The 71,831-nt window shown below is 45.8% G+C and overlaps 1 protein-coding gene and 1 long non-coding RNA gene across 4 annotated transcripts; both read left to right on the plus strand.

The window, feature by feature from the left end:
- Positions 1-15,685: 15,685 nt before the first annotated feature.
- Positions 15,686-58,792, plus strand: GYPC (glycophorin C (Gerbich blood group)). Of its 3 annotated transcripts, none has more exons than XM_084780615.1 (3): positions 15,686-16,017; positions 47,997-48,044; positions 56,934-58,792. In XM_084780615.1, exons 2-3 carry the CDS (start codon positions 48,011-48,013, stop codon positions 57,128-57,130), a joined length of 231 nt encoding a protein of 76 aa, XP_084636741.1. In that variant the 5' UTR covers positions 15,686-16,017; positions 47,997-48,010; the 3' UTR covers positions 57,131-58,792. The 3 variants fall into 3 exon arrangements, with proteins under 3 accessions (XP_084636741.1, XP_084636739.1, XP_084636740.1); XM_084780613.1 differs by lacking the exon at positions 15,686-16,017 and adding an exon at positions 18,793-18,885 and having other exon boundaries at positions 47,978-48,044; XM_084780614.1 differs by lacking the exon at positions 15,686-16,017 and adding an exon at positions 18,903-19,136.
- Positions 58,793-67,720: 8,928 nt separating this feature from the next.
- LOC311596090 lies at positions 67,721-68,714 on the plus strand. The gene is made up of 2 exons (XR_014778706.1): positions 67,721-68,001; positions 68,476-68,714. It is a non-coding gene; the product is annotated as an uncharacterized lncRNA (long non-coding RNA).
- Positions 68,715-71,831: the final 3,117 nt, after the last annotated feature.

Raw genomic sequence — 71,831 nt, forward strand, 5'->3', positions numbered from 1 at the left:
TTGCCTAAAAACTACTTTGAAATCTATTTTTTTCTCTTAAAATTGTCTTTCTTTTTATTTCTCAGCCATAATGAAATTTACACTGGAAAACTTTTTTCCACAGAGAATGTTGAAAGAAGACAACAGGCCAAAGGCTTGAGACAATGAGAGAGTTTTTGCTCTGACTGTGAGCAGCCAGGCAGAAACTGCTTGAAAAGAAAGTTAAGGACTTTGACATAACAGTACCTGGTTAGATATTGTTGGCTGTAGAAAAGTTTCTTTAGAATCTATGTTTAAAGCAAAGAAGTTGAGCTTGGAACATCATGCTTTACAGATATTTTACAATAGAGGACCCCCTTGGCTGTTAGCCTAGGGACAGATGAAGATGGTTAGCATACTTGTTGGTTTGTGACTGGGAGTAAGTCAAGGTTTTTTTATTTGTTAGAGAACATTTAGTTTCAAGCTATGTTGCTATGACAATCATGTAAACACAATGGCTATGCCGAGGAAACTTATGATTAAACTTTCTCAAGTATTGTTTAATAAATAATAATCAGGTCATGCTGACCATTGCTTGGATATTGATTGATGCTTTATTGTAGGCTATACATAACTATTTGTATTTCTTTGTTAGATTGTTTTCTTGCTCCATTGATTGTAAAACGGATTGCTCTATTGATTGTAAAAGATTGAGAAAATCATGATGCAATCTGTAATGAAGAAAACTGAATTTCACTTTAAATAAAGTTCTGGGATTGACACAAAGAAGTAACAAACAAGGAAGGAAAGCAGAAGAAAAATAAAGTTCGCCTGGGCTACAAGACCTTTCAGTTTGCATCACATATGCCTGGATATCAGTATTTTTTCTTCTCCATTCCTCAGCCTCTCCTCAACAACTAGTTCCTTTGGTTAGTTCTTCAACCAATAGGTCGTTTCCCTTAGCCAGCTGTTCACCTCTTGCTCAATTCTCCTTACCATGGAACCACCAAGACTTTCTCTTCTCTCCTCTTCACCAGTTTCCAGAGCTGGTCTGCAGGACTCTTTGGTCTTCTGGTCTTTGTGGCCTGGATTTCTGGTGGTCTATATGACCTTTGATCTAGAAGTGAGTCCCTGACCAGGTTAGTGGCTGGACTTTTGTTGATTAGCTTGGCCTTTAGTGCAGTGGAGGGGGGGGTTGCTGTTCTTCTGACTAGAGTAGCCTGCACTTAAGCAGCTGAAGTTTTTCCAGAGCCGGAGGCATAGACCCAGCCATAGGGTGGGTAGTGAGGTGGAAGTGTGGGTGGTGCAATGAGTCTTTGGGAACCAATCTAAAGAGTGGAGCCAATCTGCCGGAAGGTGGGTCATCTTCTGACTGGTGTGGTTGGCATCTGAGGAGAGGGGAGTCTCCTCTTTTTTGTTCCTTAGTCCAGTGTCCATATTATATGAATCATCAGAAGAAGGACATTTAGTTAAGTCTTTAGTGCATGCTCACCAAGTAGTCTCAGGAGCTTGGTACTATTGCTGTTGGCCAGATGAATTAACTCAGAAGGCAGAATAGTAGGCTTCAGAATAAAGGAAGTGCCTCAGTTAACAATTTAGGATATTGGACAAGTCCCAGCCCTGTGTGAGTCCTCTAATGTTAATTTGGGCTGCCCCAGTCACAGTGAGTTTTGTCAGTCAACAAGTTAACAGTCTGGTTAGTTTCTATCTCTACATAGTACAGAGGCTGGGGGTTCAACACAGCCAGCAATCCTGGTTGATTTCCAGATGGGAGGGATTATTTATATCTCAAAAGATAAACTCCTCTATCTTTCCCTTCTCCAGTACAACCAAACATTTAAAGTTGGCATCAGAGAGCAAAAGTCAGAGTGAAAGTGGGTTGCTGGTTTATGGTCACACTAGCTAATACCTTCTCTGTATCTGTTTTCCTCAGTTTCTAGTTCAGGCCTGAGGGCGGTGGGGGTTGGACCATAACCCTGTATTTGTACCAAACCTAAGGCTCCAGAAGAAATAGAAATGTGGGTCCCTTAGCTATCTAAGACATGAACTTTGTTGCCTGCTCTCGGTAACTGCATCCTCGCTGGTTGTCTTGCCTAGCCCTCAGTGGACAAGGAGGAGCTCAGTTCTGACATGGCTTGATGTGCTGGAGTGGGTGGTGGAGGGGTCCCCTTTTCAGAGGACAAGGGGAAGGGGAATAAGGGGAAGAGAATGAGAGAGGAGGACCAGGAGGAGAGGAGGGTGGAAGCTACGATCAAGAAGTAAAGTGAATCTGACAAAGGTTTAATATCCCAAATATATAAAGAACTCAAGAAATTAAACACCACAAAACCAAACAACCCAATTGCAAAATGGGGCTTAGAACTAAACAGAGAATTCTCAGCAGAGGAATATCAAATGGCTGAGAAACACTTAAAGAAATGCTCATCTTCGTTAGGCATCAGAGAAATGCAAATCAAAACGACACTGAGATTCCACCTTACACCCATCAGAATGGCTAAGATCAAAAACTCAAATGACACCACATGTTGGCGAGGATGTGGAGAGAGAGGAACACTCCTTCACTGCTGGTGGGAATGCAAACTAGTACAACCACTTTGGAAAGCTATCTGGCATTTTCTTAGAAAAAATGGGAATAGGGCTTCCTCAAGACCCAGCTATCCCACTCCTTGGAATATACCCAGAAAATGCCCTAACACACAACAGGGACATATGCTCAACCATGTTCATAGCTGCTTTATACACAATAGCCAGAACATGGAAACAGCCTAAGTGTCCCTCAGTAAAAGAATGGACTAAGAAACTATGGTACATTTACACTATGGAGTATTATTCAGATATTAAAAACAAGGAATTCCTGAAATTTGTGGACAAATGGATTGACCTAGAAATTATCATAATGAGTGAGTTCACCCAGAAGCAAAAAGAGACAAACGGTATATACTCACTTATATCAAAACACTAGTCCAAGGGATACGTCCCATGAAAAACTTTACTTACCAAGAAAGTGGGTCAGAGGAGAGGACATCCTATTGAGACTTTAGGCGAGAGTAGCATAGAAGAATGGGGAAATAATAGGACTCACAGTGTCCTGGAAACCTACAAGAAGAACTTTATGACAGGCAGATCTGGGTCCTGGGGTCCTTCTCAAACTAAGGCACCAGCCAAGGAGAAATAGGCAGTAAACTTCGAACCCCTATCAAGACCTAGCCGATGAACACGATATTCTCCACTGTTGAGTGGAGAGTGAGATCTGATTCTCACGTGAACTCTGGTGCCCCTTTTCTGACCATGTCCCCTGGATGGGGAGGCCTGGTGGCACTCAGAGGAAGGATAGCAAGTTACCAAGAAGAGACTCGATAATCTTAGAGCATACATAGGGGGGTGGAAGTCTCCCTCAATCACAGACATAGGGGAGGGGAGAAGGGGGAAGTGGGAGGGAGGGAGGAATGGGAGGAAACAGGGGAAGGGCTAACAATCAAGATATAATATGAATAAATTAATTTTAAAAATGGTAAAAAAAATTTTTTTTAATTTTTTAATTAAAAAATAAAATTTTTTAAAAGAGAGAAGAGGTAGAAGGGCAGGAACTGGAAGGGCCTGGGGACCCAATGAAATCTTAATTTTAATAGTGGGTCCATAGTCCAGGAGATATTCCGTTTGGCAACATCCATGACTGCTTCTTGGGCTGGGTGTGGTGAATCCATAATGCCAGCTACCTTCAGTCTCAGGAGTAGAGAGAATCACTGTGTGGGTCCTTTCCAAGCTGGTTCCAGTGCCTCTTTGGCTACCTGCTTTACCCAGGCAGTATCACTGGTCTTAACTGTATGGAAACTGGTGGTAGACTTAGAGGTTGGTTGGGTCTCCCAGATAGTCCAGTGAATAGACATTATGAATAACTAGAGTCCTTGTAGTGACTTTAGAAAAGAATGACTAGAGAGTTCTGCCAACTGCTGGTCTCTGATCCTAGGAAGCAGTGGGGGAGGTTTTCCAAACACAATCTCCTAGGGGATAAATCCCCGTCTAAACGGGGTGCAAAGGAATGTGGTCCTTCCACCCTTCCCAGGACTTTAATGAGATTTTAGTTAGGAGTTTCTTTTAACATCCTGTTTATTTTTTGCGCCTACCTAGAACTCTGAGGTCTATATGCAAAATGAACTTTTCCATCTATCCCTGCATCTTTTACTAGTGATTGAGAGGTTTGGGCTATCGTCTGACCCCATTGCTAGGCCAAAGCCAAATCAGGGGAACAGCTCCTGGAGAGTATTGTATACTACTATCTGAGCAGTTTCAGTCTGGTTAGGAAACACTTCTACCCACCTGGGAAAGATATCAAAACTAGCAAGTACTTGTATTCTTCCCTGGAAGGCTGGATCTTGGTGCAGTCAGTTTCCCAGAGTCCGTTGGTGTGTCGGCCTCTCAGTTAGATCCATTCCTGAGTAAGGGATCTGTTTTGAATTACCTGAGCACAAACCTGGCATCTGGCTGAGACATTCCACACTAAGCGCTCTGGTCCAGGTATAACACACCTCAATCTGAGCGGCTGAGAAAGTTTTGTGGATCTCAAATAAGGAGCCTGGTGATGGTCAGTTACCAGAACCCTGCCATTTTTTCTGGAAGAATTATCTTTCCCTCCATCAACCTATGGGTTTGAACTCTCCACTTGGAGTCTCAGGCAGCCCTGGGTCAGAGTATATCATCAAAATATCAATAGGCCTCTCTGGTCCTATTGATACCAGGGACATTTGTCAAGCAGCCAGGTCAGCAACCAGGTTACTTCTTGTCTCAGGGGAGTCAATTTTTTTATGTCTTCAGTAATGAAGGACAACAATCCACAAGGGAAGCCAAACAGCTTCTAGGAGGGCCAAGATCTGCTCTTTGTTTTTAATGTCCTTTTTTCCAGCAGTGAGAATCCCTCTTTCTCTGCAGATCATGCCTTGGACATGTGCTGTAGTAAAGGCACAGCAACTATTGGATGTATGGTGGTGAACTCTCCTTTTCCCTATCAGAGGCACCTGGATCAGATTGCTCAGTTCTGCTCTCTGGGATGAGGTACCTGGCTTGGGCCCACACAGTTAAATTAACCACTGGCGCTCCCATGAAGCTTGAAGTTTCACCTTTCAATTCATGACAGTCATGGATGCACACTTGTGGGTCATCTTCAGGAAAGTGAGTAGCAGGATTGACGGTGATATGTTTCTCAAACCTCAATTGAGAGTGGGACAGGAGTAAGACTTGGTACTGGGTCACATTCTGGTGTTCCTCCAAGGAAGCTTCAAAGGCATGGGTGCTGTGAGTATAAGGTCTGGACTCATAATTAACTTGTTGTTTGTTTGTTTGTTTTTATTTCATTAGACTAGCAGTAGCCACCATGCCTTATAGATAGGTGGACTATCCTGTGCTTCCAAGGTCCAATCATTTGGACAGCTATGGGTTTGGGTTAAGGACCATTTTGTAATGTTTTTGTTTTGTAGACAAACAGATAAAAAAGATTTTGAAACATCTGGAAGAGCTAGGGCTGGAGCTGAAATCAGCTGTTTTTGAAGCCTTGGAGGTCTTTTGTTTAGACTCAGTCCAGAGTCAGTGCTCCCCTTTGTGCTGGTGTGTTGAGGCCTTTTCTATTTCCTCACACTGTGGTTGCAATCCTATTCTGAGACAGGTTCTTTTTGCCTCCCTTCAGCTGGAAGCCAAATAGGAAGCCTTCTACAAAGCTGGGCTTTCTTAGCCAACATGCTTTTGCCCAAGGCCTGCAACTCTTGCATAAGTCCCTCAGTGACCCTTTTATAATTTAAGCTTAAAGGCTAGAAGAAGATCACTTACATATTGTAAAAGTATGGCCCTGGAAAACCTTTGACAGAAGGGCAGGAGATCAGCATTTAGTGTCTTTAAAATAATCAGGACAACTTGGTCCACATATGTTGGCCACTGCACCTACCCTCCAGGTCTGTCCATTTAAAAGCAAAGTTGGATTGACTCACCTCTGGCAATGGGAGAGCACAGCTCTCAGGTCAGACTCATGAGAATCACAGGAAGGAGAGGCATATTCTAAGGTGACCAGCAGGGTACCAGGAAGCCTGCCTCTTCAAGCCAGGCAATGTGGACTACAATTCCCCCTTTTGTTTTCCCAGCTCATTGGGTATTGTCTATTTGGAGGAGGGTAGCTGAACTGATTAGCTAGCTCTGTCTCCAATCCATCTATCTGCCTCTAATCCCATGGAGAGTGTGAAGATGAGAAAGGCATATGGAGAACAGGAGACACTTTTCCCTACAAGGGGCCACTTTATGCTTCACCACACCAGCAGTAATGTGTGGGTGGATAAAAGTGTATGCCCTGTTTAGCGTGTGGCTCTCACAAAGGTTAGGTTTAAGCAAGGGAGTATGCTGAACAGATTTCTCTCCAATCTCACAAATACTCGCAGACACTCTAGAGTTCCTGCCCTGGTTAGTTTTTGTTAATTTGACACAAATTAGAATTATCTGGAAATAGGGAACATCAATTGAGAAAGTGCCTCAGTAAGATTGGCCTGGAGGCAAGTTTGTGAGGACATTCTCTTGATTACCCATTGATGTGGGAAGGCCCAGCCCTCTGTAGGTGGGGCTAAACCTAGGCAGGTGGTTCCGAGTTGTATCAGAAAGCAGGCTGGTTATAACATGAGGAGCCAGCCAGTAGAGTGACATTTCTTTGTGGTTTCTGTCTTAGGGTTCATGCTCCGACTTCCCTTCATGATAGACTGTGATCATGACATGCAGGCTGAAACAGACCGTTTCCCCTGGGTTGCTTTAAGTCATGGTATTTTACTGCAGCAATAGAAACCCTAAGGCAAGTATGTCTAAGTTTGGGTACCAGGACTCCAGGAAAGAAATGCTATAGTTCCAAAAATATATAAAGCAGCCTTCTCTGTTTCTGTTAGCCCAGTCCTCCTAGTTGTTTCTTGTGTGTATGCAGGTACATGCATAGAGGTCAGAGGTCAACCTCAGGCATTGGTCTTCACCTTCTACCTCCTATACGAGTTCCAGTACACCAGGTTAGCTGGCTCAGAAGCTTCTGGGGCCTCTCCTGTCTCTACCATCCTTCCTGCCATAGGGAGTGTGTGGATTAAAGACCCACTGGTTGCTGCTGCATCTGGTTTTATGTGGCTTTTAAGAATGTGCACGCGTGTCCTCACACCATGTGACTAAGCGTTTTATCCACTGAGCCATCTCCCCAATCCCTCAAGTGGGGACTTTTATATGCTAGAAAAAAGCCCAGTTGAAATTTTACCAGTTGTCTGATAGCTCTCAGTTATTTTGAAATTATCAACCCTCCACCCAGCAACTCCGTGTCTAACTGCCTTTCTGAAGTCTCCACAGAAGGACATGAAGGTGCGCAGCTATTGGGACCTTTGCTGAGATTATCTCGTTAATCCTCAGAGTGGCATAGAGGCAGTAGACATAGCCTAGTGTGAGGTAGAAGAAAACCGGGCTATAGGACAATCTGCTGCACGTGAGTAGAGACTGCTTTTTTTTTTTTAAACAGTTGGATATAGACCAGGCACAGTTTCAGGGGACTGGTGTCTTGGTTAATTCTGTTGTTGCTGCAACAAAACACCCAACAAAAACAATGCAAAGGAAAGGGTTATTTCGGCTTACAGCCAAGGCATGGCAGCAGGAGGGTGCGGTGCCTGGTCACGTTGCATGCACAGCTAGAAGCAGAAAAGATGGATGCTTGTGACCCGCAAGCTACCTTTTCTCTCTAATGCATTCTGCAAGCCCAACCCACGGAATTATTCAGCCGACTTCAGGGTGGATATTCCCACTTCAATTAGGATAATCAAGATAATCTCTCTTTTCTGAGAAGACATTATCTCTAGGGCTGACTCTGTTCTTGTTCGAGGCAACTTTATATTATTCATCCTTTGTCCCCATAATGAGTTCCCTGTGTCACCCATGATTAACTATTGAACAAATGACTGGTTGAATAAGTGTACATATAGATGTATGAATAGGTGAACGGGAGGCTGGGAGGGAGGAAAATGAGAATAATACTTCACAGCTAGTATAAACCTTTTCCTTATATGTACAAAGAATGCTGCCTATACTTTACTGCTTTGTAAATATTTCTATATTCACGCCCAGCTTGCTTCCATCTGCCAAGACTCTGGTTTTCACATTTTAAGTGTGCCGGGGGCAAGAAAACTATGACTTTCAAATGGTCTGTTTTCTTCGGGTACCGTTTTATCTCTTCTCTTTTGTATTAGCTGCTTCATGATTCAGAGACAACAAGCACAGAGCTGCTTCTGGATAAGTGTCCGAGCATCTGCCCGCTCTCACGGTCATTCTTACCTGAAAAGAAAATCCACTTCGTATTCATTAGTTTTTACTATCGCTGTAGACAATAAAGTTCTGATATGTCTCAGAGTGTCCTCTCCAGCAGGTTCCGAGCTGTGCACAAGTCAGAACAGTGTGGTAAGAGCCACCCACTCTCAGGGGGCTAGGGAAGCAGTGGCCACTTGAGTGTGCTCTGCACATGAGGGAGGGCTGAAGCAGAAGGCCACCTCCCCCCACACACACCCCTAGGAACATTCCAGGCTCTGCTAAGTGCCACACAGAAAGGTCCACTAACATTCCTCTAAGCATAGCAGATCTCAGGCAGCGGGGGCTGGCTCGTGCTGAGGACAGGAAGAGCACATATTTATGAGATGATATAACAAACTACCATTGGGGTTCTTCCAGCAGTTTACCCCGATACTCACTCGCTGCTCCCCAGAACTCTGCCAGATTGCTCTGATGCGGTGGCTTTTACCATCAATGAGTAACAGCTAAGCCAAACCATCATTGTAGATGTATTCACTGTCATCGTCATCATCATCATCATCATCATCATCATCATCATCATCACCTCCCACTTATTGAGTGCCTACTGTATGCAAGCCACTTTCTATGTGATAAACTCCATAAGAGAAAACTATATACAGAAGAGAGAAAAACAAATCCACTCATACCGTGTGAATCCGCTCCTGTCCTGGTTTCATTCCTGTGGCTGTGATTAAAACAACCTGACCAAAAAATGAGTTTAAAGTTTACTTGGATTACAGGTTGTAGTCTATCACGGTAGTCAAGGCAAGGGCTTCAAAGGAACAAGTCACATCACAGCCGGGAGCAGTGAGGGGGTGAATGTATGCATCCTTGGTATTAAGCTAAACCCTACTCTCATACAGTCCAGGTCCCCAAATCAGGGAATGGTGCTGCCTATGTCAGTGAAGGGGATCAAGACTATCCCCTGCAGATGTGTGTACAAGGCGACCTGACCAAGACAGCTCACTGAGACTTGCTTCCCAGTTGATTCCAGGTTGTATCAAGTTGACAGTTAAACTAGCCACCATGTGCCAAAGCCCAGGTCCATCTAATTGCCCAGGATCCCATTTTGATTTCAAGTACTTCAGCTCATTGGCCATGTTATCTGACTGCATCAATTTATGCCAAGTTAAGAACAACACCCAGCAGGGTGTGGTGGCGCACGCCTGTTATCCCAGCACCCAGGCAGGCAGAGGCAGGCGGATCTCAGTGAGTTTGAGGTCAGCCTGGTCTATTAACTGTAGACTCAATTTTTCTTAACCAAAATATTTTATTAACAACTTATTGACCGAGTCTACATCAATTATAAGCCGATTAACCAAAACAGTAGGAAATGAAGATTAATTGACACAACAACAAAACCTTAAGGATATTAGTCCCGAGGAACGATTCTCCGGTCAGGAGCTGCAGGATTTTTTCCACTGGAACCGGGGTAACCAGACCCCAGAGCCTCAGCAGGAGCCAGAGCTCTGAAGCCTTCTCTCCAGCGATTTTCTCTAGGAGCGTCTTGAAGGGCAGCGATGAACAGCCAAATCTATCCCAAGTCTCCAATCACGCCCTGCCCCCCCCCCCCCCCCGCAAGCCAGTTCTGGGCTCATTTATATATTTCCTTCCAGAGTCTGCTCACGGGATCTTTTTCATCTGGTAGCAATTAAGCTCCTGCACGAGGTGGTTGCTCTTCTAGTGAATTAACATCACCTGTTCTCTCACTAGACCATTCTGATCCCACACTTGGGATCCTAAAGAACAAGTCTCTCTCCTTCAATAAACTGAGTCTAGAACAGGCAAGGCTATACAAAGAAACCTTTTATAAAAAGAAAGAGGACGAGGAGGAGGAGAAGGAGAAGGGGAGGAGCAGGGAGGAGGAGGAGGAGAAGGAGGAGAAGGAGAAGAAGAAGAAGAAGAAGAAGAAGAAGAAGAAGAAGAAGAAGAAGAAGAAGAAGAAGAAGAAGAAGAAGAAGACCAACGCCCAAGACAGTCAGTAAATGTAAAAGAACAAAAGCACCAAATATTTGACAGATAGAAATCCTGAGAACCCCATGCACTTCTAATGGCAACAGAAACTGACACATTTTTTTAAAGACAGTCTGATATTATCTAACAAATTCCAGTGGCCTTGCCTGTATCTATTGCAACATCTCTGAGCTGGAATTACTCTAAAGAACTCATTAATCAAAACAGGGTTGAAACTTAGGATTTCTTCCCAGCCAATTCAGTGCCTCCAAAAACAACAATAGTGGAAATCCCCTTCAAAGAGCCTCTCCTGGGGTTGGAGAGAGAGTTCAGGCAGTAAAGCGCTTGCCTCGCCATGCAGGCATGAGGGCCTGAGTTCAATACCCAGCACCCACAAGAGAGCTGGGTGCAGTACCACATGCCAGTAATCCAATCAAATCGGAAATATTTGAGTTCAGTGAGATTCACTGATAAACCCTGTCTCAAAAGTGACTGAGGAAGACACTCAGGGTTGACCTTTGACCTCTGGTCTCCATTCCAGTCTGTATGGAGGAAGGAAGGAGGGAGGGAAGGAGGGAGGGAGGGAGGGAGGGAGGGATGAATTGAAGGAAGAAAGAAGAGGGGGCTCTTAACATTTGTCTGTCACAGTTGTTCAGACCTAGTCTCACGCTCCTAGCATCCTGTACTTGGGCTGTGGCTGGGGTCACAGGTGCACTCAGCACCCTGCCAGGCTTGTTATGTGAGTCCCGAGATCCAAACTCATGGGTTCCTGGCAAATGTTTTCAACCAGTGAGCTATATCTCCAGCCTTGTGTGCACCTTTCTGCCCTTTTGTTTCTCTTTTTTGTTTTGTTTTGTTTGTGTGTGTGTTGTTATTGCTGTTTGTTTTGTTTTTGTTTGTTTGTTTGTTTCTTATAGGAAAGTACTATAGGCATCCTTGTGTTTTTCAGGCATGTCCTACCTCAGGACGGTCTTCCAGCTCATCTCTGTAGTGTTCTTTTGACATTCTCCTGGGACTTTACTGGTCCTGCACCCTGGGGTTCTACCCCTTTGCCATTCTCTCCAGCTTTACAGCATACGATTCTACAACAGCTTGCTTTGTGCAAGAAGCCAACATTGTCTATCTTCACATCCCCAGTGGAGTCTTTCTTCTCCTGTCCTAACCAAGTTACCCCCTAGTCAGGCATAAGATTTAAGGTTCAACATCATCTCTACCTGCCACTGCCTGCCATCACTTTGGGAGCACTATTTTGTTGGGATCTAGCATTGTGTATTATTGATGAGTTCTCGTATACGATGGCTAGGGCTAATTATCAACTTGATAGAATACACAGTCGCCTGGAGGCAGGCTTCTAAGCATGCCCGTGATGGGGTCTTTAGATTAGGTTAATTTGAGGTAGGAAGACCCACCTTAAAGATGGGTGGCCCCATTCCGTGGTGAAGGTCCTGAACTGCACAGGAAGGAGACAGCGAGCTGAGCGACATAACTCATAGTTCCCTGGGTCCTGATTGCTGATGCAATTACTCAGGGGCCAATGGAGGCTTAAGGTTATTGTGCAGTTTAAATTCTGATTTCCTGTCTAAATGTTGTGTAAACGCTGCTTCCCAGTTGTCAATATGTCAATAAAGCAGCTTACAGCCAATCAGTGAACAGGGCAGAGAATAGGGCTGGACTTCCTGCCAGCCATGGGAGAAGGAGTTAAGAGAGGGGAGGGGATTCAGCCAGGGTTAGAGGTCCAAGGAAGATCAAGAGGGAGAAGCTGGAGCCGAGGAAAGCCACAAAGTGCCTGTTTTCTGGGATGTTTTCTGGAAGTAGGATAAAACAGCATATAGAATTAAGAACAGACTTAAGCTTTGCAGATTGTGTTGTGAAGCCTTGTATAATAAAAGAGTCTTAATTATTTGTGTGATAGCCGGGTTAAGAAATAAGCAAAGATAAACACTGTTTTATAAAAATAACATTAACAAATGGCATATCAATGAGGGGCAGAATTTACAGCAATCTAGCAATAACTTAAGTAGAACACAAGACTAGAGAGCAATTTTTTAGTTCTGTTCATTAAGATAGGAACCAGTTTCTAAGGCAGGAGCTCACAGCTTCCTGATTAGACAGGCCCACACCCCACCACCACCACCACCGCTGCAGAAAAACAAAAACCAATGCACACAAACCCTAGAGAGGCAGTTTCTTTAGGTAGAAGAGGGGTGGGGTGGGGAAGTGGCTCTTTAACACAAGCAAACTTTGAAAGCCAGACTTTCCTAGCCAAGGCAAAAAGCTAAATCCCTTTGAGCAAGAGTGCTGGCATGAATCCTACAGGCCAGAGGAGCAAACGCTTGGGGACCTAATAAATTCCCAGAGTGGAGGAGGAGGGGTCAGGATCCAGTGAGGGAGACAGAAAAGAGCCTCTCCCTGCAAGCAGGAGCCAGAGACATACTGAAAAGCACCAAGCCTCTGAACTGGTAAGGTCTAAAAGGGAAGCTGGGTCTAAGGAATTAAAGTCCTTTAGGAAGAGATTTTGATATTAAAGATTATTTCTATGTTGATAAAGATGGAAGACAGGGTGACACGGTGTTTCTGGATTCCATTTGAGTTCGTATCTCTTAGACTACAAATAATTTTTTTCAGTAAAAACTTCAGTTTCGTATATCCTCTTTGGGAGAGATCAAAATAAGGAAGACATAGAGAAAGAAGAGACTGAAAAGTTAGGTGCTAGATTAAAGGACATAGAACAGAGGTTGGGGGAATCCTTAAATCAAAATAGGGAACTTACAGAGAAATCCAATCTGGAACTTACAAGAACACCAAAAGAGGTAAATCCAGATAAGGAAAATCCACAAAGGCATGAAGAAATTGCAGAATGGCAGCCCATTGAGATGCTGGCTGGGAAGGCTTTGGTTACAGGGCAACATGGTCAGACTAGATACTATGTGTCTCTTCTCAAGGTTCAATTGCTAGATGAAGGTATATATGCAAAGTAGAAATGCGGATCCTGTTTGATGTTGCCTTGGAACAAGGTGATATACAATGGCTTGGATGCTCCATTTTATAGAGATTAGAGAACTAATATATATATAGTATATGATACCATACTATAGGTTCATATTCAGAATTCCAATGGGTATTTGTCTTAAATTCTGGAAAGCACGATTCTGCTAGAGATGGTGACTGCATTGGAGATGCCTTTGCTAATTGGGACTGATGGTGCTTCAGCATGCATATCCACTGGAACACACAATTTCTTAGACATAATAATGTAAAACCTGTCACAGATAAAACTTATAATCCTTTAGGTCAAACAGTTATGAAAATATATAACACTAATTTTAAAAAGATGGTCATAAAACAGAAAAGGAATATAATATCTCCTCAAAATAGATTAAACAATGATATGTTGATTTTAAATTTTTTTAATGAGACAAGTAGCACACCTGCTAAGATGCACTAGGTTTTAGAAAGGGCTGCAGAATTAGGTCAGCATATAAAGGTCCTAGTTTCAAAATGGAAGATAGAAAGTGTGTTGCATTGGGGAAGAGAATATGCTCTTGTCTCAACAAGATACAAAAAGATATGTGTTCCATCCAAACTTTTGGAAATAAGATTTGACAGGGGGAGACCCCCTGAGGATCTTGACTGTGGACAGAAGGAAAGAAATCAAAAAGGCCAAACAGGACAGGTAACATAATTTGCTGGTCCCTCCACATGGGAATAGCTCTGAGTCATGAAAATGTCTCCAGCCAGGACTTCAGCTACGTATGGCCAATAAGTCTTTGGCTACAAAATCCTCAGGACTTACCATGCTATTCTTTGTTGGTTTTTTGTTTGTTTGTTTGTTTGTTTTATAATTTTTAAAAATTTTTTATTTATTTTTTTCAGTGTAGTGTGTGTGCGCATGTGTGTGGGGGGGTATGTGTGTGATCACTTGCAGGGTGCATTGTTGCAGTCAGAAGAGGACAGCTTTGAGAAGTCACCTCTCTCTTTCCAGTTACGTAGATTCTGTGACTTGAACTCAGATCCTCAGCTTTAGCAGAAAATACCTTTATCCACTAAAGCATCTCTTCAGCTCCTTCACCATAATCTTTTTTAAAATTTTTTTATTAATTTATTTTTGTTACATCTCAATGGTTATCCCATCCCTTGTATCCTCCCATTCTTCCCTCCCTCCCATTTTCCCCTTACTCCCCTCCCCTATGACTGTTCCTGAGGGGGATTTCCTCCCCCTGTGTATGCTCATAGGGTATCAAGGCCCAGTGCATGGCCCATACATAATTACCACAAAATGTGTAATACCTTTGAAAGTTTATATATTTTTCAGAGCAAGAGGACCAGACACAAAAAAGATAAGACAAGTAGCCCAGGTGACCCTGCCTTACCGATGGCCTCAATGACAATGTTTCCTTGAAACTCTTCACCTGGGATAATTCCACAATGGATGTCTACATCATCCAGCATCACAGACTATTCCAGCCGGGACTTCAACTGAGCTCTGAACAGCAAAAGTTTCAGCTAGTTAAGTATTCCAATTTTCTTGGGCCCACCCCCCAAAAGAAAACTATGTGCCACTCCCATGATGGGTGGTGTTTGGCTTTTGGTCATTGTATGGGCCATAGGTGTTTGTTACTGTTCAAAGGGGTTGGTTATAGGAATAATAAGTAGAAGGGTAGATTACTGAATCTACTTTTAGATAAAAGAACATAATAATAAGCAAAAAATATTATATTGGTATAGATCTTTGTATATTAAGACAGATTTAAGATGATGTTTGGTTACAGAATGCTAAGGTATTGTGCCTACTCAATTCTTAAAACTGCAATATTAAGTTTCAGTCATTTTGAAAGCTGCTATTACAAATTGTTTAGGAGAAATAAGAAATGTATCTTAGTCAGACAATCAAACTCATAGTCATGTTAGATACTAGTTTAGTTAATTACAGAAATATGTTTCTTAGAATGACCAATAAAAAATAGCTAGAAATAGCAAGGAGTGGTGGTACATGCCTTTAATCCCAGCACTCAGGAGGCAGAGGCAGGTGGATTGCTGTGAGTTCAAGGACAGCCTGGTCTACAAAGTAAGTTCAGGACAGCCAAGGTTACACAGAGAAACCCTGTCTTGAAAAACCAAAACAAACAAACAAACAAAACTGTCTTGCCCTCCCGCCAGCAGGAACGACTCGGACACCAGGATTCTTCTCAATCGAGCTTTATTGGGACCGCCCTTGAAGCTGGAGCGACAACCCCGAATGCCCACGAGCACGTTGTTTAAATACTGTCTGTACGTGGCATGTCAAAGTCTCATTGGTTGCATTTGGATGCCTCATTAGCATGCCTCATTAGCATGCCCGCAGTCGAGAGGGCCGTGTTGGAGTGCTTCATTTGCATACCCCTGTTCGGGAGGGGTGCATTGAGAGGGCCTATGTCTGCATATGCGAGGGAGCGTTAACCGAGTGCGGCCGCGCCTTACACAAAACAAAACAACAATAACAAAAAATAGCTAGAAACAAGCAATTCAAATAATATAAAAACATAGATGATCTTCAAAAACTCAGAGATCTACAGAATATGCCATTTAAAGATTGTATTAACATAACATCTTTTGGATATGAGACAAGTCTGCTCCTGGCAGCACACACATTCTACTTCGAAGAACATCAAAGGCTTCATATGCGACAAGCAAGCCACTGGACAAGAAAATGTCCTCATGTCAATTACAAACAGAATACTGTAAAAACAGAACAGAATGGATGCATGAGAGTCGACTGACCAGCTTGGCCAGGACAAGGTAGGCAAATCTTTTATAATTCCTGCTTCACAGAAAAGTCTGTCAAATATTCTGGGCCAAAAGCCTGAAGAGGATGCTTTAAAGTTCTGATAAAATTTTGAGGGACTATCCACTCAGCTAAATGTCTATCATGTCTATACCTTTGGAAGCTGCTTGCCTGAACTTCCTACCCACTTAGGTCATATTTATTCCTTCTTAGTGTCTGATGGGGTGGAGACTAAACTTAAATTGTTTACAGTAATAGAAATTGATAGTAAAATAGTTTATCCAAGGATTGCCAAATATACAAATGTAAGTCTTACCTAATAATTTTCATAATTGTTATATTACATATAGTTTGTTAATGTAAGAAAATGACCCTTTTATTAGACTAAAAGGGGGAAGTGTAGGCATAAGGTTATTGTGTAGTTTAAATTACAATTTTCTGTATAAATGTTGTATAAACTCTGCTCCCCAATTGTCCCCCTGACATGTCAATAAAGCAGGTTACAGCCAATCAATGAGCAGGAAAGAGAACAGGGCTGGACTTCCTGCCAGCCAAGGGAGAAAAACTTAGGAAAGGAAGAAGGAATCCAGTGACTGGGAGAGGTCCAAGGAAGATCAGGAGGAAGGACCTGGAGCTGAGGAGAGCTACAAAGTACAAGTGTTGCTGGGATGTTTGCTGGGAGTAAGACAAAGTAGCATAGAGGGTTAAGAACAGACTTAAAGTTTTCAGATTGTGTTGTGAAGCCTTGTGTTATAAAAGAGTCTTCATTATTTGTATGATAGCCGGGTTAAGAAATAGGCAAGCACACTGCTTTATGAAAATAACCATAACAGGCCTCATGCTCCTGCCACTAGCGCTTTCCCAAGAATGGACTGTGTCTTTGAACTGTGGACCAAAGTAAACCCCCTCTTACTTCCTCAAGTTGCCCTAGTTGGGGTGTTTTATCGCAGCAAAGGGAATACAAACTAATGCAACCACCAACGTTTCTCGTGACAGAATTAACACCAGTACGCAATTTAGTGCTGAATTCTGGCAAGAAGCTTCAAGGGTGGCGGCACAGGTCATCTTGATTGGAATTGAACAGCTACATCACCTCCTGAGTGCATCAAAAGTCTTAAAGGCACTTCTAACCGTGATGCAGCGATGCCGCTTGTGAGATGGCAAATTAAGGGAAAATGGGAGACTTGGATACTCATGTTCACAGGGTGCCTGTGTATGTGGAGGTCAGAGGTCAACTTCAGTTGCTGTTCCTTAGGTACCATCTGATCGATTAGATATCAGAATGAGCTAATGGTGATGAAGCTGTAGTATATAAATGCAGGTTTATTGGAAGCAGCATGGGAGGGGGGGAGAGTGTGTGCTGGGGATGGGGTGGGGGGAGGAGAAGGGCAGGGAGGTGGGAAAAAGGGCCAGGGTGCAGTGGAACCCAAAATGTCTGGTTTATATAGTGAAGGGTCTCTGGAAGAAGGGAAGTCCCACCCCTAGGTAGAGGGCAGGGTATGCCAGACAGGCCTTGCAGCTGGACCTAACACTATCCACCTTGATTTTTAAAGCAGGGCTCTCAGTAACCTGGAACTCACCGAGCAACCTAGGCTAGCCTGCCAGCCAACTCAACACATCTACCTGCCTCCACTTTGCCAGTGCTGAGGTTATGTGTGTGGCACCGCATTTGGCTTTTTTTTTTTTTCTTCAATTGATTAGGTTAGCATCTGGGAATACCTATGAGCTGAGTATCAGCACCCGACTCCAATTCCCTCTCTACTTTCTGAGTGTAGATGCAATGTGGCGAGCTGCCATGCCTTCTCTGAGACAGCAGAATGTACCCTCAAATCGGGCAAATTCCCATTTTATCCCAGCAACGGAACAGTAGCTGTGACACTGGGATTGAACTCAGGGCCTCTTGCTTGCAAGGTGACAGCATTATTCAGATAACGATACAGACATGAGCTCTGGTGCTCCGTATCTGACCACTTCCCCTTGGTGGGGAGGCCTGGTGGCACTCAGAGAAAGGATAGGCAGGCTACCAGGATGAGACTTGATAGGCTGTGACCATATGGTGGAGGAGGATGTCCCCTTCTGTCACAGACCTAGGGGAGGGGAATAGGGTGAGAGAGGGAGGAACAGGAGGATACAAGTGAGGGGACAACAATTGAGATGGAATCTAAATAAATTAATAATAAAACATTTTTTTAAAAAAGATAATGATACAAGCTAGCAACCCTGTCACGTGCCATAGAGAGGGTGGAAGTGGGAGGCATTCTGTGTAGTAAACTAAGCCAGAAAAGCAAATACAAATATCTGTCTTGTAGAATCTAAAATGTCATCTCAAATTAGAAAAGTCCAGTAGCAAGTATTATTGACTAGTGAAAGAGCGAGATTGGGTAGGTGGTTCTAAGACAGAGACTGGTGTACACAAACACACACACACACACACACGCACGCACGCACGCACGCACGCACGCACGCACGCACACACACACACAGCTCATGTCCCCCTAAGTAAAAGAGTGGTAAAAGGCAATGCCGAAGGACACCACCAGAACACAGCCTATGTTATGTCCTGAAATACTGTGCCATACCCTGTAAATATACATAACAACGAATATTAGTTAAGAGGAATCATTTTAAAAAGAAAAAAAAAATGTTTAGACTGGTTTTGGTTACAAGGCATCTAAGCCAGGCTTGAAAGGCCTGTCTGCCCCTATTTGGAGAGTGCCCAGCCAGGCCATTGGGTCTCATGTAGGACTTTTCCAGCGCTCACACAGGGTGGTTCTAACTGCAAGCTCTCTATCTGAGATTGGCAGATGGAAACAGAAACACGGAGAACTGTGAGCCTTGAGCAGAAAGTTAGAGCGCAGAAGAAAACGTTCGGAAGTGGGCGGGTATGTGTTTAAAAAAAAAATGGGTGGAAACCTCATGGCCAAGTTGTAGAAAAAAATAGTTGAAGTGTGCCTATCTTGGGGCGGAACCCCTCCCTTCTGCGAGGCGCGCGGAGTTGGATCCTCAGGTGCTGTTGGCCCGGTTCGTGGTCCAGGAGCTGGGAACCCCCGCCACTGCAGTGCTCCCCACCGCGTTTCTCCCCGCCGCGTGGCGATGAGCAGCCTGGACAGCACGCCGCCTCCCGAGCGCCCGGGTGAGTACCCGGGCTGTCCCGGATCTCGGCCTGACCTGGGCCGCACTGTGGCGCACGGAGCGCGCGGGGTCCGAGCCAGGGGAACCGCGGGCCCCGCGCCCTGGCGGGGTGGATGTCCTCCAGTCCAGAGAGGCCACCAGCCCCGCGGTGGCGCGCGGTTTCTTTGTGTAGGGCTTGGGAAGGGTCCGAGACCCGAGAGAGGGAGAGGCCGAGCCCTCAGCAACCAGGCACCCACCCCCACCCTCTCTTAAGGCAAGAGGTAGCGGTCCGGTCAAGTTCGCACCAGAGATCCCGGGCAAACTCCGGGAAAACTCCAAGAAACTCCAACAGCTCCTTCTGGCCCCACTGGCCCTGGGACAGGCACAAATCTTGCGGAATCTGCTCTCCTTGACTCTTTGGGAATATAAAACAACAAACAACAAACAAACAAAAACATGACTGTCGTTTTAAACACTTTAACTTAGTGACAAGAGCAGTGAGCCTCTCCGGATGTTGGAAACACTGATGGGCCTCCCCGCCCTGCTTGCCTCTGCTTTGGGACTTTTGCAGTCTAAATTTTTGTTTTTAAAAGAACACAACTGTTTATTTTTACCCCTCACCTCCGAGAGGAATTACACAAAGCCTACACAGTGTTCTCTAACACGGTAGTAAAATAATAAGGGATAATAGAGACCTTTTCATTTTTTATTTAATTTAACTTATTTTTTTCGAGACAGGATTTTATGTAATCTAGGCTAGTTTGTAGATGGGGCCAGGCCATGTCGTCGAAGATGACTTTAAACTTCTGATCCCCCCTACCTCCACCTCGGAAGTGTTGTGATCGTGGGGATGTGGCACCTCACAGAGTTTACACCACACTAGAGAGGGAAGGTAGGACTTGAATGTGAGGCTGGCACTCTACCAACTGCCACCATTCTTTGGTTAAGTCCTGTAAATACAGGTGGTGGAGGCCTCTTGGGACCCCTGTCTTGTGTGGCTGGAAGTACCTTGTATCGACGCTGTGCGGTCTGTGGCAGTGTGCCCATGGGTGTCACCAGTACATGCTACCCTGTATGTCACACCTAGTGGGGTCATCTCTGTGACATATCTCAGTGCAAGTTTCAGCATCCGCAACGTGAGAATCTTCGTAGACTGTTTCTCACTGGGTTGTAAGAATGAGCTGCTGCGTACAAATACCCGAGAGCCGAAGGCAGAGATGTACCAGCTGTTTACAATTGTCTAGCACCCCCGAGGCGAACTTTGCCAGTGAGTGAGGATCGGCAGAGTTCACCAGCATTTATTTTCAGTGTGTGTCTGACCCAGGCTTCTGTGTGTGTGTGTGTGTGTGTGTGTGTGTGTGTGTGTGTGTGTGTGTGTGAATGTGTGAATGCACGGGCACGTGTGTGAACACATGCTTAGGGCCTTGGTTAAGAGAACAGGAAGTCAGGAGTGCCGCATGCATTTCATCTCGGGCACCAAGGAAGTCCGGGCTGCAGACGCTCGGTGTTCAGACCCTTCAGACTCAGGTGTCTACAGGGGGTTACCTGACTCCAGCCGCCACCAATATTCTGACATCACATCACGGGTTCAGATCTGGCTTGGCCAATAAGGCCAAACACCTCTCTTGCAAGGCTGACAACCGTTGGATTTGTGGCAGGGTCCCCCGCTCTGGGAGTCCCCTGGGGCCCTATTTCTTGCTGCTAGCTCAGACAGGATGTGTCTATATCCTGTCTCCATGATGGTGCTGTAGCTACTCAGAGCCTGAGGTCCAAGCAGAGAGAATTGACTTCCCTGTGTCAGGTCTGCCCTGACCCTGCCAGGTTGAGGGCTTCTGCCAGGCCTGATTGTGACCGTTATTACCAGCAAGTTATGCACAGGCAGTCTTGGATGGGCAGTCTTGCCCTTGGATGGAAGGGGTCAGTGCTTAGTGAAGAGATGCCAGGTTTGGCAGCTTTATATAGAATTTGCTGTCGCTGGCAGAGGCAGAAAGGGTGCCAAGTGAAATTTCATCTCAACTCTTGCGCAATCACTCTAGATGCTGGGGACCCTGGGAGGCTCATGGGGCTGGCACAGTAAGTGCTGGCCCTTTCCCAAGGTACCCTTGGTTGGGCAAGTATTATAGAGGCTGGCGAAAGGCTCTGGAAAGTGGAGGGCTGTGGGCAAGAGGCATTTTGGGGGGGGGGTGTGCGCGCGCGTGCAGTGGAAGTAGGTAACTGCTGCCACAGTGAGTAAGAAGAGGTTAAGTAAGCCTTCTGGGTTTGTCTCTGGGTGGCTGATCTTTGTAAGTAGAACTTGGCCTACACTCGATGACAAGCTTTCAGGAGAAAGTGGGTTTAATCTATAAGACAAATATTTTATGTGTTTAAAATGTTATTCAGAAACTGCCCTCCTGAAGGTCATGGCAGTTTGTTTGTGTGTGTGTATGTGTATGTGTGTGTGTGTATGTGTGTGTATGTGTGTATGTATGTGTGTGTGTGTGTGTGTGTGTGTGTGTGTGTGTGTGTGTGCGTGTACATGTTTGCTCATGTGTATCCAGGTGCACCTCTTTGGGGCAGGACATGAAAACGAGCTGGCACACAGCCTCTGAGGCCGTTTCTCAGGTGCAGTTCATCTTTGGCTTCAGACAGGTCCTCTCACTAACCGGAACTCAATGAGTAGGTAGGTGAGTAGGCCAGACTGACTTGTCAGTGAGCTCCACGCATCTACCTCTCTCCATTTCCCCAGCAGTGGGCTCACAAATATGTACCACCACACCTAGCATTTTCACATGGGTCCCGGTGATCAAACTCGGGCTCTCTCTTGTGTAGTAAGTAGTTTATGGGCTGAGCGATCTCTCCAGTCCTACTCCAGTCTCCAATGCCCACGGCCATTCATGGGAATGGCAAAGCGCCCACCTGCTTGGTCATCTCACCATCTCAGCTAAACTAACAGGAAAGGAATGTGGTCACTTTGGAATATGCCTCTCTAATTAGAAGACAGCCTGAGTGTGTTTTATGACCCTGATAAGAGACATGCCATGACTTTTGGGGGGAGTGCCTGCCAGAGCTCACTGCATCCCTCTTCTCTCTGTCTATCTGTCCATGTGTGCTATCAGACCTGGGCGTTCACTGGTTTTGGGGGAGGAGGGGATCACAATATCTCAGCATCTCTGCCTTCTCTTCTGTTGGTGTGAATAGCAGCCAACTTCACGGTGTTCATCTGGGGGACGTGCCCAGCAGTGGGGGACTCAGAGAAAGCGAGAACAGTTGCAGGTGTGGGTGCTCCCAGCAGTTTCCCAGCAGCAGGTGGCTGTTATTTCTTACTTTCAATAGTGTCCTTGCTACACTATCATTGGTGTAACATTATCAAAAGCACTAGCATTAGTGTTTTTAGGTCAAGCCCTTGTATGGACCTTGCCTGCATCACCCCAGCATGGTTGAAATAATGGGAATCTGGCCGAAGAAATCTGGAGGGCCAGAGAGGACTGCCTGGCTCAGGCTTCTAATGTACTATGTACAAAGCCAGGCTGGAGACAGAGGCTGTCAGACCCGCACAGACAGCTGAGGTTCACCTGAGTGGGTGTCAGTGCACTAAAAGGCCTGCTGCCAGTGAGCACGTGCAAGGCAAGAACTGTATCTGATTAGCCAAACCAGAGGCCTGGGTGACAGCTGTCAGCCATCCCCCAGCTCCTCAGCCAGGCCTGTGTCCCAGCCATGACCCGTGACCACCTACTCACCTGATCTCTCCCTTTCCCGGGGTCAGACCTGCCCCACTCGGCCTGTACCCTTCCCTGATGGCCCTCGCGCATCTGCCCACGTTGTCTGCCTTTCCAGCTTCACTTCTTCCTAACAACTCGTGTCCAGCTCCTAACTGCCTGCATACCCTCCCTTCAACACATCTCCTTGTCTATCAAGGGCTTGTCTGTGTAGTCCAACCCATTTAAAAAAAGAAAGAAAGAAAGAAAAATCCCCCAGTCTTGGAAGGCAGCCACCAAGCAAACCTACACAGGGGATACTTTGCAGTCCCAGTGGATCCCTGCATCTGCCCCTTCTAAGGAATCTGACCTCCTGAGTGGCTCTGTGCCCACACCCTCCCCTGACCCCACTCTCTCCTCCTTGGGGCCTAGCACAAAGAATTGTCAAGGGAGCCATTCAGAAACAGGTGGTGATTATGTAGAGCATGCTAAAGCCCAGAGATGGCACCATTCCAGGGCCAGAAGCCCCTTCAGGTGTCTTTGAGAAGTCACCCCTATGGCTCCTAGACCAGAACTTGACATATACTGAACGGCCAGTAAAGAAGACAATATCGAAACAAGCAGAGGCAGCACCAAACGCTTGGCCTGCTAAGAACACAGTCGCTGAATTGCGTGTGCGCGCGCTCTCTCTCCCCCCTCCTCCTTCCCCCTCCCCCACCTCACAGTTTGGCCTGGTGCTCCCTTTAGATCCTTATATAATCTGACCTTCTGGGGGTGTGCTGGCCACTGCCCTCAGTGTTATAAATTTTAATTTATGTACATTCTTCTAAAACAATGTTTTTTGTACAACTCTTTAGCCTGTGGTAGAAACAGACGATGGCCTCTTTCCCGCCTGCTGGCTAGAACCCAGCCCAAGGCTCTGGATTCCAACTGGGGGTAGGTGGGGCTTGGACAAGACCTCACACCAGATGCTAGAAAGCCCTGTGCACAGATGCGTCCATGTCAAAGGGAGCCCCCTCCCCCCCCCCCAGCTTAGGAAAGGGCCTACTGTCCCTTTGGCCTCAAACCCTGAGGTCCTTGCTCTTTCTCTTGCCTTGATACCCCACACCCTCACCTCCATCACCCTCACCTCCATCACCCTCACCTCCATCACCCTCACCTCCATCACCCTCACCTCCATCACCCTCACCTCCATCACCCTCACCTCCATCACCCTCACCTCCATCACCCTCACCTCCATCACCCTCACCTCCATCACCCTCACCTCCATCACCCTCACCTCCATCACCCTCACCTCCATCACCCTCACCTCCATCACCTCTCATTCACACCACGCTCTCTCTGTCTCTGTCTCTGCCTCTCCCTCTCCCCCTCTCCCTGTATGTGTGTATACAGATGCATATGTACCATGGTGTGTGTGTGTGGAGGTCAGAAGACAGCATGGGGTGTTGGTCCTCACTTTCCATCCTTTTTGAGACAAGATTTCTCTTACTGACCACTTCCTAAGCCACAATAGCTGGCCCAGGAGTTTCTGGGAATCCTCCTGTCTCAGCCTCCATCTCCCTGTCGCCTCAGGTGCCTACACTGCTACTTCTGACTTTTATGCAATTCACGTGGGTTCTGGTGATCACGACTGTGTGGCAAACTCGTTACACACTGAGCCACCTTCCCATCCCTTCATCGACACCGCTCACTGCTGTGTAGTCTTATTTCTGCGTGTCTCTCTCCGCTCTAAGCCACACACTGCTTCTCTTCGGTGATGATTCCTTTCCAGGCTAAGAGAAGGAGCTTCTGTTTCGGGTCGTCCTTGTGGTGCACACTGCCCGGGTATCCCCTTCCATCCTGGCCCACGCTCACATAGCTGGCTGCCTATCTCTACTTTGCACGGTGGTGCTGATGGGCACCTTTCACAGAGAGCCATCACCGCCACTCCCACATGCTCCTTCATGCACTGATCATGTTCCTGAGGGCATCCTCTTCCAGCCGACCTGTAACCCCAGCTCTACTACCTAGAACGCTAGGCTGGAGAATCACCACATTTCAGAAGTAGCAAATGGGCCTAGAAAAGATGGGGGGAAAGGATGGCTTTCCAGGCCAAACCTGATAGAGCAATGATGCCTCTGTCCTTTGTGCTGGGTCCTAAGTCAGCAGTTCCGGTGCCCACTGAGCAGCAGAATTCACTCCGTAGTGCTAGAGGCTTCGAATTTAGGTCCCTCCGTAGTGACTGTGGCAGCACGTGTGTGGGAGATCAAATGTTCATGGGGGATACTTGTGTGTGCATCTGTGTGTGCATCTGTGTGTGCATCTGTGTGTGGAAGCCAAAGGACAGCCTTTAGTATCTACCTTGGAAGCTGTTAACATTATTTATTTGTTTAGTGTGCACACGCGCGTGTGCGTGTGTGTGTGTGTGTGTGTGTGTGTGTGTGTGTGTGTTAGAAGACAATTTGAGGGGGATGGAGAGATGGCTCAGAAGTTAAGAGTACTGACTGCTCTTCCAAAGGTCATGAGTTCAATTCCCAGCAACCACATGGTGGCTCACAACCTCTGGAGGAGCAGTTAGTGCCCTTAACCTCTGAGCCATCTCTCCAGCCCCCCTATTTTTTTCGTTACATAGGTTGAGACAGTCAAACTGAGGTCCTCATGCTTGAGGCAAGCTACTGGGCCATCTCTCATGCCCTCCTCCACACTATGGAGCACAAATAGGTTCTGTTAACAGGCTAGTGTTGAAGAGGTTGGCAGTAGTAGTTAGTGAATGGGATTTGGAATCTGGAGCTGCTCTGAGGCAGCCATGACCTTGGGCAAGTTGCTGGGCCTCTTTACATAACCCTGGCTGTCCTACAGGGGCCTGGAGGTAGTGTGCTTACTTCCTGCTCTACTGTTGCTGTTTCCTTGTGTATTAACAAGGCACCCTCATTGTCGCGTTGCATTGAATCCCAAAATTTTATAGCTGGTCTTTATCTAATTAAGGGGATTGTAGCCGGGGGTTTTTAGCTTTGTGGGTTCTTTCTTCCACCGCTTTCCCATCCTTTCACACACACACACCAACACTAGATATAAGAGAAAAAAGGATAGAGAGGAAAGAAAAGAGATCCATGAATGAAGTCAGGGAGTGAAAAGGGAGCATCATTATTGTTAGAATACTTCTTGCTGATTAGGAGCATCGAGCTCCTTGGAGCGAGTTTGATCTTCGCTGTCAGGCTAATTTCTTCTTTGTGCACGACTATTTGACAAACCTCAACCAACAGCAACCAGTGGCCAGACGACAACCCGCCATCCCATTCGGGGTCCTAGCATTTATATATTCTCTGAAAAGTCTCCAGGCTTCCAAATGTCACACAATTGCAGGAACTATCTGCAGCTGGCAAAATCACGCCTCTGCTGGAGCACGAGGCAAATCATAGCCACCTGTGTGAAGCAGAGCCATGTCCCCATAACTGGGATTAAAAACAAAAGCCTATTCTTATAATATTTCTGTATTTTAAAGAAACCAAAACTCCAAATTTCTCACTGGTACAGGGGATGATGGTGATCTTTATATGAAGGGTGTATCAAATATTTCCTGATCGATAGAACATTTCTTGGGCTGGGGTGATAAACCAGTCAGTTAAAATGCATGCACTAAAAGCACAAAGACGTAAGTTTCATTCCTCGGAATTCATGTCAAAAATAAAATAAAATAAAAAGTAATACATGGTGGCTTAACCTTGGAGAGGTGGAAACAGGCATGTGCCCTAAGGTTTACTGGCCTGCCTTCCTAGCCTACTGCAAAGTTCTAGATCAATGAGAAACACTGCCAAAAACAAACAAACAAACAAACAAAACAAAATGGAGGGCACCTGAGGAACAATACTTAAATCTAACTTGTGGTCTCCATGTGCACGTGTACACAGGTGAATCTGCACACTGCCACACGCGCAAATAACTTCTCACAGTATGGTGTCAGATACAAGCTCATGTCCTGAGTGGATGCCTAGTTGCTCCCCACCATCCCACTCCATCCTTGCTTCCCAGCTGTTCCTCTATATGTCAATTTTCTGAAAATTTGCCTGCAAGAAAAGAGCACAGAGTATCAGGTTCTGCAGAGTCCAGCACTCTGTGGAGGCCCTCACAGTGGAGGCCCTCACAGTGTCCTCCCCCTCCCACACCATGGTAGTGCTCCCTCTGAGCTGGAGAGCAGCCTCCCACAGGGTCCTTCTCCTCCTATAGCATAGCATAACACACCACAGCGCAGCCCTGCATAGCACAGCATAGCATAGCCCTGCACAGCACAGCATGGTACAGCACAACCCTGCATAGCACAACATAGCATATCACAGCCCTGCATCGCATAGCACAGCACAGCACAGCACAGCCCTGCATAGCATAGCATAGCATAGCATAGCATAGCATAGCATAGCATAGCACTGCACAGCTTAACATAGCACAACACAGCTTAGCACAGCATAGCATAGCATAGCACAGCTCTGCATAGCATAGCATAGCATAGCATAGCACAACACAGCTCTGCATAGCATAGCATAGCATAGCATAGCATAGCACAACACAGCTCTGCATAGCATAGCATAGCACTGCATAGCAGAGCAGAGCATAGTGCTCCCTCAGAGCCGGGAGAGCAGCCTCCCAGCATGCTCCTTTGTGTTTTTATCAGTGGCCCAGAGTGTACTGTGAGCAACTGTTGGCTCTGCCTCTTAACCCGCCCTCTAGTATTAGGGCGTCTCCTCCTCCCAGCTCCTGACCTCGAGGCCATCTGCCCTTCAGTGTCTTCTCAGCCAGCATTCCTCTTGTCTCTGTTCCCCTGTGCTACCCTCTGAGCGGACCACAGTGTGGCCCAGGCTTTGGCTTCTCTCTCTCTCGAGTGGCAAGCCTCTTCCTCACCTTCCTTCCTCCCCTTCTGCCTCCTCTTCTTCCTCCTTTCCCCTTCTTCTTCTTCCTCCTCCTTTTGGAGATGACTACTTCCTGAAGAATGACTTCCTCTTTCCCTCCTTCCTTTCCCCTCTTCTTCTACACTCTCCTCTCTCCTCCTGGTGCCCATACAGCAGGCTCCTGAGGGGTGCTATGAGGAGAGCCAGGCCCTTGCTTTAGTGGCTCCTGCCCTGCTGATTCGCTCTCTAAGTGGCTCTCCTTCCATTTCTGAAGGGACTCTCATTTTAGGAAAATTAATCTCAGCCATGACTGAAAGTCAGGTGGTTTCCTTTTTCTTTCCCCCCCTTTTCATTTTCTCTTTGCGTTTTCCTTTTCATCAGCGCTGTACTTCTCTTCACCTTCCTCCTCTGCCTCTAACCCTGACTCAGAGCGACACTGCCTGGCTGCAGCACAAGTTATCTCATTTCAGTGCTGAGCAGCTTCAGGGGAGATATTTTTATCTCCCTTTTGCGTGTGATGGCTCTGAAACCAGGGAGGTGACAGGGGACTTTGCAGACAGCCCTGCCTGTCCCCTCCTCCTCTTTTCCTGTCTCCTCACCCACTTCACTGAGAGTGTGGGGGAGGGGTTCAGCCAGGCCCACCCACCCCAGGACACAGGAATTAGAGCTCACAGAGCTGCTAGAGGATCACAAAAACAAAACAAAACAAAACAAAACAAAAAACCAGAAAGAAGAAAATGATCCATTAATGACAAAGAGCACACTTGTCTTTGCAGCCATAAAATATAATATTTAATATTTAACAGAAAGAGGGTTTCCCCAAGAGCAAAGAACTGTGCAATGGTTGGCACCCTCGCTAGCTCTCTGCCTGTCTGCTTCCGTGCTACTGTCTTTGACTCTTACTTTTCTGGCTTCTTTTGTAAAGACTTTGTTTGTTGCTGTTGAATGGAGTGGGGACGCGCTCCAGCACACACGTGGAGGTCAGGATAATTCCCAGCTCTGTCCTTACGCCTCACTGAAGCATGGACTCTCTTATTTCTGCTTCTCTGTATGTATCCTAGCATAGCTGGTCCACAAGCTTCCAGGGCTGTCACTACATCATCATAAGAGTGCTGAGATTGCAGATGTGACAAGCAATTTTACCCACAGAGCGTCTCACCAGCCCCTGCTTTGGCTTCTTAAACCATGAAGCTGGGTTACTCTTCATTTAAAAGTTTGAGAATTGTGGTTTGTTGTCCCAGAAGCAATTGTATTCACCAAACTGCTGTAGGTCAGTGGGTGGAAGGTGCTGTGTAAGAGGACAGATACCCTTTAGGGAAGAGAGCGGCTTAGATGTGCTTAGGAGACACACAAGCCACAACTGGATTGTGGGTAAATGGAAGTTAGGTATAAAGGACTGGCAGAGGGTCCTGATGGACAGTCTAGGGCAGTGGTTCTCAACCTTCCTATTGCTGAGACCCTTTATTACAGTCCCCCATGTTGGGGTGACCCGCAACCATAAGATTATCTCACTGCTACTTTTTAGCTGTAATTTTGCTACTGTTATGAATTGTAATGTAAGCATCTGATATGCAGGATGTCTGATATGCAACCCCCAAGGGGGTCGAGGCCCACAGGTTGAGAACTGCTGACGTAAGAGTTGTACCCATCTCTTGCATTTGTATGTAGTCTAGTGTGTTAGTTACTTTTCCTATTGCTGTGCTCGTACCTGGCAAGAAGCCACTTAAGGGAGGAGGAGTTTGTCTTGGTTCACAGTTCAAGGTGATTTAGTCCATTGAGGTTGGGAAGGCGGGGAGGCAGGAGGAGACTGGTCACATTGTTACTGTCGTCAGAAGGCAGAGCACAAACAGGAAGTGGCAAGGGACCATAAACCTCAAGGCAATCCTTTAGCCGCCTACTTCTCTCAAGGGCTCACAACCTTCTAAGACAGCACCAGTGAGGGACCAGGAGTTTTCAAACACACAAGCCTATGGAGGATGTTGGCATTTTAACCACAATCAGAAACTGGCAAAGCCCAAGGCCAGGACCTTAGCCCAGGCATACAAGGGGAGGCAGTGAGTGGCACATGGCAAGGACCCACGCCTTCCAACTCAAGGATCTGTATGCCGTCCTTCATTCACCCACAGTGCCGTCTATGCAGAGGTTATTAATTCCAGATTACAAAGGTGTCACATAGGGTTCAAAAGGCCATATCTCCACCCACACTCCCATCCCCAAGTATCATCCACACTCCAGCCTTGGTGCCAGGATTTCTCTTCCCCAGGACATGATCAGCTGCTGTGCTGGAGCTTTCTGCTTGACCCTCAGAAGACCCAAAGCCATTCCCACAGCCCCAGGAGCCTTTATTTCTTCATCTTCTTCCTTTTTCTTTTCTTTTCTTTTCTTTTGCTGAGTGTGTGGTGTATGTGTGTTTATGTATCTGGGCAGGGGTCGGGGGAGCACATGTATATATGCACATGCATGTGGAGGCCAGAGGTCCATGTTTTCTGTTCTCCTCAGTCATGTCCCACTTTATTTTTTGAGGCAGTGTCTCTCTTTGAACTTGGACTCAGTGATTGGCTAGACTAGACTACAGTGATTCTTATCCACTGTATCCGGCACCAGCATTAGAGATGTGCACCATCACAACTGGCTTTTTATGTGGGTTCTATGGATCAACCCCAAGACCTCATGTTTGGGGGGCAAGCACTTTACCACAACCCAGCTGTCTCCCACGCCCCTTTTCTTTTTTATGTCACTGGAATCTTGTACATGTTAGGCACATGCTGGACTCAACATCTTTGTTTTGCTCTTTTAAAATTTAAGGGGAGGTGTCAACGACTCATCCAGGCAGGGCCTAAACTTGAGACTCTTTTGTCTCAACCCACCGGGTAGCTGAGACAAGGGGCCTATGCTACCAATTTCAGTGCAAAAAGAAAAAAGGAAAAGCCTTACTTCAACCCATCTTGGCGTGCCCCTTTGTGACAGCAACTGTTAATGCTGTCTGTGGCAGTTTGTAGTTGTGTAGGTCCTATCAGTGAGTCCGCCCCAAGTCCCCCAAAGGGGAAGCAGTGGGCAGCTGCCTGCTAGGGCTACTGTACGGAGAGCCTAATGCCCTCTGCTTGTTCCTGGAAATGCCTCCAGCAGGAGCCACCGTGTGTGAAGCTGTGTACACGTGTAAGTGTGTGTGCGAGCACACTGTGTGAGTCAGGGGACAGCCTTGGGTGTCTGCCCTCACCTTCTACCTGGTTAGAGTTAAGGGTCCCTTGCTTTTTTGTCACAGTGCAAGTCAGGCTAGCTGGCCTCCTAGCTTCCAGGGACTCCTCTGTCTCTGCCTTTCCTCTCAGTGTAGGAGTGCTGGGATTACAGACATACCACCACACCCAGTTTTGTGTGTGTATTGGGGATTCAAATTCAGGGTCTCAGCCTTCCATGCCAAGCACTTTACTTGCTGAGCCACCTCCCAGGTGGTGAACAGTGGCTCTAATCCAGTGAGTCCTGTCTACGTTGAGACTGTAGGAGACACAGGGCCGCATGGATACTGTCTTGACTGGAGCCTGGTTAGGAAGTCAAGACCTAAAAACATGCGAGAACGAAGGAAGTCTGCCTCACCTAGGAACACCTGGCACAGCCTCGCCTAGTTCAGGTGCATCTGACAGAGCTGGCATCTTTGCCATCTGTCCCTGCAACTTCAAAAGAAATGGCTTCCCACCTGAGGCCCCACTCTAAGGCACACTCACAAAAATGATGGTATCACCTCAAAACGTTACTGCAGTTATTTTTATTCTTAGTTATTTTTCGGCACCAACGGTAACAATTCTAGCTGAAGTACACAAATGCAAAAGACAGATCTCCACGTGAGACAGCGGAGTAGGAAGTGAAAGGACTGTGAACCGCGCCTCCGTGGGATCCCTGTGATGACTCTATCTTAAGACAGATGTGCAGTGTGTGGCCCAGTGACTCTCAGAGCCAGGGCAGTTACCCACTGTTTGCCTTGCTCTCCATGAAGACCCATGTGCTTGGATCTCAGCAGAGCCTTCTAGATAACTGATCTCTGCCAGATGGAATTGTAAAACGTTCTCATTGCGGTTCATCGCTCACCTTTGTCCAGACCCCAGTGTACCATTTTGCCAATTAATCACATGAAGAAAATTCATTTTTGTTTGTGTCTTTCTGTTTTATTTCAAGATGAGGTTTCTCTGTATAGCCCTGGATGCCCTAGAACTTGTTTTATAGACCAGGCTGGCCTCGAACCCGGAGATCTTCCTGTCTCTGCCTCTCTAGTGCTGGGATTAAAGGTGTGTGCCTCCACCAGCTTATGAAGAAAATTCTTTTTTAAATGTTTTAGTTATTATAATTTATTCACATTACATCCAGATTGTTATTGCCTTGCTCATCTCTTCCTGTTCCTACCCTCCCTCTGAAGAATATTCATAACCTAACTTCAGCAACCCCAGGTTGATACCATGAAAAAAGTTTGGAAATGATGGAGCTGGTGAGATGGCTCAGTGGTTAGGAGCTCTTGCTGTGCAATCATCAGGGTCTGAGTTCAGATCCCGGGACCCACCTCAGGTGGCCCTTAATAGCCATAACACCAGCACCAGGGGATCTGAAATGCTCTTCAGACGTCTGCAGGTACCTTCATAGACATGAGTGCAAACCCACATGCACACACTCACACACTCACACATACTTACACACATTCATACATTAATTCAATAAATTACATACTTTAAAAAAACAAAGAAAGCCTGGGAAATTGAAAGAGAAGCCGGAGAGATAATTCTAGAACAGAAACAGTTTATTTACAAATGTTGGTGGGCTAGCTCATGCATCTGTGCTTGATTATAGACAGAGTTGTGTTGGGCCACCCTGCCATGGCTCCCTAGACTAAGACGTGACGATAATTAGTGGTCCTGCCCACAGAGCAGCAGGCACGCATCATGATTGGAATACAACACACCCCATTCTTTGAAGGGCATTCAGCACTGGGATCAGACTGCCTAACGTCTTCCTAGTGCCTGAGTTAATAGCTAAATGGGCACCTGGGTATTTGAAGAATAGCTCGAAGTAATATACTCAGTAAATATACTTTAGCTAATACTAAGTTATACTGGTTTTCTACTTTCCATGATGTAGCTTTACCTAATTGAACCAAAATGTTGTATAGATTGGGGATATAGACCTCAAGGTAAAGTACTTGCTATGCAACCAAGGGGGACCTAAGTTTAATCTCTAGAAAAGTATGGCATGGTGATACAGGTTCGCAATTAATCCTTAGAAAATCGTGGCATGAGCCAGGCATGGTGGCACACACCTTTGATGCCAGCACTCGGGGAGGCAGAGGCAGGCATACCTCTGTGAGTTCGAGGCCAGCCTGGTCTACACAACAAGTCCAGGACAGCCAGGACTGCACAGAGAAACCCTGTCTCGAAAAACAAAACAACAAACAAGGAATGCATGGTATGGTTTGTAATCCGTGTGCAGACTACTGGTTCCCTGGGGCTTGCTGGCCTCACGTACACAAGAACAGAGCCCGGGGCCAGGCGGGGAACCTACCTCAACAGCAAGATGAACAGCACCCAAGGAACAACATCCAAGGTTCAACTTCCGCCCTGAACACATACCCTAACATGTACATGCACAACCACACGCATGTGCCTGAACACACACACACACACACACACACACACACACACACACAAATCCCGTTGTGTTTGAAGAAGGAAGCTATTGGTGTTTCTATGTTGGTTGGTGGCATAACTTGGAGAGTAACTGGAGTCAGGGTGAGCTGGAAGGACGCCAAACAGAGAAGGGAGTGAATTAATGCGCAAAGTCCTTGCACCGTGCAGAAGCGTCCTGGCCTCCAGGAGCATCCTCCTATGCAGTGAGTGGTGATTTATGCCATGCCCTATGAAGGAACACAGAACGCACACACACACACCCCATGAGTGGGAGGGGGGGCAATGGTTTGAACTCAGCACAACTCCCTGACTGTCTTTGAACCCCTCCACAACACCACCCCTCAAATGCGCAGGAAACGAGGCGTTTTAGAAAAAAAGGTTTTCATTCACAAGATTGAAAGAGAGTTCCTCCCAAAAAGCTAAGTACGTCGGTCTGTGTCAGGCTTCGGTAATTACCCTTGGGTTGTTTCCTACTTAAGAATCCCAGATCCTTTCGAGGCAGCTCAAAACCCTTCTATTTTTAAACATTTGAATGAAGTGATGCTTGTTGTCCACAGAGAGGACGGACATTGCTGGAGGAAGTGAAGTGCCTTTTTGAGGACAGCACAGTCAAGGGCGGGGCGGCTCATGCTGTTCTTAAACATGTAGACTCCCTGGGAGCCCATGTTTCCAGCTCACGAGCACCCCAGAACCTTCCTATCAGAATTTATTATTTCCTTGGAAATGGCTAATATTCTTCGCTCCCTCTGCATCCAGCTGGTGGTTTTGTTATTGTTGTTTTGTTTTGTTTTCCTTCCTGTTGTTTCCCATCTGTAAACAGTAAGCTACCTAACATTCAAGCCACTACCTGGTTTCTTTTCTTTTTATTTTTCTTTCTTTTTTTGTGTGTGTTTGTTTGTTTGTTAGTGTCTATGTGTGGGCAGGTTAGTGTGTATGTTTCTGTGTGAGGGTACATGTGTGTGCACATGCAGGTATAGACAGAGAACAATCCTTGGCACCACCATGTCCTTCCTTTGATACAAGGTCTCTCCTTGACCTTGCACTCAGCAACTAGGCTGGCTGACTGGCCAGAGAGGCCCAGGAATCTGCCCGTCCTCTCCCACCCCTGAACCCCTGTTCCTGGCTCTGGGGTCACAAGCTTGTGCTACCATTTTTGCATGGGCTCTAGGATTAAACTGAAGAGTCCTTGTGTGTGCAAGGTAAGCCTCCATCCCCCGAGGCCTCCTCCTAGCCGTGCTGCCTGTTTGTGTAAAGCATTACGAGAATGTAGCTGCGCTGTTTCACCGTGATGGCTGAGTTGAACCGTTGCCGCAGACTGACCTAGCCTAAACTGTTTATTCTCTAGCTCTGTGGGGAAAAACATTCTGCCAACTCCTCCTCACTTAAACCGACAGAGTGATAGATCCTCTAAGTTCAGATGCAGCCTAGTCCATTACAGCTCCCCGAGGAGGAGGAGGAGGAGGAGGCCAGCTTCACGGATGGGTTAACTATGGACTCTGTAGCTGAGATCAGGGTACAAGCAACAGCATAAAATGTCCCAGGCCACATCTGGCTAACTGGTCCCCCAAAGCCCAATGGCTCCTGTGCCTGACCTCCACAGCCTCTGTTGCTTGCCAAGGGCCATCCCGTCACCACCTCTGCAAAAGCAAGCACCCTAGGCTCTGCCAGTGTCCTCCAAAGTAGCCTTGCCTCATCTGAGCAGGTTCAGGAGCAACTGTGAAGCAGGTGTATTGTGTATCAGACAGGCTCCCCGTGACCCTAAAACTAGGGTAATGTTTTCAAAATTATCGTATTACCAGTATTATCTGTAGGCCCAGCTAGCGATCAATTAAGACACAGATACTTGTTATATTTTAAAATAGCCTGAGTTAACCTGGAGCAGGGCAGATATCAATCCTCTAAATTACTTTTCATAGTGGGGCAGGTATCACATACCTGCCCCAATCCCATGTCATATGTTTCTAATAATTTCTATCAAGCTACCTCCCATCTATAATGCTATATACTTGCTCATGTTCTTCATCTGGGCCAGATTCTCCGTCCACGCCGGCCATGTGTTTCTCCTCCATCTAACCCATGGTGACCTTCCTCTCTCCCCTTCATCAGGTCTCTCTCCTTCTCCTTATGATGGTCTCTCTTTTCTTTTTCCCAGAATTCCTCTCTCTCCTAGCCCCACCTATCTCTTTTGCCCTGCCCAGGGGGAATGGCTTTTTATTAAGCAAAAGGTAAGTCACAGAGACAGTAAGCAGTAATTAACATCAAAATACATTAGGCCATCCCCCAACACTGGGGCTCCACCACCCTTCTCGCACATTCATAAAATGGCACTTTCCACCCCAATATGAACAAACTCTCCACATGGGATATGCCAGACCAGGCTTATTTCATGTTTCCTACTGAAAGGTATGTCCACTCGGGAAGCAGCCCTCAGACTTGGAAATGGAGACTCTGGGGACAAGTATGCCTGTATCTGCTAGTTATAAAATGATGGCCCCCAAGCACAGGAAACATTCTCCATGCCTGTGGCACAGGGTGTTTTCGCTGATGTGACAAGTGTCACAGGAGTTTATTCATGAAGCCCATGTTTGAAGATAGGAGAACAGTCTGAATTGTGACTCCCCAGGGTAGAGTGGAGTGATACTTTGGGGCTGAGGAAGGAGTGGGGCCAGGCCGCTGGATGTTAGAAAGTCAGTGATGGTCTGTGTAGGACTCGTGGAACGTCATCTTCAGGTACCACTACGACCACTAAAGTTATTCACTGTACGTCTGAAATGTATGCGTGTAATGGACACTTGTGTGCAGGTGTGTGCGCCTGTGCCTGCCTGAAGTCTAGGACAAATGACAAGTACCTGTTCTGCCGCTCTCTACCTTAATTCTTTGAGGTGGGGTCTGTCAGTCAGCCTAGAGTTACCCTGGAGGACAGCCATGTAACTGAGGGTACAGGCACAGAAGCAGCCACACTTCACTCTTAACGTGGATCCTGGCTTCCAACCTCAGGTCCTCATGCTTGCACAGGAAGTACTCTTACCACTGGTCCAGAGCCCCCCCCCCCACTCCCAGCTCCCAGAATGATGGTTTTAAAGTCACATGAGGGCTGATGAGATGGCTGAGTTGGTAAAGTCTCTTAACCATAAAGTAACCTTGACAGCCTGATTTCAATCCACGTGGCTGAGGGAGAGGACCAGCTCCCACAAATTTTCTTCTGCCCTCCATATGTGTTTTATAGCATGTGCATACACACGCACTTGTGTGTGGGTGCACACACACATGAATGAATGAATGAATGAATGAATGAATGAAAGAAAGAAAGAAAAAAAGAAAGAAAGAAAGAAAGAAAAAAGGAAGGAAGATTATCAAAATGTTTTGAGGCCCCTGTGAGCAGTTGACTGGGGTGAATGGGAGGCTTAGGAATAAAGAGCAGGTAATCTAGTCAGGTTTACCCTTTGCCTCTTTAACCAATACCAGTGAGCCTGTGGCCCAGAAGTTGTGTATCGAGCACCACCTATGTGCCAGGCCCCAAAGATATGACAATGAGCAAACCAGCAGAGGTCCTCAAGAAGAGCTGATGTTCTAGTAAGAGTGGCCAACACATGGCAGAAAGCTCAGTCCATCAGGCAGCGCTAACGGTTAGGGAGAAGATGCAATCCAAAAAAGACAAGTAAAGGAGAGGGGAGAAGGGATGCATGAGTGTGTGTATGTGACTGCATGTTCACATGTACAAAGATGCTGATGTGTGCGTGTGCATGCATGTGTGTGCATGTGCATGTGCAGGCCATAGGGTAACCTCAGTTGCCATCGCTCAGGCACCAACCACCTTAGGTTTTTGTTTGGTTGGGTAGGACATGGTCTCTCACTCACTTTATCCAACTGGACAAGGCTGCCTGACCATGGAGCCTCAGGGATCTTCCTGTTTCATCCCCAGGCATTGAGATTACAGAAACTTTTCTTTAACTGTGAGGTCCAGGGATCCAACTCAGATCCCTGTGCTTGGAAGGCAAGCACTTTTCCAACTGAGTTGTCTCCCCAACCCCAAGGGAGTGTCACTCTACAGAGTATGGCCAGAGGATATGTCACCAGAGAGGTGATGTTCGAGAAAGATCTGGAAAAAGCTTAAGGGCCAAGCATGAGGTCTCGGAGATAATCGTATGCCTTTGAGAGGTAGGAGACAATGCATCAAAGACTAACTCCAAATCCATTTATCTGTGCTAGGGATGAAAAGCTGGCTTCTACCCGTACTTATACATTTGGTACCACATGAGAGACGTGGAGAGTAACTGTAACAAGGCCACAAGCAGTAGTGAATAGCAGACCTAAGGCAAGAATTCAGATGTTTTCCACAACATAGGTCACTCATAGGCTGACCACAGTCTGTGTCATCTTTCCCTTGGGTCACTGTGTACTTTAATAAGGTGGCATCTTATTAAGGGGCAGATGACTTCATTTACCACATATATATGCCCACTGTACCTACTTGTACTTGTACACACACACACACAAACACACACACACACACACACACACACACACACACACACACACACACACTTAAGGAGACACAGCTGGCTCCACCTATAGGGCTTAGCCTCTTGACTATCGTATCCAGCCTCTGTCCTGCTTCAGATCCCAAGCAGCTCTGAACCCCAGTTTCTTCTTGAGTAGGGGGTGCAGGTGGCATCTTGTCACTTTATCATAAAAGGATGTGGCGTGACCTACATCTGAAGGAACAGTGAGGTGGAGCATGTACGCCAGGTACCGAGGGTTGCTGAAGGGACAGACAGCTACCGTGGGTGTGGGTGTGAGTGTGCAGGCTTTATATTTCTTCAGAGGACCTTTTCACTCCCCTCTTAGGCTGATGGAAGTGGCCACTCCACCCAGGTCTGCCTCTGATAAGCCTGAAACAGTAGCTGAGCTTCTTATCAGGCAGCTGCAGAGGGATACAGGACTCTGTGCTGCACAGTTGGTGCTGATAAAGTGGGCCTGGGCCAGACACTCAGCAGCTGCTGTCTTGGACCTGCCCCTAGAGCCTCAGTTTTCAAAAATAGGAGAAGGAGACCCAGGAGATCTCATCCATTTCCTGCATGCCACAGCAGGCCAAGCTGCTGATGGCCTTGCCTATAGAGCGTGCTTAGGGACACACAGAGACTTTGCTAGGAGCCTTGGTGGAGCAGAGCTGCTGAGTGGCCTTTGGGTGCCAGTATGGCATTGCACATGGCACCCAGTGGGGTCATGGGGCTGTTTGTGAAGCGTGAGCTGTTGGTGACTTTTTTGTGAAGCTGGCACTGCCGTCCCTGGTTTAATGCTGAGACAGCGAGATTCCTGCAGAGGTCTGGTCAGATTAGAAGCCATGTTGGCTGGCCCGCAGGCTGCCTTCCCCTCTCCTAGGGGGACATCTAGGTTTTTCATTGGACCTTCACACAGAGAGAGGGGGGAGGGGGGAGGAGAGGGAGAGAGAGAGAGAGAGAGAGAGAGAGAGAGAGAGAGAGAGAGAGAGATCATAATCTACCTTCAAACTCCACACTCGCTTCCAAGCGTATCACATCTAGGGATTTCTCAGGGTCCAGAAGACAGTATTTGGGGTGGACTTATACTAGAGCACTCTTGCTTATTTTAAATTAGAGCTTATCAGGAATCTTGCAGTTTGTCCTAATAGGATGGGACCGAGACAATGCTGTTTTGTTTTGTTTTTGTTGTAGCAGTGCCAGGGATTGAACTCAGAGCCCTCGCACAAGCCAAACACATGCTCTACCAGTGAGCTGCATACTCCACCTAGCATAGTTGTTTTTTGAAAGAGTTCTAGGTGACGTGTGTGGAACCAGCGTTGAGAGCCAGGAGTAAGAGGCTGCCCCTCTGAGTGTGTCCTCCATGGACCTCAGGCCAGATCATTAGGCACAGATCTCCAGGTCAGGGAAGCATCCCCAATACTCCAAAGCAAGTCTCTGAAGAGTGTTTCCTACTCATCTGTTTAGTCTATTTCAGGAATGCCTCCCACAGCAGTCAGCCTCACATATGCCTAGCCAAAACTCTCACTTAGTTACACTCCCATCTATAATAATATGTCTTATAGAAGTTTAAAAATCTGTAATTTATTTTTAATACTCAGAGCGATTATTGTGATTTAACAATTCCATTTACAGAAATATAGAATAAAGTTACTCATAGGCCTCCTTCCTCTCCCCTCTCATGGACATACCCTTTGTTAACTTTTTTTTTTTAAGATTTATTTATTTATTTATTTATTTATTTATTTATTTATACAGTATTCGGCATGCATGTGAGCAGAGGGCACCAGATCTCATTATAGATGGTTGTTATCCACCATGTGGTTGCTGGGAATCAAACTCAAGACCTTTGGAAGAAGAGCTAGTGTTCTTAACCTCTGAGCCATCTCTCCCGCCCCCTTCGTTAACTTCTAATCACAGCCCTGCTGAAACCTCTGGCCTTGGACTCCTGGCCTTTCAGCAGTGTTAAGGTTTTCCTTCCTGTGGCCTTGATCTCACCGTGTCGGTCCTGAGGGTTGAAATCAGGTTGTCAAGCTTGGTGGCGATACCTTTACCTACTGAGCCATCTTGCTTGACCCTGGAAATATTCTTCCTAATTGTAATTGCCCCTTCTCCGGCATTTATAAAGAATATCTCTGTCTTAGTTAAGGTTTCTATTGCTGTGAAGAGACACCATGACCATGGTAAATCTCATAAAGGAAAACATTTACAGATTCTGAGGCTTAGTCTGTTATTGTCATGGCGGGAAACATGGCGGCACACAGGCAGGTGGGGTGCTGGAGAGGTGGCTGAGAGTTCTACAACTGGATCAGCAGGCAACAGGACAACACTGGGTCTGGCTTACGCATTTGAAACCTCAAAGCTCACCCCCAGTGACACACTTCCTCCAACATGGGCACACCCCCTAATGCCACTCCCTAAGCATTCAAACATGAGTCTGTGGGAGCCATTCTTATTCAAGCCACTCTCTTTCTAAAGCCTCTGTTCTGCAGTATCCACCCACTGCTCACATGAGAAGACTCGGCTTTCATACCCTCACCTTTGGGCGCTTTCACTGTCTATCACTCATCCAGGCAGACAAGTGATAAAGACTTATTAATAATACTGAACATTATAGTGATAGTGGAATAAGTTATAAGACAAGGAAAAAGAAGAAAATGAGCTCATGATAGTTAGGGGTTTAGCCATTCATATTTTCTTGTTCTTTCCCCCTCCCCAAAGTCGCATCGTTTAAATCCCCCCCCAAAAAATTCAAAAGTAATAATTTGAAAGGTATAAGATAGAAAACTACATTTGTTCCATTCAAAAACATCTGTACTTTAAAAGAGTGTGTAACCTGCCCTGTTTTTAGATCCTCTCCTAGGTGAGGAGTCTTTAATCTTGATTGAACAATGTGCTTTTCTGGAGTAACTGATTTCATTCTGTTATTTGATTAAACAAAATCGCCTCGTCTTTCATAAAGAAATAGTCACAGCAGCCTGTCTGGAGACCGTGCCTGGATGACTCTTCTTCCAGACTCAGCTTTCGAAGAGCAGAGAGCCTGCTAGGTGGTGAGGGCTGTGTCATCACAGCAGGGAAACTCTACCAGTCTGCCCACTTTCCAGGGTTTAGACTTCAACCACATCTCCTCTGAGTTCCTGAAGTAAAACTGGGTCTCTGTTTGCTGGCTTTCCTCTGATTGGTCTCTGGGCATTTGTCACTTTCTATGAGAGAAGCACTTAATTTGTAGATGGCAACTGGTTTGTGTCGTGAGACTTCGGCTGGCAAGAGGAAGAATTATTCATGTATTTGTGGTTTCTTTGCCTTAAAAAAAAAAAAAAAAACTAACATGGGCAAATACAAATCACAAGACCTGGACAGGGAATGGTGGGACAGGCATGGTGGAGAGAAATGGCCTATCCGACCCCCAAGCACAGACAAAAGACAGGGGTGGGCCATGGGCTGGTAGCTTCCTGATTCTATCCAGGATGTGAAGAGGAAGTGAACTGGTGACTCATGTGAGTGTTTTTCCTGCCCTGATACCTAGCAGGCAGGATTTGGAGGGGTGAAGAAGGGTAAATAACACCATGGGAAACACTCAGGAAACCCAACTGGTCCAGGTGATGACTAAGCAGTGGCCTTGAGCCTTCTGCCACCCGGTCCTCCACTGCTCAGGTCCAGTCTTTGACTTTCTGAGGCTGTGTGTGTGGGGGGGTGTGTGTGGGTGGGTGGGTGTGTGATGTGTGTGTGTGTGTGGGTGTGTGTGTGTGTGTACGTGTGTATTTATGCTTATGACCACATGGGCACACAGGAGGATATTAAGAAGCGGTCTCCTGTAGGAAGCGCCACCCGTAGGGACCCATCTAGGACATTCTGCTGCCCTTCTATATAGGCCAGAGCCCATGTAGGTGGGGCGGATAGGGAGTCGGGACACCTGACAAATCTCTAACACAAATTCCAGGCCCCTTGTGTCACCCACTGTGGTAACCTCTTGAAGAGCTGCTGAGGTGACTTTAGAAAAGGGTTAGTTTTATTTTATTTGCATATTGCATTTGCATAGAGTCTTTACCACTACCCAGCAAATATGCTCCCAATATTTAAATGTAGGCACACTCTCTGCCGTCTGCTGGACCCTTTTCAGATGCAAGTCTAGCTAGCGTGGCAGCCAAACTGCAGGGTTGCTCAGAGAAGCCGATGTGATAGTTAGCATTGGAGTTTGCAGAAAGGACTGTCCAGCTTGAAAAATTGGCTCTAAAATACCCTAGGATTCTGGAGGCTTTTCCCTAAAGTCTTTGAAGAAAGTTAAGTTCAATTTAGGAAACTTGGTTATCTGAGGAATTTACATCCAGCGCGTGGAGATCTAAGCAGTTTGCAGTGTCAGGAACCGTGTGTATCACTCCCACCTGGCCCTTATCAGCATGGTTTCCTGCAAGCCTCGCCACAGCCCTGAAAGGGAGATTCTCCTCTGCTCACTCCGCACAGTCCTGTAGCCCTGAAGCTAGCTCAGAGCCTCCCAGGATCAAGAGGAAGAGAAACAGTGCAGAAAGGACAGGAAGGACAGGAAGGACGCCCACTTCCTGCTCCCCTGCCTTTCCTTCCCTCCAGGATGCTTTCCCAAGTGCACTTTCCCCTTTGGGGACACACTGCATTCTGCTGCTTCTGCACTCAGAGGACTCAGCCCTCCTTTGCTCACCCTGCCGGCCCATTGGAGCTCTGCTGTCTGCCTTAGATTGTGGAAGCTCAGCCTCTAATCATGATGCCCTCCAAGGACTAGGGAAGTAACTGTTAGCAAAGTGCTTATAAGGGAGCCTGAAGGCCTGAATCTGATCCCCACCCCCAACCCATGCAGAAACCCACCAGGCTTGGTTTGCACTTAGGATTCCAGCAGGGGGAGATAAAGGCAGGAGGATCCCTGAGGCTCACTTACCACACCACCTAGCTAACGGGAGAGCCCTAGGTCTTGGTGAGGGACCATCTCAAAAGTCAAGACGCACAGTGTCCTAAGGAATGAAACCAGACAGTGGCCTCAAGTGACCTGAAACACACACACACACACACACACACACACACACACACACACACACAGGCTATCTAAATAAAGATTGCAAAACTCCTTCCCACTTCCTCCTACCCAACTGTCCTGCTTGTCATGGACCCAGGATCTGCTGCCACCCAGAGAACACCTTCCCATCCATGTGCGAACGAATGAGCCTCCTAGAGTTAGCATGACTAACTAAATCCTCATTATTTACACATGGAATCTGATCAAGGACATCACAGAGTCACATAATCAGGTACCTAGTTATGCTGAAAATGCAATTATATTCTGAAGTGAATTAAGTCCTATAGAGAAGTGGCAATCGTGAGCATGCCAGAGCCCGTTGGGAAGCAAGGATGAGGCACGTGTGAGGATGTGTGAGATGTGACTCGGGGCTGCAGAAGTTACTAGGGCGAGAGACTGGGTCCTGGCAGCTCTGACAAGCCAGGCTCTGCCTGACTTCAATAAGCCAAGTAAAGAGGCAAATTAATGGTAAGAGCAGAAAAATCTGATTTCTGTGATGAGAGATACAGAGACCCAGTGATTCCTACCCTCACATAAGCATCTTACTATCTAGTTGTGGTGGGGCATGAAGAAAAAATGCCAATATTCTGTATTGGTTTAGGAGGCTCTATAGCCTTCCTGATAAATAGCCAGACAGAGATATTTTATGGCTGATACTGAAATTTCTATTTAATAACCCATGTCTTCTGAAAGCAGCGCTGTTGACCCATGCAGGGAATCTTCGTTCCATTCACATGTGTGTATGTGTGTGTGAATATATATATATATATATTAGCTTATAAAGTAGTGATTTTCCATAAGACATTTTCATACATCCATAGTTATAGTTAACCCACCCCTCCTCTTCTCCATCCCCACTTAAACTTTAGCCTCTTATTTTGCTTTACTCCTTTTATCAATACCAGTCCTGTGTTAGTTACACTTCTATATATTGTGGTAAAACACCATGACCAAGGCAACTTATAAAAGAAAAGGTTGAATTTAGGACTTAAGAGTTTCAGAGGAGTTTAGTCCATGATGGACAGCAAAGCCATGGTGTCAGGAACAGCTGAGAGCTCACATCTTGATCTACAAACAGAAGGCAGACGGAGAGGCACACTGGGAAGGGCATGAGTATTTTGAAGCCTCAAAGCCTGCCTGCAGTGACACGCTTCCTCTAGCAAGACCACACCTCCTAATCCTTACCAAACAGTTCCACTAACTGGGGATCAAGTATTCAAACATATGAGCCTATGGGGACATTCTCATTCGAACTACTCCAAGCCACGGCCACTTTGTCCCACAGAAGGACAGTGTAGTGACAAGTCAATGACTCAGACAGAATTTTAAAACAGAATTTGGGGTTCTCCCTCTTTGGATATCTCCTTTCTGACATGTCCCTTACTTTCTGGTGGTTCTGTTTGCTAGAACCCAGAACAGACTGGGTTCCTGCAGCTGTTCAACTATGATTTTGTTCTGTACTTGGGATAGAAGCTGTAAGAAATGGGAAATCACCACCAGTGGTTTCTTCTTCCAGAGCATTCCTTAAAAATCTACTGTATCTGTTTCACCGTTGAGAATTACGCTTGACTTTATCCAAGACCTTGTTATCTGTGAAAAGATGAGATGCCACAGGTCATTGGTAGATGGGAGCAGAATTTCCCAAAAATTAAAATTAGGAGAGAATGCTATATTTTAAACATTCAGCCTTGCTAAGAGTGAGTTTTGTCTATCCATGTGATTCTTTGGTGTTTGTCAGTATAATTTTCTTTACATAGATTCTAGACATTTCTTATTAGATAAAATTCTAAATTTGCTGGTTATAATTTCACTGCACTTCCTTATTTTTAGCTGCATTTTTATGGCAGGGACTTTTTGGGAGTCTTTTGACTGTGAGCATTTTTTTCCCCTCTTGCACACCATTTGGTTTTTCCATCATTATTAGCACATACCCTCTACTTAATGTCAAGTCAGCTGAGAATGTCAGTCATCCAGTTCAGTTCCTGGTCTATCATGTAGATGTATTGCCTCATTGACCTCTCTGGGTCTTGATTACTAATGTTCAGTTATTTAGAACATTGCCTTTTCAACACATAGTTAACACATTAAAAGACTGTGAAACATTGGGGGAAGGCTTTTCATAGATAGCATAGAGACTGTGTGGGGAAGGGTCTCTGGCTTTGGGAAGAGAAGGATCTTGGGAAGAAGAAAGGAAGCAGAGAGGCCTCGTGGGTTAGCGTGGAGAGGAGCTCATGACGGGATTTGCGTGGATGGAGGAAAGTGGCCCAGTGGATGGAGGAAAGTGGCCCAGTGGATGGAGGAAAGTGGCCCAGATGAAAGAATAAGCAAGTGCTGATGGAACTATGGGTGGGACGTGGTCCAGATAGAAGTTATTAGAGCAGATGGCGTGGGCTGGGGGCTGGGGAGGTAATGTCTGCCCTAAGGCTAGTCTAAAATCTGTCTGGTGCCTGTGTCCTTATTGATTGTGATACCGCTGTAATAATTACAGGGCTAATAATAAACATTATTAGACCAGACCTTTAAATTAACCACTACAAGGAGCAGAGGACAATTTCAGGTGTTATTCCTCAGGAGCCATCCACCTTGTTTTTAGAGACATGCTCTCTTACTGTCATGGAATTCGAGCCAGCGAGCCTCATGGTTTGTCTGTCTCTGCCTTCCCCTGCACTGAGAATGCACACTAACAAACACTACCACACCCAGCTTTTAAAAACATACATTCTGAGGTCCAAACTCAGATCCTCGTGTTTGCATGGCAAGTACTTTACCCGGTTAGCTCCTCGGTGCCTCGTTTTCTCTTTCCAAACCTTACTGTAACACACTTCCCTGTGCATGGATCTTTTTCTCCCTTCCAGATGATGTCTCTAGGGGTCAGTAACTGCCGTGGCTTATTCCATCATGAGGGTGGCAGATTTACCATGTACTGTATGAAAACGTGGCTCTGCCTGTTTTTGAGAATCCCCCCCCTGGCTTAGTTACTGCCCTGCTGCTGTGAGGAAGTTAGCCTGGAGACTTGTCTTAGTGTCAGAGCATCTGCCTAGCATGAAAGAGACCCTGGGTCTCTGAGCTTCTTCTTAGCCAATTGCATTGTGTTGAGCAAATTCTGTTCTTTCTTACCGATCTATAAGGTACTGGTGGTTGAGAATGGTGCAGAATCCAGCCACTAATGCCATCCACTAATGCCTGAATTCATCCATTCATGTGCCGGGTAAATAGTTATTCAAAACCTACTCTGTGCTCTATAGTCACTCAGAGGCCTCCATTGTTAATCCTGGGTCAGAGTCCAGCATCCCATGGAACTTGCTTCCTCCCGCCCGTGAGCTGTGGAGTGCTTTGAATGAAACATAGAGCCCAGAGACTAGCTTCAGTACCCTCTGCCCTATCCTCTGGCTGCGTGCCTTCTCTGCCCATTTGCTAACTTAATATCCATGGCACCTGGTGTTATGCTCCTACTCTGGAGTTCATTGCTGAGCCCAGGCTCCTGTCCTGGCTCTCTCCTACCCGCTGCCTCCTCCAGACTCTGGCAGCCAGTGTCTTGTCAGATCGAGGCATGAACATGGTAACTGCCTGGGAAGAAAGATCTCACTGAGCAATGTCTCTAAGGAGACAGAGGTACAACTAAAGGAGATTCCCTTGTGCCAGATCCAAAAGCTGCAGAAAAACACTCGCAGCAATGTCAGTAACTTGGAAAGCTCCATAAGACGGGCCTTGCCCACTAGGCAGTGAATACAAAGACCTGGGTTTGGGGGAGAAAGAGAGAAAGTGTACCCCAGATACGTAATGAGTCCCAGCCGGACACTGAATGAGCTGTGACCACAGCCACATCACGTGGGTGAGCATCAGTATTCAGCCTGTGGAATGGGCTGGGGATGGCCCACATCTCTCAGGAAGACCCCTGTGACAGCAAGTGTGAGGCAATAGCAAAGCTGCACTTGGCATGAGCAGACCACCAAATGGCCTCTGTTAAAAACAGTGGTGCAGGTCTTCATCCACCACAGAAAACCCAGGGAGTGTCCAGCCCGTGTGGGCCTCTGTGATTGGATGCAGTAGTGTTGCATTAGCTCTTCCTGAGGAGACATGAACAGTTGTCTATTTGCCCCAGACATGGCTTCAAGAGCACACTGAAGTAATGATTTCATCAAAGTCCAATTTTGGGCTTTCTCACTTAGAGCATGGGTGAACATTTACTTACAGAGTGTGGATAACCAGAGGCTGGGGAGATGGCTCAGCTGGCAAAGGGCCTGCTGTACACGCATGAGGACTTGAATTTGCATCCATGGAATCCATGTGAAACAGGCAGGTATGGTAGGCTGCATCTGTAATCCTGACACTAGAGGGCAGAGTGAAGAGGAGCCCTGTGTCTAAGTGGTCAGCCATCCCCGATGAGTCAGTGAGCTCCAGGTTCTGTGATGGATAGATACTGTCTCAAAAACTAAGATGCAAAGTCATCAAGAATGAAGCCTAGCCTCCACACACAAGCACTCGGGCACCCACCTACAAACATGCACCTCCTCATACAAACATATACACATAACACACACACACACACACACACACACACATGCACGCACACACACACACACATACACACACGCACACAGGCACACACCAGTTGCATCACCACAAAGTCCCACATCATGGATGGTGAACTCACAGATGTATCGTGAAATCCACTTATGGTTAACCTTCTGTGTCCTGTGACTGTAGTATCGCCGAAGACCACTTGTAGCTGCGAAAAGCTAGAAAAGAGTAATGGCTGAAGTCCTAAGACCCTCCTCCTAGTAGGGCATGTCAGAAGCTCCACTGCCATTATTATAGTTACCTCTGTATTGTTCTGTTCGTTGAGTTGCCATGGATACCTGGCCAAGGTAATTTTTTCTCCAAGATGGTGATCGTATTATACAGGGGGTGGGTGGGAAATGTCTACACTATGAACAGAACCTACAAGGTGTGGGCTCGGGGTTCCGTGCTGGGATTCAATGAGGAGCTGACATGGTTCTGGAGTGTTCTCAGCCTGCTTCGGTAGCTGGGTCTGAGCCTTCCAGCAGAGGTCTGTGTGCACTGTGCTCTTCTTCTCTACACAGGCCCCGGTGCCTCTGACTGTGCTCGCCTTTCTCACCACAGGTTTTTGCTTTTTCCACAGAGCCTAAACCAGGGATGCCCTTCGGCATGGAGGTTGCCATCATCGCAGGTGAGCTGGCATGGCAGTCACCTTCTAGCAGCCAAGAAAGACCCCAGACAAAACTGGCTGAGGACCTGGGTGGAAAGAGAGGTGGCCACGGCTGCTTCCCTTCTGTTCTGGTTTCCTTTCTGATGCTGTGATAAACACCTCGACCAAAAGCAACCTGTGGAGGGGAAGAGTTTGTTTAACTCATATTTCCATGTCTCGGTCCATCACTGAGGGAAGTTGGGGCAAGAACTCAAGCAGGGGCAGAGGTGGGGACCATGGGTGAAAGCTGCTCACCAGCACAGCTTTCTAAGTTGTGTGCCTTATAGAGCCCAGGCCCACCTACCACAGGATGCAGCTATCAAGGTGTTAGCAGCAATCAAGAAAATGCCTACAGACGTGTTCATAGGCCAGCTGAGATGATTAGTCCTAGGTGTGTATAGCTTTATGCCAAATTAGGAAAAACTATGTCACTGTCCCCAGAGGGAGCTTTGAGGGTAGAAATGAACACTCCAGTCCCAGTAGAAAGTGTCATTTATGGTGCCTAATGGAGTAGGGACAAGAGGAGCTTGCTATGTCAAAAGACATCCTTTTTTCTGGACCTTGGCTTTACAGTGGCCTGGGTTGGAGAATGGCTCATGTGTTATAAATAAAAAATTATTTTTTAAAAAAAGAGATTAGTAGAAAAGAATATTAGGCCATGGTCACCTTACAGAAGAGCTTACTGCAAGGGTGGGTTCACAGCACCACAGTTACCAGCAGCCATGGTGAGGCCCTGAAGTAGAAAAGCGTTAGGAGGGAGGTGCCGTGTATAGAGAGCGTGATAGCGATTCTGAAGAGAGAGATCCTTCAGTTTCAGAAAACAAAGGTCGTTTCTGGCTCCTACAGTTTGGGGCAGTGGTAGAAGGCAGGGATCCGTTTCACAGCACGTGACCTAGTCTGTGTGCTAGGAGTCACAAAGCAGGAAGCCATTAGCTAAAAGTAAAGTTATAATCCAAAGTTGTCAGAGCTCCAGGCACCAGCCAGCCTTGCTGTCAGACACAAAGGGAGAACTGCAGGCTCTCAGCCGCTCTCCAAGGCCTGATTTGAGAGAGACTGCAAGAGAGTTGCCTGATTTTTAGGAACAAGAAAACAGCAGTTAACAGGCCTGTGACCTAACTCTGTGGAGCAGGTTTGGGGTACAAGTAGATAAGCCAACCCAGGCTCCTTCATCTCATACGCTGGTCCCTGCCCTAGCTCACACCCTCCACCCTAGAGCTTGGACCCTGAGCAGTTGGCTTCCCACTTGTGGTGGCTCAAGAGCAACCAAGCCTGGGAGGTATCCAACAAGCGTCCCACTCGCTGATGCATAGCTCCGAGATCATCTTCAGTTAAAAATAAAGAAGCAACAGGAAGCCGTCAAAGACACCTGTCCGTCTCATCTAGCTCATCATTCCGTCACTCATATGGGCCCCCACCCCTCCTTTTCCCAGGGAGTATTATTAACAGGCACAAATGTTCCTGGCACAGTTATAAGGAACTTAGGAAGTCGCAAGACATGGAAGCTACGTTCCCCAGTAACTCTGCATGCCAAGTAAAGCTAGGTCGACTCTACAGCTTCAAACCTAGTGACCAAATTTGAAATGCCTCCCATGGGACGACTGCCCCTGAACCTTCCAAATTTCCCTTTCCAGACCCTAAGTGGACTGTCCCCTCCTGCCCCACCCTCTGCTTTAGTTCTCTGATTCCTGAGACCTAACACATCCTTGGCACATCGTCCGCTGAATGGCCAAGGCCACCTCTTCCTGGAGACTGAAGGATTCTCACCCTCCTCCCAAGAATGAATGGTGCAGGCTGCATAGAGACAGCTCTCCAAAAAGCACCTCCCCCACCCTTACCATATTATACCCAATCACCCTTGTCTGGGGAGAGCAACCAGTTCTTTCTAGTTTTCTGGGACTCCTGTCATTTGGGCACAGGCATTTTAGGATTGCCTGAAGAAGTGAAGTCCTACATTCTATGAGCCCTTCAGCTTCGAACCAGTACAAGTACTTGTGTGGCTGGTGGTCTCTGTGGAGACAGGGTGTTTGCAGGTTTTTGTTTGAAGGAGTAAATAAGAACCCACAAATAGAGAAGCAACACGTTTTGTTTTGTTTTGTTTTTCCCTCAAAGCAAAGTGAGAGTGAGGGTATGAATGTCGTGATACAACAGTTGGCCCTGAGCAATATTTATACAAGGTGCCTGGGTGCTGCTCGAATCTTCCTTTTGTGGATTTGGAGGACAAGGAATTAGATGCTAGGGATGTTGTATGGATGAATGCTTTTCTTTTTTCAATTGCATATGGAATTTATTTATAATAAACTACATACAGTAAGAACAGTTAATGAAACCCGCAGGAAAACCATGTGTAAAAGTTACATCCAAAATGTTTAGTACATTTTTTATTTGGCAGCTGTGAAGGAAGTACTGTCTAGGTGAGTCTAAAGTTTTGTGCTTCAATCATTCTCTATCATATCTTGTATTTGTCAACTTAAGAAACATCTTTCTAGACTAAAACATTTTCTTAAATCCTAGCCTAACTGTGAAACTATAACTATTTAGTCTTCAATCCCATCAGAGATTTGAGAAGGAATAAAATTATCGCTTAAGTAGGAAGTGGAGGCAAACAGCTTCCAAAACTAAGAGATGACAGAGACAGTTACTTCCTGGTCAGTCTCCCATTCTCTCAATAACATTAGAACATCATCGTCAGCCTTTGGCCTAATAGATCTGGCAGACATAATTGTGAATCAGGAAATATGAAGGACTTGCTTAACCTGTCATGGCAGAGCTTGGCAGTCAACTCAGCCTGCATCCAAGTCTTGTCCATTTTGGACAGCATATTGTCTGTAGAGGTAGCTAGGGCATTTTTGTTCAGTGGCTAGCTTGCCATTAATGATGCTATCTCCAAAAGGAGATTTTATGATGGTCATCATCTTCGTTGAGATAGGCTGGGGGTATTGCCAGGAGCTGACATGTCTCAAGTCAAAAAGGCCTTAAATTAATTTTTAAAAACCTTTAAATGTCATATTCATAGGTCTCTGAAGTTTTTGAGGACCATCTGATGATTTACATTTATATTTACATAGCATATAATAATATCTATCTATCATAAATCTGAATAGACAAACATTGCTTGTTTCTAGATATTTACTATCTATTCAACCTAGGAAATATATATGTGATAAACCAGACTAGTCTCTGACACAACCATGAGTCTTGATTGATTAATCATTATCCTGTATAAGTTAATTATCCTAAACAATTTGTAATAGCAGCTTTTTATAGGACTGGAAGTAAACCTTATATTTGTCAATGAATTATATAATCCAATACCTCATACCAGAATAGAAACATACATACATATGTGTATCAAAAATAACTTTAAATTTGAGTCAATATATAAAATTCTATACCCGTCTATCAAAAACAATCTTATTTCTATATCAATATACAGCATTCTCTACCAATGAATTAAAAATTTTTGAGAGTGACAATAGTTTTATAGTTGAAGAGCATATTCAATAATCTATCCTTTTCTCCTATTATTTCTATATATTTTCTGTATGAAATTCCAATGTTCCCCCCTTTTTTTATTATATTGATGTTTTTATTTTTTCATTTTACATTCAGATCTCAGCCCCTCCCTCATCTTCTCCCTGTACTGCTCCTCCCCATCTACCCACATCCCCTTCTCCTTAGGAAAGGGCCCTCCACCCCCATACCAACCCGCCCCCATCACATCACGACACATCAGCGAATCCTCCTCCACTGAGGCCAGACGAGACAGCCCACCTAAGGGAAAGTGACCCAAAAGTAGGCAACAGAGTCCATGTCAGAGACAGCCCTGCTCCAATTGCTAGGGGATCCACTTGAAGACCAAGCTGCCCATCAGTTACATATGTGTCGGGGGCGTATATCCAGTACATGCGTGTTCTTTGGTTGGTGCTTCCATCCCTGTAAGCCCCCTTGGGTTTTAGGTTAGTTGCCTCCGTTGGTCTTTTTATGGAGTTCTTATTCCCTCTGTGTCCTTCTAGCCTTCCCTCCACTCTTCTACAAGACTGTTTGAGCTCCACCTAATGTTTGGCTGTGGGTCTCAGTGTTCTGCTCTGCTGCTGGGTGGAGCCTCTCACTGAGCAGTTATGCTAGGATTCTGTCTGTAAGCATACCAGAGCATCTCTAATAGTGTCAGGGGTTGGTTCTCTCCCAAGGGGTGTGTCTCATGCCAGGCCAGTCATTGGTTGGTCATTCCCTGGATCTTTACTCCTGTACATCTTGCAGGGTAAATTTTGGCTTGAAGTTTTTGTGGGTAGGATTCCTGCCTGACAAGGAGGTAGCCACTTCAGTCTCAGCTAGAGTAACCCCATATCCTTTCAGGAGTCTATCTGGTCACAGGTATCCAGCTTGTCCTAGAGATGCCACACCCCCTTAGTTTCCCTTCCCTCTGCCAGCTCTCACGTCCCACCCCCACTCTCTTCATATTTGAGCCCCATCCTTGTTCCCCTCTACACACCCCCCTCTCAACCAGTTCCCCCTCTTCATCCACTTCCGATGTCTATTCTATTTCTCCTTCTGAGTGAGACTCAAGCAACTTCCCTTGGGTCTTCATTGTTACTTAGGTTCTTTGGGATCGTGGACTGTAGTGTGGTTATTCTGTACTATATGGCTAATATCCACTTATAAGTGAGTATATACCATCTGTGTCTTTCTGGGTCTGGGTTACCTCACTCAGGATGATCTTTTCTAGTTCCATCCATTTGCCTGTAAATTCCATAATATCCTTGCTTTTGGTGGCTGAATAGTATTCCATTGTGTAAATGTACCATAGTTTTTGTTGTTGTTTTTGGGGTTTTTTTTGGGTTTTTTTTTTATCCATTCTTCAGTTGATGGACATCTGAGTTATTTTTAGTTTCTGGCTATTATGAATAAAGCTGCTATGAACATAGTTGAACACAGTTGAGCAAAGGTTCTTGTTGTATGGTGGGGCATCTTTTGGGTATCTACGAGTGGTATAGCTGGGTCTTGAGGTAGAGCTATTCCCAATTTTCTGAAAAGGTGCCAGATTGATTTCCAAAGTGGTTGTACAAGTTTGCACTCCCATCAGCAATGAAGAAGTGTTTCCTTTTCTCCACATCCTCACCAGCATGTGCTGTCACTTGAGTTTTTGATCTTGCCCATTCTGACAGGTGTGAGATGGAATTTCAGGGTAATTTTTATTTGTATTTCCCTTATGTTTAAGGACTCTGAATATTTCTTTAAGTGTTTCTTGGCAATCAGAGAGTCCTGTGTTGAGAATTCTCTGGTTTGGTTTGTTGGTGTTTAATTTCTTAAGTTCTTTATATATTTTGGATATTGGCCCTCTGTCATATGTACAGTTGGTGAAGATCTTTTCCCAGTCTATAGGCTGTTGCTTTGCTCTGTTGACAGTGTCTCCTGCCTTACAGAAGCTTCTCCGTTTCATGAAGTCCCATTTATTAATTGTTGATCTTAGTGCCTGGGCTGTTATATTCTGTTCCAGAAGTTGTCTCCTGTGCCAATGAGTTCAAGGCTCTTCCCCACTTTTTTTTTAATAGATTTAGTTTATGTAGTTATGTTAAGGTCTTTGAGCCACTTGGACTTGAGTTTTGTGCAAGGTGATAAATATGGATCTATTTGCATTTTTCTATACATAGACATCCAGTTAGACCAGCACCATTTGTGGAAGATGATAGTGTTTTTCCACGGTATGGATTTAGATTCTTTGTCAAAATCAAGTGTCAATAACTGTGTGGGTTTATTTCTGGGTCTTTAATTCAATTCCATTGGTCAACCAGTCTGTTTCTATGCCAATAACAGTTTTTATTACTATTTCTCTGTATTACATCTTGAAATCAGGGATGCAGATACCTCCCAAAGATCTTTTATTGTACAGGATTGTTTTAGCTATTCTATTTTTTCCATATGAAGTTGAGATTTGTTCTTTTGTGATCTGTTGTTGTGTTGGTATTTTGATGGGAACTACACTGTATCTGAAAATTGTTTTTGGTAAGTTGACCACTTTTACTATGTTAATCCTACCAATCCACGAGCATGGGAGATCGTTCCATTTTCTGACAGCTTCTTCAATTTCTTTCTTCAGGTACTTGAAATCCTTGTCATGCATGCCTTTTACTTGCTTAGTTAGAGTTACACCAAGCTATTTTATATTACTGTGGCTATTATGAATGGTGTTGTTTCCCTAATTTCTTTCTCAGACCATTTATCCTTTGTATAAAGTAGGGCTACTGATTGATTTTTTTTTTTAAGTTAATTTTGTATCCCGCTACTTTCCTGAAGGTGTTTATTAGCTGTAAGAATTCTCTGGTAGAATTTTTGGGGTCACTTATATATATTATCATATCAAGTGAGAATAGAGATACTTTGACTTCTTCTTTTCCAATTTGCATCTCCTTGATCTCCTTTAGTTGTCTTATTGCTCTAGCTAGAACTTCAAGTACTATATTGAATACATATGGAGAGAATGGGCAGCCCTATCTTGTCCCTGAGTTTAATGGAATTGCTTTGAGTTTCTCCCCATTTAATTTGATATTGGCTATCAGCTTGCTGTATATAACCTTTATTATGTTTATGTATGGGCCTTGTATCCATGATCTCTCCAAGGCTTTTATCATAAAAAAGTGTTGGATTTTGTCAAAGGCTTTCTCAGCTTTGAATGAGATGATCATGTGTTTTTTCTTTGTTTGTTTATGTGGTGGATTACATTGATGGATTTTTGTATGTTGAGCCATGCCTGCATCCCTGGGATGAAACCAACTTGATCATGGTGGATGATGCTCTTGATATTAATGTGTTCTTGGATTGGGTTTGCAAGTATCTTATTGAGTATTTTTACATCAATGTTCATGAGAGATATTGGTCTGAAATTTTCTTTCTTGGTTGAGTCTTTGTGTAGTTTAGTTATCATGGTAACTATAGATTCACAGAATGATTTTGGCAATGTTCCTTCAGTTTCTGTTTTGTGGAATAGTTTGAGAAGTGTTAGTATAGCTCTTATTTGAAAGTCTTGTAGAATTCTGTGCTACAACCATCTGGCCCTGGCTTTTTTTTTTAATTGAGACTTTTAATAGCTGTTTCTATTTCCTTAGGGGTTATAGGACTATTTGGCTTGTTAGCCTGGTCTTGATTTAACTTTGGTAAATAGAATCTATCAAGAAAATTGTCCATTTCATTTATGTTTTCCAGTTTTGTAGAGTATAGACTTTTAAAGTAAGACCTAATGATTCTTTGGGTTTCCTCAGTGTCTGTTGTTGTGTCCCCCTTTTCATTTCTGATTTTGTTAACTTGGATACTATCTCTCTGCCTTTTAGTTAGTTTGGCTAAGGGTGTTGATTTTTCTCAAAGAATCAGCTTTTAGCTTTGTTGATTCTGTGTATCATTCTGTTGTTTCTAAGTTATTGATTTAAGCCCTAAGTTTGATTATTTCCTGCATTCTACTCTTCTTTGGTATATTTGCTTCTTTTTGTTCTAGAACTTTCAGATGTTCTATTAAGGATTGATTAAATTTCTTCACCTGTTGGGTTGTATTTTCCTGTATTTCTTTGATGGATTTATTCATTTCCTCTTTAAAGGCCTCTATAATCTTCATAAGATTAGATTTAAGGTTGTTTTCTTGTGCTTCAAGTGTGTTAGGATATCCAGGGCTCAGTATAGTAGGATAGTTAAGTTCTGCTGGTGCCATATGGCCCTGGATTTTGTTGAGTGTGTTCTTACACTGGCCTTTGGCCATCTGGCTGTCCTGTTGCCAGACTTGGAGGACTCTGATGGTTGCTAGCCTTTGGGATTGGAGGTAGAGCTAGGGCCTGGTGACTAGTGCTCAGAGGACATTGGTGCAGACCACACCACACCACTGCTGGGCTGCCTGGACAGACCTCACATACAAGAGATTGGGGGAGTTGTCTCACCTGGTAGTCTCTGATGGCTACAGTCTATGCGATAGCTGGTAGGGCTGAAGCCTGGGAACTGGTACATGGACTGCACCACTGCTGGGATTGCCTGGCAGGTCCCAAAGGCAGGCTGTTGGGGGAAGGCCTCTCACCTGGTTTTCTCTGATGGCTACAGTCTCTGGGATAGCCGATAGGGCCTAGAGCCCAGGAACACAGATTAATTTTTTTTTTAGATTATAATTTAATTACAACTTTTCCTCTTCCCTTTCTTCCCTCCAAACTCCTCTGTATACCCCTCTTCACTGTCCTTTAAAGTCATGGCCTTTATTTTTACTAATTTTATTTCATGCATACACACACACACACACACACACACACACACACACACACATACACACTCCTAAATATAACCTGTTCAGTCCATATAATTTGGCAGTAGTCAACCAATTGGTGTACTTTTCCTTGGGGAAGGCCACCTCTCCCATTCCCAACTTTCTTCAGTTGCCTATAGTTCTTTGTGTAGGGTTGAGCCCTCATGAAAATTTTTAAGTCAAGTTTGGCAAGTTCATTGTTGTCATCCTTGTTCAGCTCACATTTGGGCAGTCACTGGGTGAATTTTCAAGTTAATTGATGGAGTCTGGTTAAGTGCACCTCTGTATACTGGGCACATACCTGCCTGTGATGCATCTGATTTTAACCATATGCATGCTCAGTCATGCACAGACATAAGACAGTAAGTGGAAATTATATTTCCCCAGTGAGGGTCTTGTGATGCTCTCTTCCCTTGTCAACCAGGCAATGTCAGTAGTTGCAGAGACCCAGACATCCCTATATTTATTTTGCTGACTGGCCATGGCTACGTGGCCTTGCAGAGGTATAGTCTACTCCAAGATGACATGACTCTACAACCAGAGGAAAAAGTCATACTGCAACACTGCCCCAGACTGACCTGCATCCTGTCTCTCTCTTGCAGCTGTGATCACTGCTGTGGCCTTGGTCCTGGTCTGCCTTCTCTTTCTCATGCTTCGCTACCTGTACAGACACAAGGGCACCTACCATACCAATGAGGCCAAAGGCACAGAGTTTGCAGAGAGTGCCGATGCAGCCCTGCAAAGTGACCCTGCCCTCCAGGACGCCGGGGACAACAGCAAGAAGGAATACTTTATCTGAGTGGTAGAAGACTTTATGCTCCTGCAAAATGCTCTTGACTGCGAGAGAGAAAGTACCCACACTGTGTGCTGCCATTATCAGCACCAGGAAACCCTCAAGGGCACCACAAGACTCTTATTGCAGAACCCTGGGTGCCTGCCAGGAAACTGATACAGATGGGAGGCAGATCAAGGCACAAAGCACCGCTTCCGGGGACTCCCAGGCCCCCTAGAGGCTGGCATTGGCTCTGCAAGGAAGAGAGACCACCTGGATACACTTATCTCCCTGAGCAAAGCAGGTGTCATCTCACCAGCCTGAAAGTCCTCTTTAGTGTGCGCGGGGTGGTTGGACTGGGAAGTGGGATGTACAGAGGTGGGATGTCTATAAGCTGACTGGGGATAATGGCGTGAGATGTCAGTCACTGACATCTGGGGAGAACAGCAGGTGCCAGACCTAAAAGGCACCTTCATCAATCCAGCTCAAAAGGATTACAAATAGATTTGAAACATAACTGAATATCCTGTATCAGATGGCACTACTCTAGGTATCTGGGACACAGTAAATGCCACCCATTGCTGGCTTTCCTCTGGTATAACATTGTATCTATGCATGGGGCAAGAATTGTCTAGTTCTGGCAAGAGAACAGGGAAAAAAGTAGCCTTTCCCCTCTCTAGTACCAGCTGTTCAAAACAAATGCGAGGAGAAAACACAGCCACTGGCTGAAGCACTGACCTCTTGATAAATGGTGTGAGAAAAAGAGAGCTGTGGTCAACAGCCATGAGCTAACTCCATCACACCATAGTCCCAATGAAAATGCCCCTGTGTTAGAAGAGATTGCAGCTCCCTGGGTTTGGGTCCTAGCTCCTCTGTACTGGTCTTAGGATCTCAAGCCATGCGTTTGACGTCTCCAGCTTTAGTGTTGGCATTTTTCAAGTGAAAATGTTGCTAAATTGTGCTACCTCTGGTTCCTAAGTCCCCGTACTGTGGGCAGGGACAGAAGTGTCCTATACTAGGTGATCGCTGTATCCCAGTGTCACTAATACACTGGGTACATGGCTTGCCTGTGTCAACTAATGATTCACCTTTGCACCACCTCTAAAAGCCTCCTGAACAACAGGGAGAAAAGTGAACTAATTAACCAACCCCTTCGAGGTAAGATTGCTATCACTTTGAGACCAGCACTGCTGAGTTTAAAGACTGCCCCTTGCAGTACCCAGGTCCTCTCAGGATCCCCCTCAGCTGTGCCAGCTCCACTAAGATCCAGGAAAAAGACCCATGTCATGCTCCCTGGGAGACTAAAGAGAATACAAGCTCAGTCAAGCATGGCCACCAGGCAAGGGGGCTGATATCCCTGGGAATGCATGTCAAAGAAAAGCAGAGATCTAATTATAACAGGATGCTGTCCTGGTCAAGTGACAGATGACCCTGTAATGGAGGATGTCTGTGTTCTCATCTATGAAGTAAAAGCCTGGCTACAGTTGTCACCCATTAATCTAGAGAGACCTGGTCTAAAACCCTCGCAGATGCTTGAAACCCAAGGCAGTATTGAACCCCTTGTATTTAGCTTTTCCTCACATACTTATGTTAAGATTTAATTTATACATTAGGCACAGTAAGACATTAACTGCAGTGACTAACCGTAAAATGGCGTAACTATGAGCTGTAATAAAAGCCTTGAAACTATGCATTGTCTGTTTCTGCATGGCAGATGGCCATGGGTAATTAACAACTTCAGAAAGCACCTATGGACAAGGCCTGCAACGTTATCAGCCCACACCTGAGACTGGAACACATAACAGCAGCCCAGGAAAATAACTGTAGAACAAAACAAACAGAAGGTGTAGTCGGGTGTCGATGAGCTTAGAAAGCACCGTAATTGAGGAAAGTTGAATTCGGGCTGTGGATCTCAAAGTCTTGATGAGGCCAGGTAGACTATGGCTTCAAGGGAGGGAGTTGAGAAATGTTATATTTTCAAGTGGGCTTAGCCAGAGACCCACTGTGTCTTCACAGAATGTGTCTAGGTTTTCTTAATAGTGTGTGTGTGTGTGTGTGTGTGTGTGTGTGTGTGTGTGTGTGTGTGTAGCTGTTGCACACATGTGTTGGCCAGAGGAGCACTTGAGGGAGTTGGTCCTCTCCTATTATGTGGGTTCCTGAGAACACGGCTAAGAAACACTAAAGGGCTTCTAACTTCCTTCTCTATGGTGACATCACTTCAGCTTTTCAGCGTGCACAGCTCAGGGCTTTGTCTTCACGGATGTGAGCACAAGTGGTTGATCAGTAGGCACAGAAGAGGCACCCAGAGCCAGCACAGACATACCCATCCTTGCATAGGATGGTCCTAGAGCCCCTGGGCCTCCAAAAGGTCTGGACAACTGTCCTTCCTTTCACTAGTAGCCCAAAGGCATCTGTGTTGCCTGTGGACACTCTGAGAAGCTGTGCCCTGTGCTCACACACACATGGCCTCCCCTCCTTTCAACCTCAATGTCTACCCAACGCCCAGAAAACCTACTGGAGCAGCCTAATGCCCAACCCAGCCTGGATCAATCCAAACAACAGATGTGATGATTCGAGCTGTATGGAACTGACTCACTGAAGGTGGCTCGGTCAGAGGCCACCAAGAAAGGTGCTATCTCTGGTGACTACAGAAGCTAGAAGGCTGTGCCAAAGAGTAAAATGAATTAATGAAGTAGTACAAATACGTAATGCATGAGCATGTGTGAGAGTACAGGCACACACACACACACACACACACACAAATCACGTAGAAGCCTTTTTATCTTTCCCTCAGCACTGTGCAGAAGCGATGTATCATGCCCACTGGGAACATTGCTAGGAATGCATGCATCATTGCCTGCACAGTTGCATCGTGCCCCCTCAGAAACGCTGCTGGAAATGCATGCACGGTGCACACTCAAGTTTTCCTAAGCTAGCAAGGTGCTGGGGGGAGGGGGAGGGCAGGGGTAGTGAAGAGGAAGAAAAGGGGGAGAGGGAAAAAGAGGGTCTGGTTGAGGAAGGCTAGAGGAAGAGAGCAGAGGTCTTATCACACCCTAAGAAGTTTGAACCCCTAGAACCCACTTCAAAGGCTGGATTGGCAGCCCTAAATGGAGCACCTGCACCATACTCCCCAATCAGTAGGGCTCAATGAACTCTGCAAAAAGATGGGCTAAAAGAGTGTAAGAGAGGATGTCTGGAGGAGGCCGCTGTGAAATGGCGCCTCCTGAACACTCACGGCCTCTGTGGTCACTCCAGCAAAACTTGTACAAGATCCAGTCAGTCAACTTCACTGCGTGGTTTGGTGAGGGACCCCTGTGGCCCTGGCCTAACTGGGGAGAAAGTTGAAAAGATGGCTCAGTGGTTAAGAGCACTGCCTGCTCTTCCAAAGGAACTGGGTTCAATTCCCAGCACCCACATGGCAGCTCACAACTGTGTGTAACTCCAAGATCTGACACCCTCGCACCAATGCACATAAATTAAAATTTAAAAAAAAAAAAGTTGAAGGCAGTTGCAGGAGGGAAAGTTAGTGGGTTTCTTTTGTTTTGTTTTGTTTTGTTTTTTTAGGGCTGAGGCTCCAGGTGAGCTGCCCAGCTGCCTGTGGATGGGCTCACACCCTCTGTGCACATACAGGCAGCACTAACTGGACTCAGGCCTTATAGAAAAGGAGAACAGAGCTGACCCATAATCTTATCACGCTCGGAGCCAGAGGCAGGCAGATCACTGAGTTCAAGGTCAGCCTGGTGTACAGAGTGAGTCTAGGAAAGCCAAGACAACACAAAGAAACCCTGTCTCAGGAAAACAAAACAAAACAAAACAAAAAACAAAAGGAAAACAAAGTGTCAGTCAATCAAAACACATTGTATACATGTGAGCAAATACATTTAAAAGATGAACCCAGACACAGTAGTAAGCGCACTAGAATGGTAAGCTCAAAAGAGACCCAGTCTCAAAAACCACACAGTATTAGGCTTATACTTATTATTACAACAGTATTTTCTAACCTGCTAGCAATCAATCAAGACGCAGACACCTGTTAATTTTAAAATGGTCTTAGTTAACCTGGAGCAGGGCCGATATTAATCCCCTAAACTACTTCTCATCGTGGGGCAGGTATGGGATCCCTGCCTCAATCCCATGCCATCTGCTTCTAATCATTTCTATCAAGCTACCTCCCATCCATAATCCCAAATACTTGCTAATTATCATCATCTGGGCCAAGTCTCCATCCACGCTGACCATGTGCTTCTCCACCTAGCCCAGGGCCCAGCCTTCTTCTCCTCCCCTCTCCTCCAGTCTCTCCTCCTTCCAACATTCTCTGTCTTTCCAAGTCATGGAACCTTAGCCATGCCTATCCCATTTGCCCTGCCCAGATGTGATGGCCTTTTATTGGTCAAACAGGTTAGGCTCTTAGGCAAGGTACAGGTTGGGCGCAGACACAGCGAGCAGTAATTAGCATCAAAATACATCAGACCAACCTCCAACACTTATTTCCCGGGGTAGCTCACCCTTTCTCACTCCTTAATTTGTATTTAGGAGATGAGATTCCAGGGCAGCTAAACGGTCTATGTGCTCGGTCCGCTGCTATCAGATGTTGAGAGGTTTTTAAAGACTGAGAGCAGAGGTAGGGCTAAGGGACAGATTTGACAGATGAGATACATTATGAGTAGAAAGGCCTGGGAGGGAAAACCTCAGCCATGACCTTGTGCACCCTAGAAAGACCCACATTTGCAGTGCCACAGAAAAGAGGTGAAGCTGATGCTAAAACCAGAGGCATAAGTGAAACAGCACGAAGGCAAAGTCAGGCAGCGTCTCCTAGCAACCCCACACAGCGTGTTTATACTTCTTACTCCTCCACCACCTCATCCCTGAAGGTCAGGAGATCTACTCTTGAACACCAGAGTAGTTCTCTGGTCCAGAGGAGGTCCAGAACTCCACCGCCAGGCTTAAGTAGAGGTTGCAGAGGTCAGAAAGTCGAGGGCCGAGCCAGTCAGCTTTCCAAAGGGCAGCCGTTCTCAACTCTTTCTCCTCCTTGCTGACACAGAGGAGGCTTACATAGGGCTTAAAAAGAAAACAGCTACAGAACGAGACACTGAAGGTTCACCTCTGGCCCCACTCACATACTGTATACACACGTGCACACGGGGCGGGGGGCAGGGGCAGAGAGAGAGGGGAAGAAGGAGGAGGGAGGGAGGGAGGGAGGGAGGGAAGGCTCACACTCTGCTCCCATGATCCCACAGCTGAGACTGGATTCTCAGTGTGTATTCCATCCTGTCAGAGGAGGTGTGGATTTCCTCTTCTCCAGAAGGCAGGGCAGTGGGTCAGGGCTCAGAGCCAGGCACTGTGTAAAATCCCAGAGGAGAACGCTATCTCCTTGGAAAGAACCCCTGACACTTTTTATCTCAGTTGTTTTTGCATTCCTTTCCTGAACATTTTCTCATCAGAGCATCAGAATGCCTCGGGGCCTACGGGATTGTAGCTGGCTCAGGGCCTCGAATAGAACTCGCAAGTTTGAATTGTTCTGGAATAGGTCAGCGTCAGACCAAGTCGCACCTCAAGCTCTGACTCTTACAACAACGAGGAAGAATTACTTGGCCCCCTCCACACTCCAGGTTCTCATGAACCAACCGAAGTGTTGGAACTTTTAGGGGGCAGTGGAGGGGTGAAGTGTGTGTGTCGGGGGGGGGGGGGGGGGGAGGAACACGCACAAGTGTGCAGGTGTGTATGGAGGTCAGAGGACAGATAGCCTGAGATGTCATACACCTTGTTCTGTTGAGACAGCGTTTGTCTTTGGCTTGAGGCTGTCTCCACCTCACCGGCACTGCAACTGAGAGTGTGCGTCACCATGCCCAGATTTTTACATGAGTGATGGGGAATCAAACTCAGTCTTTGTGAGAGTCTGTACAGCAAGGATTTTTATAGGCTGTGATATTTCCCCAGCCTAACACTTCTTTGCACAAGGACGCAAGTGTGTTAAGAATCGTGATGGGTCTGAAATGTTACCTGTTTTCAGGTCACGTTTTACAGCTGTGTGAAGAGAATGTCACCTTGTCTTAGGCTGGGCCCAACGTGAAAGCCGTCTTGGGTGGCTTGACCCCACTGAAACTTTCTCTCTACAAACTGATAAAGATTGTAGAAAGACTGAGGGGGGCAGGGGGAGTTTCAGCCCAAGAAAAAGACAGGCTCTGGCACTCCACCCTGGGGGTATTGCATTGCAAAAAGGACCGTTGAGAGAGATCAGAGGTTCCTGCCCACAGTGTGGTCCACAGTAGGAGGACTTGGTGGCAGGTGGCGAGCTCGGTGGATCCCTCTAGGTTCGCTCCACATAGTTAATACTAAAGCAAAAATAATTTCATTTGTTCAGAATTCTGTTGTCAGCCACCTGGGCAAGGCCTTGGGGGAGGTCTTCTGCTGGTCTTACTCAGGACTCACATATGGTTGCGGCCACTGAGCGACTTGGCTAGATACATACAGATTGTCACTGGTGTCTCCATCCCTCCTGTGGCAGCTGGCACTGATGTGGGCTACTTGGTGCACTGCAAAGGACCCCATCTGGGAAGATTCCTCTCTGTTGTGTGCAGGAGTGTCTCACTGTCCTGGAAACTAAGCAGACTTTTTGCGTGGGGTTGCCCAAGTAGAACCTGTAAAGATGTCCAGGCTCCGAAAGCTGCACACCACTTCTTCCATATTACCTAATTCAGAGCACTTCAACTGGCCAGTTTGAAGCCAGGAAACGGACACTGTTCAGTGCGCATGCAAACAGGAAAAGAGCCATACCGCCACCAATGTCCCATTCGCAGTCCCCACAGGAAGCCCCCCTTTTATCGTGTTCCCAAATGGGTACCAGCTTTAATTCTTACCTCTCCAAAAGATTCTGATCCACTGACAATGCCTGTTAGCTACTGAGATGAGAGGGTGCAGGCTTGGGATGGAACTGAGGCATGTGGGTCAAGGTCTACTAAATTCAGGCCACCGTGGAAACTCAACGGGGCATGTGTGCATCTATGATGAAGAGACGAGGCACTAGAAGACTAGAAAACACTTGCAAGTCGACATGAATTGTGTTTAAAGACACAGGACTGGATACCGTCACTAAAATTATATAAGCATATGTAAGGGAAGCATCCACAGGGCTGAGCCTGAGACCACCCTTGCACTTAGAGGTGGCTTTGTGTATAGGCACCATACAGACCCCTGGAGCTGCCTCTAGCCATCATCAGATGTGCACCCTTTGAGGCCACACTGGTACCACCTGCTTCTGTCTAAACAGAAATGACGTCTTAAACCCTAAATGATCACAATAACGACTCCACAATTGAAATATGAAACATCTTCCCGGGCCTCTGTTTCACATCACTGGGTGTCTCCTCTAGTCCTACAAAGAACAGCATGATTCTATAATTATTTCATGCTTAGTGGAATAATCAACGTTTGGATTTCCTACTGCAATAGACATTCTTACATTGACTATATATTTTTTTTTCTTGGTGGTTGAAAATATTAGCAGAGGACAACCATGAGATTTTTGGGTTTTGTGACTCAACTGCACAGTTCCTGGACATGAACTTTGAAGGTGACAATGTAGGGGTATTGCAATGGAAACTGGTTGGACATGCCTGCTGGTAAAGCTGGGTTCCTTTTTAGATAAACTAGAAAAGCAAAGTACTAAGAAAGTAAGTAAGTCTCAATATTGATGTCCTTAAAAAGAGACTGATAATACCAACACCAGAGATGCTGGGGCAAGTGACAGATATGACCCTGTAGACAGAGATGCCAAGACAGTTGTCGGGTGGTGGCAAGTGCTCAGCCCTTTTCTTCCATACCAGCACCGGTGGCTCCGAACACTTCAGACACTGACTGTGAGGAGAACTTTGGGAGTCTACAGGGGACTTGGGATCGTTGACATGATTTGGGGCTAGAAAAATGGATCAGGCAATAAAGTGCTTGCCGCTTTGGGGAATTTTAGTTTGATCCCCAGCAGATGCGGGTATGTGTGCCTGTGACCAGGCCTGGGGAGGCATGGACAAGGCAATCCTTGGGGTTTGCTGGCCAGTTTGTCTCACCCAACTTGTCACTTCCAGGTTCAATAAGAGACCCTGTCTCAGAAAATAGGTGGAAGGCATGCTGTGTACACACCTGCACATACTCATGCGCCCACACACATGTGTGCACACAGGGACATGCACATATACATACAACAGGCATGATGAGTGGCATTTCTGTAGTGCGTAGAGGACTCTCAAGCCTACTTTTGAATTCTCATGGACAGCGGCCTTGTTGTATTGATCTTCACATCTTATGAACACAAGGTGTGTATTTGCCCTGTTTCATGCTTCATCTCAAATTTCAGCATTCATGCAAGTTGGGTGGGTAAATGCTTCTTTAAGATGCATTGTTCTTGCTCTGAGGAAAATTCTGCCGCAATGCCTTTCATGAGTCAAGCCATCTTCATCCCCAGACACCTGGATGAATCAGCGTTTGTGCCTGTCACGGTGTCATCATGAGCAAAGGCATTTCCACATATTTGTCATTTCAAAATGCCAAACATAAAGAAAACCCTCCAGCAAAAATGTGATCATCACACACATTCATGTGTGAATAGACATACAAATGAGTGAGACTGTGTGTGTGACTGTGCCTCCTACCTTCTCATCACTGACTTACAAGTGTGTGCCACCGTGCCTGGAGTTTGACAGAATCTTGAGGATTGAACTTAGATCCTCATGGCTGTGTGGCATGTATTTTACTGACTGATATCTCTCTCTCTCTCTCTCTCTCTCTCTCTCTCTCTCTCTCTCTCTCTCACACACACACACACACACACACACACACACACACACACACACACAGGGGAATCTTTTCATCCACATTGTTTTATTGTGAGTATGGACATCTGATAACTTGATTTGTAGAAAGTAAAAACCAGACATTTAATATGACAACACACAGAACTTTATCATATAGATTCTATATTATAGATTTTCCTTTATTTCTTTTTCATTCTACTCAAGACCTTTTACTAGCTTCATGAAAGACTCCATGTGCAGGTCTTTAGCCCCGGTATATTGCAGAGACATACTCCTCTCTCAGATCTGTAGCTAGGGAATTTTCCTCTCGCTCTGTAGAGCTGTCTCTTCATGTAACAAACTGTTTCCTTTGCCATGCAGATGGTTTTAATTTCACAAGGTCCTAGTTGTTGACTGTGGACTTAATTCCTGAACAACTGAAGTCCTGAAAGACTCAGAACAACCAAGGACTCAGAAAGTATCTGTGCCCTGAAGGTTTCTGCCATGCACAGGAAAGTGGACACAATCAGAATTAATCCTGTGGAGTGAATTAAGCCATCATCAGAAAGACAAATGGCATGATTTATCTTATTTGTGACTCCTATAATTTACATAGATACATAAAAACATGCATGCGTGTGCGTGTGTGTGTGTGTGTGTGTGTGTGTGTGTGTGTGTGTGTTATCAAAGCAGAAGTGAAGTCATTGTAAGGGACTGTTGTGTAACAGTTTCCTCTGTGATCAAAACATTCCATCCTGCAGAGAGGTAAACAACTAAAAATAGATTCAAGACCGCTCTGAAACCGACCAGATTTACTAGGCCCCTCCCTGCCAGAGTAAGCAAAGTCTAGCTGCAGAGAAGACTGTCAGACAAGCAAAGCTGCAAAGACTTACAGACCAGACCAGCTGTCCCCAGGAGAAGCAGAAACCAGGCCTGGAAGAGGCTGAGACCAACAGAGGCACCTGGAAAGGATGCTCCCCAACTGCCGAGCAGCCTGTAGGCTGTGCAGTGTGCTCCAGGTTCCCAGCTTTTGTGAGCTGCCACCCGTGCTGGGGTGGGCTTTGATGGTGATGCAGCTGCCTTCCAGTCATTTCTGCTCCTCCAAGTAACCCCTCACCCGTAGCCCTGTAAGTAACCCCAATAAAACTCATTGGCTCACCAGGTTGGACTTCACTGGTGTCTGTGCTTTGGTCTGTGGTGAGCTTCTGATCTGGGTGAGTACATGTATATGTATGTGTCTCCCTGAGCAATGGTTTGTCACACAACAGGGACAAAAGGAGCTAGTGGGAAGGGAAGGGGAAAGATATAAAAGGAAAGGAAGCCAGGGGAATAAGTTCCACATAAGATATGTACATGCATGCAGACTTTAAAAATAAAAGCAATTTTATTTTAATAATGCAGAGATGAGTGGCCCCAGCTGTAAGTTACACTCAGGTGTAGGAAAGCGAAGTGGACATAGTTTGTGCAGCACTTTGGTTCCTGTGGCACAAAGAAGGGCAGCCCTGAGCTAATGCACCCAGTGTTCATCTCTATCAGAAAGCTGCTTTTATGAGGGGTAATTGGGATTGGAGTGTGATGAGGAACCAATTGAAGTAGACTGAGGAGATCAGATAGAGGGAAACACATTAGATATCTAACAGGATCAGAACAACCAAGTCAGTGTAAGCCCTGTGTTAGGACAAGTATCCGGTGAGAGAAGGTTCCCACCCAGCTTGAAGCTCTCGGGAATGAGGGAGAGCTTTCAGCAAGATTTTCCGTTTCTCCTTTATATCTCAATGTTTTTCCTAGTGCAGAAAACTGGAAATGGCTATGTCTGAAGTGAATTATGTCTCAGACAGACTGTGCCCTGGTCCCTGCTGCCTGCACCTTCCCAGATGGACTGTGCCCTGGTTCCTGCTGCCCGAACCTTCCCAGATGGACTGTGCTCTGGAGCTGTGAGCCAAAGTAAACCCTTCCTCCCATGAGTGGCTTTTACCAGATATTTTGTCACTGGAAGGAGATTAACTACTATGTGATGACGTGACTTGTCCACTTATGTGCACCTTGTGCCTAGAGCCACGTGGCACATGTATGATGAATAACTGAACATGCTTCCTGTATGTGCTGTATGTGGGGGTATGTAACAAGTTCTCTTTGAAGATTTAACATTATAGATCAACACTTTAACATCATTATAAAAATTAAATTAAGCTCTTTGATGAGCCATTTAACCCCCTTCCAAATACCCACACCTGGCTCCACTCCTCTGTACTATTTTCTGCTAACTCTGACTTCCCTTCACCCTTCCCACTCTCCATCACTTTCCCCCCTCAGCCATGACTCCTGCAAGCTGACTCGGGCCTCCACACACACCATACACAGTCACTGTCCTCAAAGACACAGGCCACTCAGAATACGCTGGGATACCTCTGACCTCCTTCCCTGCCTGAGCTCTCTGGAGCATGTTCACTCTTTTTTCACAAGGTCTCTGTTAAAACTACTCTAAAGCTAAATGAACTTTGTCTTTCTGGAGCATTCTCGGGAGCATCCAGTCCACAACATCTCGCCAACTCTATGTGTTATACTCAGGGTTTTTGTCTTTGTCTTTAGTAGGTTGAATCTTCAGATCAAGACAGATCCTGAATGACTGTGGCCCCATCCTAATCACTTCTCCCTCCAGCTTCACACTCTTGTCCTGTTCACACCATGACGTGTGACTAGCCTGGGCCAAAGACATTCTGCTAGTTTTCATATTGAGACATGATGATGACGTCACCATGGTAAAAAAAAAAAAAAAAGCTCTCTGCATATTAGAAGCACGCTGTTTCTTCTTGGTAAGAGCAATGCAACGCCTGGCTCTGCTTCATGGTCCCCAAGGAATTGTTAGACTAAAAGTAAAACTGACCAGGCATGATAAAATTTACCTTTAGTCCCAGTATGTGGGAGGAAAGGGCAGGAGGAGCTCTGTGAATTTAAGGCCAGCCAGGGCTATATAGTGAGACCCTGTCTTGTGTGTGTGTGTGTGTGTGTGTGTGTGTGTGTGTGTGAGAGAGAGAGAGAGAGAGAGAGAGAGAGAGAGGGAGAGGGAGAGAGAGAGAGAGAGAGAGAGAGAGAGAGAGAGAGAGTCCTGTTCTTTATAGCTTATTGATCTCTGATATTTTGATCCACCTGTGCACTCACTCACTCTTTATATGTAAAACATCTACTATGATTAGCAGCTCTGAGTAAAATAAAGACAATCTATTGTGAATCCTGCAGCCAGGTAGCTGGATGTCCAACAGATAAAGTATGTAAAAGTAACATAGACGCAACAGTGTCTCGGGATGAATAAATGCTGTAAGACAGGAGAAGGACTTTAAAACGCTATTCCTCGTTGTATATGCATGGTTGCTTTGAAAGTACAACAGCTGTGTAAAGCAGGAACAGAGCTAACGGAGAGAAAAGGAAGTTACTCTTAATTGCTAGGAAATTAGAGAGATGTTGTCTATCCCAAGGGATCCATTTGCCTAATTTCCCTTAAACAACAGGAGCAGCTCTCCTGCCCCCTGACCTCAGCTTATTACCCGCTCCACCATGGTTCAGTGGAGGACTGGCTCAAACTTGTAAGCACAGGAAAGACAGCTTAGATGGGTAAAGATATTGCCTCTGTAAGCATAAGAACCCTGTGTTTGGATCCCCAGAACCATGTGAAAAGTCATACATGGTGGTATGCGCCTGTCATTCCAGCACTGAGCAAGTGGGCACAGGATGGTCCCTGAGGCTTCCAAGCCAGTCGTTCTAGCCAAATCTGTGCACTCCTGTTCAGTGAGAACCCTGTTAGATCGTGGGCCTACTGCCTTAAGACCATACACGCCTCCCTCTCTGCTCTGTCACTTTAGACAAGAATAGGAATTGGCAGTCCCCTTCTTCTCTGCCACCTACCTCCTATAGACATGACAGGATTTTGTAAACAGATGTGCTTCCTTATTTCTGCTTATCCTTTCCTATCTCTGGCACCCCTGAAAAAAACACGATGAAAGTAAAAAGTCTGTCTCTCCTCTTCCTCCCTCTGCCTCTCCCTATCTCTCCTTCCCCCATGTCAGCCCCCTCCCAGGGCTTCCATGGCAGTAACCTCTAACCTCTCACCTTAGGCTAACTTTCTTAATTTTTCTGCAATGATCTCCCACCTCTCAGTTCATTGTGCTCCCCACTGTCGCTCCTAACACCCTCCCACCTCATGGCCGGACCATGGCCGGTTCCTGTGGTTGCCTGGTCCTCTCTCCTTCCTAATAGAGCCTGTCCTCTGAAGAGTAAACTCCTGTCAGCTAGTTTCCTAAATCACCAGCCCTTTCTTCTTCACAATACGGTCTCAGTAATAGCAAGTATAATGATAGTGACCAAGAAAGAGACTTAGCATCAGCTTCTGGCCTACACATGCACACACACATGCGTGCGCACATGAACATGCATATGCACACACACTGTCCTAGTCCTTATGTTATTACTATGAAAGACACCATGACAAAGACAACTCTCATAAAAGAAGGGATTTAATTGGGGCTTGCTTACAGTTTCAAAAGCTTGGCTTATTATCATAATGGCTTGGACCATGACCGCTGGCAGCAGTGGTGCAGGAGAAATAGCTGAAAGCTACATCCTGATCCACAGGCAGAGAGAGAACTGGGCCTAGCCTACCTTCAGTCACATACATCCTCCAATAAGACCACACCTCCTAGTCCTTGTAATCCTTTTAAATGGTTCTACTCCCTACAAGTAAAGTGTTTAAATATATCACCTTATGGAAACATTCTTATTCAAATCACGACACATCTTATAAACAATACTGAGGCAACACATAAAACCATAACCTGAAAAATAGCAATAAGGCACTCAGTTATTGTTATAAAAAACACCAGTAAATACACACATAAAAGTACTAACAGCTTCCAGTGGGGACACAAAGAAGTAAAACTGTGAGAGGGTAAGACAGTACAGAGGTTTCTCTGTCTTCTATTATCACTGAAGCCATTTCAGGTTTAACTAGAATTTGATTTCCTTATAGAGAATCCCACAGAAAACTGCCCAGCCCTATTCTAGGAACCTGAGGTCAAGATACCCCAGCTAACTTCTCTTAGCTTCTGTTAACTGCTTGCTTGCTCAAAAGCTCCCCTGCAACTGCTAAACAAAATATCAGGTGTGGTTTTCCCTTAAAAAAAAAAACTCTTGTCTAAAAGGTCTAATATCCAAAATATATAAAGAACTTAAGAAATTAAACACCACCAAACCAAATAACCCAATTGAGAAATGGGGCTCAGAACTAAACAGAGAATTCTCAACAGAGGAATATTGAATAGCTGAGAAATACATAAAGAAATACTCAACATCTTTAGTCATCAGAGAAATGCAAATCAAAACGACTCTGAGATTCCATCTTACACCCATCAGAATGGCTAAGATAAAAAATTCAAGTGACACCACATGCTGGCAAGGATGTGGAGAAAGAGGAACACTCTTTCATTACTGGTGGAAATGCAAACTGGTACAACCACTTTGGAAATCTATCTGGCACTTTCTCAGAAAAATGGGAGTAGGGCTTCCTCAAGACCAAGCTATTCCACTCCTTGGAATATACTCACAAGATGCTCTTCCACCCAAAAAGCACATGTGCTCAATCATGTTCATAGCATCCTTATTCATAATATGCAGAACCTGGAAACAGCCTAAATGTCCCTCAGTTGAAGAATGGATTAAAAAAAACTGTGGTACATTTACACTATGGAATACTACTCAACTATTAAAAACAAGGAAATCCCAAAATTTGTGGACAAATGGATGGAACTAGAAATGATCATACTGAGTGAATTAACCCAGAAGCAGAAAGACTCACATGGTATATATTCACTTATAATTGGGCACTAGCCCAAAAGGCAGGTAAGTGAAGCCTTACCTGGAGATTGGGATAGATGTGAGGACATCCTACTGGGACT

Source organism: Acomys minous (genome assembly GCF_964271855.1).
Source record: "Acomys minous genome assembly, chromosome: 4".
In the NCBI taxonomy this organism is placed as follows: Eukaryota; Metazoa; Chordata; class Mammalia; order Rodentia; family Muridae; genus Acomys; species Acomys minous.

Coding starts and splice junctions, on each gene's coding strand:
- GYPC (XM_084780613.1), top strand. CDS start 18,808: ATGGAAACAGAAACACGGAGAACTGTGAGCCTTGAGCAGAAAGTTAGA. Junction 18,886..47,977: donor AAACGTTCGGAAGTGGGCGG/GTATGTGTTTAA, acceptor TTCTCACCACAG/GTTTTTGCTTTTTCCACAGA. Junction 48,045..56,933: donor GGAGGTTGCCATCATCGCAG/GTGAGCTGGCAT, acceptor TCTCTCTTGCAG/CTGTGATCACTGCTGTGGCC.